Raw genomic sequence first — 72089 nt, forward strand, 5'->3', positions numbered from 1 at the left:
CGGTACTTTGCGAAAGGTCAATTGGCCGTGTCTGCGGTTGGGAAGCCGGATGTAGGTATGTGTCCTGGTCGCTGCACTAGCGCCTCCTCTGGTCGGTCGGGGCGCCTGTTCGGGGGTAAGGGGAACTGGGGAAATAGCATGATCCTCCCACGCTCTACGTCCCCCTCCTCCCTGTCAGGTGAAAAGAAGCAGCTGGCGACTCCATATGTATGGGAGGAGACATGCAGTGATTAAAGTGGGCCGGAGCTACCCGGATCCCGACACCGGCACTTCCCCTCCTCCCCCAAGTCAGTAGACAGGAGTAATTTCAACCTTTTTGTCACAGTAAAATTTAAAACAAAAAACATGATGCAGCCAATTCACAAGCATTACAAAATAAATCGCAAATAAAGTCGTTCTTCTATTTTTATACTACTTTACTTTTTCTAAAAGTTTGAATGATATCGCGTCCTCACGTGACCCGCACCTGCCTGCTGTCTGGCTTCACCAGACTTGACATCAAAAGAGACTGGCTTCACACTCACGGGTCAGGGTCAGTTCACCGCACCAGGCAGACAAGACTCGAGACGGCGTCAACCTGCTACCTGCACTATTATCTTGGATTGGGGGGCATAAAGAGTGAGTATCTTCAGTGTATTTCAAATAGTATTTCCAATAGTTTTGTCTAGCTCTGCTGTGGTTTTCATTCAAGCAACTAACGTTAGCGAACGTAACGTTAGCTAAATAGCTAACTAGCTATCTTCCACCCGGTAACGTTGCTAGCTAGTTGCTGACGTTGCTGGCTAGTTGTTTGAATGCTGCTAGGCAAGCTAACTATCGGTAGCGTCCGGTAACGTTACCGGTAGCTAGCAGTTCATTCAAATAACTAACTAGCTAGCAAACGTTAGCTACCGGCAGCTATTATTGGATGGAAGGGTCGAGACAGTAGGTAGGGGCTGGGATGGATGGAAGGGTGGATACAGTAGGTAGGGGCTGGGATGGATGGAAGGGAGGAGACAGTAGGTAGGGGCTGGGATGGATGGAAGGGTGGAGACAAGTAGGGGCTGGGATGGAAGGGTGGAGACAGGTAGGAAGGGGCTGTTTTGTTTCAGCATTCAATTTTTATTGCTGAAAAACTGGTTTCTTTTATATTATGATTGGAATTGGAACATTAAATGTTGTGATGACTATTAGTAAATTCATGAAGTCTGTTCAGTGGCACTTTCAACTAATACAAAGGACTGATTAAAATGCATTTCATTTTTAAATTGAACATGTAGCCAGTGATTTATTGAGCATGTAGTGTGTGCGTGTGTGCATGTGCTCGTAGGGTTAATTTCCTGATTTGAGACGCAGTATTGAGGCCGACTATTACTCCCGCACTTTTGCCCACCTCTCTAATACAGAGATCCCCCACTTACCAAATCCCACTTTAACCCCTGGAGACATGTGGTAGTCTGCAGCCCTCCCTGCATCGGCAGAAAGGGGTGGAGCAGCGACCGGGACGGCTCGGACGAGTGGGGTAATTGGCCGGATACTGGAGAAAAGGTGGGGGAGTGGGGGATCGTACTTTGTCACAATTATACTGACTGCATGGTAAAGATGTGACATCAGACTGAGTGTAGTTTTTGTTTAATTGTACATGACTTGATTAAGCTATGAGTATAATTGAAATAGGCAGTAGCTGCTAACACGTCAGAGTTGTTTGTATCTAAAATTTAGAGGCCAACCATTTTCAGAGGAAATGAGCAAACTCCCCTAAAATTTTGTGTCCGTGCCTTTGACATCATGATACCTACTAGCAAAGCTGTAAGAAACCAAATTTGATTCCTAACTTAATTTCATGACTTACTAATACAACCGCCTGTCTGGCTTGACTTAAGAAAATCAAAGGAGGAAACGAGGAAAAATTCACTTGTTTTTTTTTCCCCTCTGATGACTGTGAAAAACATATCACTGGCATAATTATTCTGTTGTTTTCCTTGCACAGTGCGGTTTGGCAGAGAGCATTAGTATCAAAGAAAGAACAACGACGCCTCCCACAGCATGCAATGAACAAGACGACATTAACAGCATCCCAGTGTTATCAGAGGGAAGCTGTGAGGTTTGTCTGCTTGTGGTTTGTTAGGGGAGTGAAAGTGGGAGGTCTAGAGCAGCTCCTCTCTAATGGAAGGTGGTGGGTATTACTCCTCTCATCTGCCTTCACTTAGCAGCCTGATGTGCTGCTGGCCCCGTACTGTACAACAACTCTCTCCGCCGCAACCACAGGCTACGTATGGAACGTCCCACAGAGGCTGGCTGCTCTCCGGCGCTTCCAGGGTCATGTTTGATATTTTGCTGATGCTGGCATTTTAATTTTCATTGTCTTTGCAGTTTTGACTCTTACGGTCCCATTTGTGGAAGGATGCCAGGGGAAACGGGGTCGACTAGGGAACAAGTCTGTCTAAGGAGGGAGGCCGGATTGTATTTCAACCATCTGCCCATGTCTGGTTGTCTTCCCAGGGTGGGGAAAGGGTGAAGGCGTCTCTCTGAAATCATCTGTTCCGTTCTGTTCCATAAGATCCATCATGCTGTTGAGTGTTTTCCTGTATGTGAAGAACTGCCATCTTTCCCACATCTCAACTTCACTCATAACAAGCTCTGTCTGCTATCATACTGATTTAGCATCACCAGAGGTTTACATTTCAATCAGGAGAGATGTAGTGAATGAAGTAAAGATAATTGTTTATTATAACAGATGATGTAGTGGAAAGTAATAAAGGTGAAGAAAGTCTTTGGCGCTTAGACTCAACAGGGAGATTTTTTTAATCAAGGGACATCAGCCCTGAGCAGCAGCATAATAACCCCCACACCCCCCATGCAGTCCAGACATGGGTGGTGGTGGCTGATGACTTCTGCTGAGATGATGAGGCTCTTGAAGAGATGAAACTGATGAACCTGTGAGGACTAGGCGGTGGATGGGCATGCATAACAGCAGGACAAATGCACTAGAGGCAGAGAGAGAGAAACACACACACACACACACACATAATATATTTATTCATTTCATTAATCTTCAATCGCTTCTCCGGGGTAGGGTCGCGGTGGCAGCAAGCTAAGTAGGGCACTCCAGACATCCTTCTCCCCAGCAACGCCCTCCAGCTCCTCCTGAGGGATCCCAAGGCATCCCAAGGCCAGATTGGACATTTAGTCCCACCAGCAAGTTCTGGGTCTACCCCAGTGTCTCCTGCCAGTCTGGAAAACCTCTAAAGGAAGGTCCCCAGGAGGCATCCTAATCAGATGCCCGAACCACCTCAACTGGCTCCTTTCAATGCGAAGGAGCAGCGGCTCTACTCTGAGCTCCCTCCCGATGTCCGAGCTCCTCACCCTATCTCTAAGGCTGAGCCCAGACACCCTGCAGAGGAAACTAATTTTAGCAGCTTGTATCTGCGATCTCTCCCTTTCGGTCACTACCCAAAGCTCATGACCATAGGTGAGGGTTGGAATGAAGATTGACTGGTAAATTGAGAGCTTTGCCTTCCGGCTCAGCTCCCTCTTCACCATAACGGTCCAGTACAACATCCGCATTACTGCTGATGCTGCACCAATCCGCCTGTCAGTCTTCCCCTCCATCCTGCACTCACTCGTGAACAAGACCCTGAGATACTTGAACTCCTTCGCTTGAGGCAACAATTCATCCCCAACCCGGAGGGAGCAATCCACCATTTTCCGGTAGAGAACCATGGCCTCAGACTTGGAGGTGCTGACTCTCATCCTGGCCATTTCATACTCAGCTGCAAACCACCCCAGTGCGTGCTGGAGGTCGCGTTCTGATGAAGCCAACAAAACCACATCATCTGTGAAGAGCAGAGATGCAATTCTGAGGTTCCCAAAACAGACACACTCCTCACCTCCTCCTGTTTGTGTGTGCATGTGTGTGTGTGTATATATATATATATATTTTCCCCTTTTTCTCCCCAATTGCACCCAGTCAATTACCCCATTCTTCCGAGCTGTCCTGGTCACTGCTCCACCCCCGATCCAGGGAGGGCTGCAGACTACCACATGCTTCCTCCGATACATGTGGAGTCACCAGCCGCTTCTTTTCACCTGACGGTGAGGAGTTGCGCCAGGGGGATGTAGCGTGTTGGAGGATCATGCCATTCCCCCAAGTTCCCCCTACCCCCCGAACAGGCACCCCGACCGACCAGAGGAGTCGCCCCGACCGACCAGAGGAGGCGCTAGTGCAGTGACCAGGACACACACCCACTTCTGGCTTCCAACCCGCAGACACAGCTAATTGTGTCTGTAGGGATGCCCGACCAAGTCGGTGGTAACACGGGGATTCGAACCGGTGATCACCGTGTTGGTAGACAATAGAATAGACCGCTATGCTACCTGGATGCCCCAGAGAGAAACATATTTATAAAAGACAACAGCAGGATGATCGGCTAACCATGCAGGTGTGTTGCTGTGCTATTGGATAGATGAGGACAGGTGATGTGATCAGCTGATAACTCAATTAACTACCCCAGACGATGACTGCAAGGGAAATATGAGTGAGCATGTGTGAGAGATGTGAATGGCAGGATAAAATAAGAAATATAACTACAGGCCTATGCATGCAAAAGATGGTCTTCCTGACTGAACTTTCTCTAAAGCTCCATTAGATCAACATTTGAACCTGAAAAATTCCCTGAACCAAATTGTTTTCACATTGCTCTTGATCAAGTCCTACTCCCCTTTCCTTCAAGACGACATAATAAAGAAACATCATTCGATAGCCTGATTTGACCTGCATCAAGGGAAAAAAAACATGGTTGCAGTGTTTACATGAAAACTGGTTGACAGCCAATTTAAACATGCTAACCAAATGTGCTTCCTGCATAGGTGGTCTAAAGTTGGACGGCCCATGTAAGACCAAATTTGAGCCTCATTCATTTTAGTCTGGCTGAGGCTCTGGAGGATAAAAGCCAATGCTAAAACCGAAAGCAGCACACACAAAAAGAAAAACTGGCGCATGTCAGTTGTACTCAGCCTCAGACAGCCGGCTGTATAGTTTAATGCTTTATCTAGTGCCGCAGCATCAGGAAAACAATGAGACAAAACCATCCACACACAAGACAGCAGATGGTTTGTTCCTTTCTTACCCAAATAAGATAACCTTATTGGTGGTTATTCTGGAAATGCAAACTGCAGGCTAAGATGACAGAACAGAATGAGTTTCATCTACGTAACGTTGATTTGTAACTTCGTGTTCATTTATTTTGTTTGTCTACAACCAAATAGTGGGTGGCACAGTGGCTAATTGGTAAGCACTGTTGTCTCCGAGGCCTTCTGTGTGAAGTTTGTGGGATCTCCCTGTGTTCACATGCGTTTCGTCCTTCAGTCTCTAGACATATGTCTAAGGAGAATGGGAGATTCTACATTGCCTGTCGGTATGCATGGTGTGCGAGTTAATTGTATAGGCCCTGTGATGGACTGACAAACTGTCGAGGGTGTCGTCCTTCCGCCAAACTTCTTGCTGGGTGGGCTCCAGCCTCCCGCCACCCTGAAAGAAAAAAAGCTAAAATAAAGCCACTTTATATTTTCATTGTACAGTTTACAATGAAATTTGTTCTCTGCATTTAACCCATCCTATTGTATAGGAGCAGTGGGCAGCTGCAGCGCCTGAGGACCAACTCCAGTTCTTCTTTCCATTGCCTTGCTCAGGGGCATTAACCCATACTTAAATGTCTTTCTGATGGTGGGAGGAAACCGGCGCACCCAGAGAAGACCCACCGCAGACATGGGGAGAACATGCAAACTCCACACAGAAAGGACCTGGGATGGCCTGGGGTTCGAACCCAAGACCTTCTTGCTGTGAGGCGACAGTGCTAACCACTGGGCCACTGTGCTGCCCAACTAGATTAAATGGATGAAAACCATGGATGGATGAATAACCACATAGATGCTGCTGTCCTTAAGATGAGGCTGAGATTGTAGCCAACCAAGGAGAATTACATTTACACTAAATCATTTCAAGAACACATTTTGACAATAAGGGCATCCAGGTAGCATAGCAGTCTATTCCGTTGCCTACCAACACAGGGATCGCCGGTTCGAATCCCCGTGTTACATCTGGCTTGGTCGGGTGTCCCTACAGACACAATTGGCCCTGTCTGTGGTTGGGAAGCCAGATGTGGCTGGTCGCTGCACTAGCGCCTCCTCTGGTCGGTCAGGGAGCCTGTTCGGGGGGGAGGGGGAACTGGGGGGAATAGCGTGATCCTCCCACGCGTTATGTCCCCCTGGCAAATCACCTCACTGTCAGGTGAAAAGAAGCAGCTGGCGACTCCACATGTATCGGAGGAGGCATGTACTAGTCTGCAGCCCTCCTTGGATCAGCAGAGGGGGTGGAGCAGCGACTGCGACGGCTCGGAAGAAGAGTGGGGTAATTGACTGGATACAATTTGGGGGGGAAAGGGGGGAAAAGTAAAAAAAAAACACGTTTTGACAGATAAACTCTTTGAAGTGTTGTGCCAGTGTTACATTGCCCATGTAGTCATGATTTTGAAATTATACTAAACTAACCACTCAAATCTAACGAAATAAAAAAATTCTGTTCAAAGCTCGTAAGTCAGTTCAAGGGTTATGAAGGAGCTTACTCCATGAGTCATTTTACTTCTTACTGGTGTGCTGCTAAGGAGTACATTTAAGATGCAAAAAGACAGATGAAGAATTTCTCTTATGTAAATGACAGTATGTATACAGTATATGCACACGTATACAAATACACCAATATATACACACACATTAACATACATGTATTTGTGTGTGTGTGTGTGTGTGTTTAAATGTGGTTGCAATTGTAATTGAGTAATTACATGGCATTTTGGAGACGTCATCATAGTTGATATGGGGATGAGGGTTGTTGTTCATTTGAACATTATAATTCTAACAAAATCAAGTCATGGCCCCCTGAGCTACAGAGGAATCTGTATCATGGTTCAATCTAGTCCTTTATCATATGATTTCCAGATGTAGTATTTGAGGTTCAGGATGTCCAACTTGAACTGGGTGCCACTGTTTTTGCCAGGGATTTGGCTCTGTGCATCTTATAGCACATGGGTAAATATGAATTCCACCGTGAAGTACAAGTTAGTACTGTTGCAGCACTGGACCCATTAATAGATAATGAACAGAACAAAGCAGTTATTTTTGAGTGTTATCACAACCACTGGTTCATCATGAGATGTTCTTCCCTGAAGGCTTCCTTCAAAGATCGATAAGGACCGTTCTGTATTGGTACCACGATTTGGCTGTTTGAAATCCAATGGAGTTAAAATAGTTAACTTCTCTCATGTCTAGATGAAAGGTACAAGAAGATGCTAGCTTGCATATTCTAAAAGGCCCTTAACATCATTTGGCAGTGGCCATTTGGAGAATTCAAATGAGCATTTTTGAGATCCTTCCATGCACATGCATGGTAAAAACAGCCCCATATGCTCATATTTTGATACTATATAATCAAATTTGAAGAGGCAACTGGTAAGACTTATGACAGTAGTACCACTGACTCATAGCCTTGAGACATGACCAGAGGAAGTTCTTTTTACTCAATGATTTCTGTTTTACGAGAAGATAAAAGTTAAACCTACACTTCTTTTAGCTTCTACAACACCATTTCAGTTATCAGAACACATCCCAGTGTACAGGCCAACTCTGTGTCGCTCTTCATCCCCATCCTCTCCTTCAGTGCTCACCAGTGGGTGAAAGCCAACCCCAGATCCACTCTCATTTTGGAACGAGCTTTGTTCGCTTGGCATTTCGCCTCACTATATTTGCGTCTTTTCAGCGCTGTGTCCGCCATTGTTGTAGCCGCCCAAAGGTTAACGCCCAGAAACTTACCGTACACTGCAAAATAAGAACATACAGGCAGAGGACAGGGTCTCAGCAGATACAGACACCACCACACACATCTAGTGGGTCATATGTGATGACTGAGAGGGATTATTTTTGTGTGAGTCTATCCATTGATTTTTAGGAAGAGCCTACTTGTTCTACCTTTAAGTTAAATCTGACTCGTCAGGAAATAATAATAATGGATTACATTTATATAGCGCTTTGTATATAGACACCCAAAGCACTTTACAGTGAAAGGGGGTAACTCACCTCAACCACCACCAATGTGTAGCTGGGTGATGCACGGCAGCCATTTTGCACCAGAACGCTCACCACACATCAGCTGGAGGTGGAGAGGGAGGAATCATTGGACTAATTACATGGGGGGGGGGCACGATTAGGTGGCCAGATGGAGACAGCCAGGTTGGGAATTTTGGCAGGACACCAGGAAACACCTTACTCTTTGCGATAAGTGCCATGGGACCTTTAATGACAACAGTGAGTCAGGATCTCGGTTTAACGTCTCACCTGAAAGACGGCATCTGCTAATCTGCTACAGCACAGTATCCTCATCACTGCACTGGGGCATTGTTTGTTTTTTTTAGGACCAGAAAAAAGACTGTGTCCCCTACTGGCCCACCACCATCCCGCAGCAACTCAGTTTTCCCGGGAGACCTACGATCCAAGTACTAGCCAAGCCCACACCAGCTTAGCTTCTGTCATTCGGCAGACCCAGGGTAGATGTTGGTACGACTGCCAACGAAAACTACCGAGGGAGACCACAAGTATATGCATGTATTCAAAAGTGATCAAGAGCTACAGCCATTTTCATTTGAGACGTTTTCATGGTGTGAGCCTCTGCTTCGCCACCACTTCACCTTCCCAAACATGCGAGTTGATTTTTTTTTCCTTTCTTTTTTTAAGACTCGATTTGGTACAAATCCCCTCTTATTTGCATAGGCCTCGATGTACAGATTTGTTATCGGCATACATCAAGACAACATTGTTATTGTTGGGGAAGGCCATGGCGTTGGACTGTAAACCCACAGAAAAAAAAAATTCCTAAAATGCCAGGAATGCGTCCATGTACCCTAGTCTGAGTGGTGTGGCCACAAGCAGTCTACTGCTCACTGTGTGGCGAGAGGGAGGGCCCTCGTGGCTCCCTCACGCGTGTCTTTAGTACGTCTCGGTATCGAGAGGGAACAACCAATCCCCATGATCCACCAGACAACTGGAGAGCTCAAGTACAGGGTTACTGTTTTATATTTACATTCAAATAAGGACAAAGCCTATATTTACATTTGTACTGTCTAAGCGAAGGTGAAAAGGGGGAAAGTTGGGGATTTTTAGAAGCTTATCCTCTGAATGCCAAACCAAGCTGACTCTGTTAACAAATTCACAATTGCAGCAAAAAAAAAATTCACTTCAATTGAGACTGAAAATATTTCATAACTGCACACCAATCAATAAGACTTGGCTTTTAAGACTAAAGCATGTGGGTTTGACTGTAATTACATGTGATTTGGGATGATTTTTCATGCGCGTTGTGAGACAAAACACCAAACATGAAGGACTTTCCCTTGAGTACGGTCACATCTGGTTATCCTGTAAATGAAATCCGGCAAAAGCAAAGACTTTTGCCATCTGTCATGACCACCATTGTCCAAGCGAGGAATAAACAAGGAACAAAGACCCAACATTTTCTTTTATAAACATACGCGGGGCTCATCCATATCACTAGCAGAAAGAGAAACAAGTTTCATTACCTATGTTAGTTTATTGTTTAATCAGTCTTTGACTCAGTTGACAGTAGAGATTACTTACACAGTATCTAAATATATTTCTCAGAAAATAATACTGTATTTTTGAAAGGGCATAGTATCGTCCAGTAAAACTCTAACATACAATATATACATCTTATTTTGTACTATACATATACACTAGTATACACAGTCACAAAAGCATCAAATCTGAAGCTGGATTCATCTGGACCTTTGAGGCTCCGGCATTTTTACAGTCAAAATGTGATTCAATACATTCGACACGGAAGAATTAAGGGCTGTTTTCATACTTGGTCCGTCTTGGCCATTCAAGCAGACTCAGTGACCAGTCTTTTTTTCTACTCATTTGTTTTTTTTATTTTTTATTTTTTAACTTTTTTGCACATATGTTAGCAACCCAAAAACTCAGATGCTTCAGAAACAGACGAAACCTGGAGTTTAGCTTGCTTTTGATTCCACGTCTATCGGCTAATTGTGCACATCATTACATCATTATGACATCATTATGCTTAGTCCAATTAGGGAGATCACTGATTGATTTTTGTTTGCTGGTAAAATCAAAGCAAAATTTAGCTGAATTTAGTGGCATGGCAAACAGCTTGTGACAAAAATAACCAATAACCCCCCCCCCCAAAAAGTTGATTGATTAAAAGTGCGATTTAATATGATGTTAAAAAAGACCCTTGTGATTCTCTGTCATCATTGTATGGAAAATAAGCTCCAGCAGATAAAGTTTAAAATGCTGCATGTTGGAAGCAGTCTGTCATTAGCCAATGGTAGAGCCATAAATAAGTCTGATCAAATCCAGGAAAAAGGCATACACCTGTCAGGCTTTCTTTATGTTGCCAGTTCAGCCGTTTCCTTGGGATGAAGCCCAAATAGTATCAATGACTGCCAGAGGGACGACAGTCCGAATACTCTTACAAGAGAAAGGACTGTGAATACAGAGCTCCTCTTTGCTGGTTTAATTCAACTGAGATTATTTTGACAAGACTAATATACCTGAAAACACCCTAAAAGTAGTGGGGCTCTGACAGACATTTCTACAACCGATATGCTCGCTGTCCCAGTTGTTTGAAAAATGTTTGATGTCGTTTTGTCGGCTCTATTTTCCAAAGTGTCACTCTGCAAAGTTACCTATAATGGAAAATGCAAGTGAATAAGTGTTTTGCACAAATTGTTATGAGAATGAGGTCTTTGGTAAAAATAGTGGAATGTAATGCATTACATTATTAGGTAGCTTCCAGAGGATGAAAACTGTGCATCATTTCAGATTTTTTTTTCAAACTGGAATAAAGGAGAAGGTGAGTCACAATTTCGATTAGATAAATTTTAAATATTAAAACTCTGAATACTGGCTTCATACTTAGAATGAATGTTGTCTATTAGCATGTTGGTGGATAATAACGGCTCAGTATGTAATGTACGAGAAGGAGGTCGAAGTTACGGTTATTGAGATTTTAAACTTTAATTAATTTCAACTCTTCCTTCAGTGATGTCTTGTCACTGTCGATACCTAAGGCTGTGGCCAAATCCATTTTTCACCCCCATCCACCACAAATCCCTAGTTTGTAAAATGCTCGATGAAAGCTCAGCTAGGGTAGTGAGTGAACAAATCTGGACACTCTTTCCTCAAGGCTTACATGCTAACCAAGACAGCAGGTATTTATGCTACAAAAACAAACAAAAAAAGATTCAGCTAGAAAATAGGACCCCTATTACAACTGGCATTGAGCATTCGAGCATTATAGGTTTGGATTTTATCCAAATAGAGCTATATTGTGTACAAAAAATATATTTTTGAAGGCAAGACATACACACTTACACTCACACACACAACTGAGAACAGTGCCACAGCAGAAAAATGGGCTAACAGTTTTCACAGACGTCAACTGCAATTCAAGATACTATGAGACATTTTGTTTGGATTAAATAGTGGTCAGAACTTTGCTTCATATCACAAAACAGCTGATCCCTGACAGTATACTGATCACAATATAGCAATAAGAAGCCAAAAATGGTAACTGCCCTCGGTCAATGTTGCCCCAGTTACCTCCATTAGACTGGCACAGGCTTCGAATTTTAAGTCGCTTATCAGCTGACCCTGTACTGCTCATTGTCTTCCAAGCCAAAAGTACGGTGTGCATATGGGACTTTGATCTGAGCTAAAATAATGATTAACTGTGCAAATGACATCCTGGATTTTACACTGATGGTTTTGGTGAACTTTCAAATTGTCTTTTTTTTTTCCCCACTGGGGAGCACATGCATTCTGTTGAAACAGCCTCCATTGGAAAAAAAAAAAAACAGTACTTATCACTGCAAAGTCCATAGATAAATGATGATGTTGAGCTGTGAGGGTAACATCAAATACCTGAGGCACTTTTACACCTCATACACAGACAGCCAGCAAATAAAACATCTCTGTAAAAGTTTCCATTATGTGGGTCATTATGACATTTATGTAGATTATCTACTATATGCCTCTGAGCAGCACTTAAATTCAAACGATGCTTCTGCATCAAAACACACTGTTTGCAGATGACTGGCAGGCAAGCCTTTTCTACTTGTGTGAATGATTTTAATAGGGGCTCCAGAGTGGACCCATCAGGCCTCATGTATTCGCCAAACACCTCACACCCACCCACGAGTGTCCGTGAAATGCTGGCAATGTACGATCCCCCTTCACAAAGACCCCACACGGACTTTATTGACCCTCTGTTAAACTCTGCATGTACATATACAACACCCGAGTAGAAGAAGCATAAATATAGCTTAACAAATCACAAGCTTGGCTGAGGCAAAAGCTCAAAACACAAGTGGATGATGTGATTTCAACTGCAACGGTTAACAGATTTACGTGATTTCATCTGTGATCGCAAGAGGTAAAGTGGTTTTGTTTGAACCCTGAACACAAGCTTATTGCAAATTATATAATTCTGTGTGATCCCGAAATAAAGTGAAAATACGATGTCTGTTTTACTGTATGATTAGTGGAGTACAGATTATATTTGAATATATTACCGATTGGCCTTTATGAGTATTGAAGAACAAATTGAAATTATTAGTCTGTGATGATACAACATTTTTAAGTTCCAGTTCCTACTTCTAGGGGATCTAAAATGTTTCTTTGAAACTAATAAAACATTTTACTATTATAGTCTAAAGAAACTGGCTGTTAACACTGTACTTCCCCTTTCAAGTGTGCATTATTCTTATGACTTTCCAGTCTAATGATCAAGTGCCTCAGTGGAGAATGTCACTTAATGGACAAATAGGAACGGCACTTAGTGGTTTTTGCTTGGTTTGCCCTCTCACTGCAAGTGCCGGATAGCTCAAGTTCCGTTTTTCAAAGGTGACAGGAAATTCCTCAGTTGGCTATGTAGCCCTTAACATAATCCAGAGTAGTGAGGGAGCCTTGCGAGATACTGGCTCTTGTTAGGGCTGAGATAAGTGCCATTTAGGCCGAGGTGGGGTGAGGAAGAGAGGAGGTATGGGTGTCAGTGATCTCATGGGTTGACCTCACGTCACCACTTGCTGCACTGTTGAGCGTTCATGAGGGCACGACTGGTCGCTGCAGTGCAGCCTCCTAAGCAGCCGCTGGAGCTTGTGGGAAAAGTTCTTGTTCATCTGCCTGTACATGAGAGGCATAGCGAAGCTGCTCGAGAAGGCCAACAACTCCGACACACACCTCAAGAAATAATAGGTCGTGAAGCGATGTCTGTTGCTATGGCTCCCTGGCGCACCGGCTATGGTGTGCACCAACAGGGTCATGTAGTACGGGGTCCATAGAACAAACTGCACACAGACGGAAGCCAGCAGCAGCCGGTGGATAGAGGGGTCTAACCGGGCCGAATCCTGGTCCAGAGGGGTGGACTCCTTCCTGATACGCAAGATGAGCACGAAGGCATAAAGGACGGCCACAGCTGGTACTACATAGCCGATGAACATCATGATGGCGTCTGCTGCCTCCTTGTTCTGCATTTTAGAGCACTCGATGATCTTGGTGGAGACATGATTGCACACGTAAAAGAGTAGTGAGGAGAAGCTGGTGAGCACGGCACCACCCCAGATGAACCCACATACATGCTTGGTGTTGTACACGCTGGACATGTATGTGCGGGGCAGCGCCCGCTCTATGTAGTAGTCCAGGCTGAGCAGCGTGGTGGAGTACATGATGACCAGGGATGAGATGTTGAAGAGGATCAGCAGGGTGATATAGATCTCGTTGTTGTACTCCCACACTGGCCAGCGGGTGAAACTCGGCCCCAGCAGCTCCACAGGTGCCACCAGGTTGAGCACAAGGCCCGCGATGGCCATGTTGACAAAATAGACATCGGGCATGGTCATGGAAACCTTATTGGAGAGGTTGACCACCACCAGCAGCGCATTGTAGCACAGCCCCACAGGGAAGCATACCATGAGGTAGATGAGGGAGAACACAGATAGGATGAGGCCAAAATCCTGGCAGAGCCGGTGGTCCGTGCTGGCGTCCGTCTCATTGTAAACCATGCAGCTCCACATCGCTGGGCTCCAATGGATTTCAGTGCTTTCACTGGGTCAGCTGAGAACAGAAGAAGAAGGAAAAATCATTTGTTGATCATTGAGCCTCCTACTCAGCTGCAAGTTACATTTTTAAACATTTTGATATTTTAAGATGTATAGCTCCTTTCTTTTGGTAATGTTTACCGCTGTTTTTTTTTTAATGTCCATGTATTTTAAAGTTAAAGGGAAACAATCACGATTATCAATATTATTTCTATGTGTATGTTACGGGATAACACTCCGTTATCAGCCATAATACTGAGAAGCCTTCTGTGTGTCTCTGAAATGCTGACAAAATTGTGTGAAAAGGTGTCGGACAATCCATGAATGTGAAAACTACAACTTTTACTTCCTGATTTGCTGTTACTGTTGCTGGGCTTGATCGAAATAGACTACACCGGATGAGAAAATGGGAATAACGACGCTACATACAGCTGTTGTAGTGAAAGCCTCCGAATGCCATTCGAGACGGCAATTCGTGATTTGCTGTTCAGTTTTGCTAGCATTTCAAGACACATACAAGACTGCTCAGTATTATGACTGCAATGGAGTGTTAGCCCTACAAGAGGTATACCGAGATAATGTTGGGAATCATGATTGGTTCCCTTAAGCATCCCACTATGGCATATTATTAGGATGAGCATGGTAGATTTAATAGTTTCCCATGCTGTAAATCACCCGTTATAATATTGTGATGTTTTATTAATCCCCTCTGGGAAACTTTTTCATGGCCCCTCCACAGGGACAATTCTGTGGGGCTGTATGCTGACCAACACACATGGACTTGAAGTCTGGACTTGTGGATGATTGACAGTCTCTCCAACCAATTAGCTCCCCCCTCCCTGATGACGTCTTCTGCCTGCTGCAGTTATTCACCGTTGAGGTAAATAGCAAAAACAGCACCAAACGTTGCTTTTCTTAAAGGAAAAAAAAAAAACCTTTATCTCATATTGGTTTCTGGTATTCTTGAGGTTCATGGCTACAGTGACGCTGGGGAGATGAGGAAAGGCGATCTCTTTACACACACACCAAACCACCCAGACACAGCATGGCTATTATTCCTGGGGGTAACACTATTAATTTCACTTCACTGCATCTGACTGCCTGAATAAGAATGCCTGACAATATGTTTCGTTTGCTAGCTCGGCCTTGGAAAAAAAAGAGAGAGAGAGAGAGAGAGAGAGAGAGAGAGAGAGAGAGAGAGAGAGAGAGAGAGAGAGAGAGAGAGAGAGAGAGAGGAAAAAGAAAAAAAAGAAAAAGGTACTTTCTCCACTTTCAGCACTGCGCTGACCAGAGAAACGGAGGCCCTTGTTCTTGCAGAAGAATACAAAACTGCATTTGTTTGATGCCTCAGCAAACCACTCTCTCGCTCTCATAACCTTGTTCCCTGCCATAGTCACATGAAGTGTAAATGCCTTGTGGATGGGGTTGCTCTTGTGCTTTTCACATGGCCAAGCAACCACATAACAGCCCCAACATACAACCGCTACCCTGACTGAAAGCAAAGGCAACCTCTGTTCAGGTCACCATTTCCCCAAGCTGAGGTGAGGTTTTGCACGGGCTTTGGAGGGCTTAGTTATAGTGATGCGTGGATTCATAGAGAGTGAAATGCGGGGCGGGCTGTGACAAAGGGTCAGTGAGGACTGAGTGGCGAGGTCAAAGTTCAGGACAAGGTCAAAGAGGAGAGAGAGCACGCAGATGTAAGGAATGGTCTGACCAGAGACCGAGCGTGCCGGGGCTGTAGTTTCACAACACTTACGTAATACTCAACCTGCAGCGGAACATGCCGGCACAGATATTTTTGTAAAGAAAAATAAAAAATAAAAAAACAAAACAATTAATTGGAATCTATGCAGTCTTGCAAAAATGAAAGCTTAAACTCATAAATGGCTTCAAATGAATACAAGTAGGACAAAACTAAATGAGAAAAGCAACACGAAATCAATGATAATTTTGCTGTTGTGTTTGTTTAAAATTAGAATGTATGATTTTGTTCAGAAAATTACTGCACAAAAACCAGGTCAAGTTCATTCATAGCTGTAAATCACCGTTACACTCTGGAGGGCTTCACAAGAAAAGGCTTTACTAAAAAAAAATCTGTCTCTGAGAAATTATGAAATAACCACATTTACCATCCCGTGTTACTGTGCTAAGCTAAATGTACATTTCCCAGTATCCTTCAGTAATCTCTTACAGAATATTTGAGAGCTACAATGGAGGGCGGGCGCAGTTTTGTTTGTGAGAGCACTGGAACAAACGCCAGGAGAGGGGCGAACACTCTTCCGCTCAACTTACATAACATCACTACAGAGGGTCTGTCTCGGCCCCCAAGGCTCACACACACACATACACACACACACATGAAGACACAAGGGCTCCGTCCCTCCTCCATAAATCTCCAATTGGCTAGAATAGGACTCAGTGCGGCCTGAAGGGGAGTGCTGTGTGGGATCAGGAGGGAAGGGAGTCTAGAGTTTCGCTTTACAAAGAATCTGGCAGCGCTCCCTCTGCCAAGGCAGGAGCACTGGCCCAATCTCTTGTCATGCCTTTTTTATAACCGCCACTTTACTTTTTTTTTTTACTGTTTTTAATTTTGTTTTCCAGCGCCTTCCTTACAATTGGTGCTGGGTGTTCCTCCTATTTTGATGGTGTTTTTAATGCTCACTCTACTCTTGATTTAAGAGCATGTTGTATGCATCACGCAGTCATTTTGATTTTATCTATTTATTTTTTTCTAGTTTCCAAGTTTCTAGCTGAGTTATTGTTTGTCTTCCTGGTTTTTATTCTGTTGCACAGGACACTGTGACATTTGCTCCCGAAGGTGTTAGGCTGCACAAATAAAGATTATCCTGTCACCAGCCTAGGTAACCCCGTGTGCCGGAAAAGGACTTGTTGAAAGCGGAGGATGAGCCGCTCTCTCATCCTGTAGATTATGAGCTGCCGCGCAAATTGTGAGCTGTCCATTTGAATGTATTTCGTCGTGCTGGATAGAAGCCACGGAGCAGCTCTTTCACTCTAAAAAAACTACGACCCTTTGTCATCTCGGCAGAATGACACAGCTTTGTGGGACACTAAGGAAAAGGCCGGAGTATTATAGGAGCACAAAAGTGTATGTTCCTTTTTTCATTGTCTCATAATTTTAGCTGGTCTCCACATAGTTCACGTCAAAAGGATTTGCAGCTTTTTGGTGCATGCCTGACGACATTACATTAAACAATTTTCAAGCTATCACTTGACACAAAAATGATGCCATCATTTGGGACGATGAGAGGTAACACCAGGATGAAAATACCACCCCACTATAATTTTGTACATGTGCTTTGAGGTAACAATTAACACCCGGAAGAGGGATCCTATGATTTCATATCCCATGATTCCTTTCATTTTCCTTCTGAAAATAACACTGTGGGGAATTTCGTGTTTTATAAATATACGTGGCTTAACGCTGAGCCATCAGGCCATCATGGAGAGCGATGTGAAACAAAAGCAAAATCAAACCTTCTCAGGTTTCTCTCTTGTGAAACTAGGTCAAACCCGAGATAGTCCCCTATTGGTTTGAACACACCGAGTATCAGTTCAAGGTTGTAATGCTTGAGAATCAAGTGGCATTGGCTGTGGTTTTAGGGCCAGTTTTCCTCTCACTATTGCAAAACTATTAGCTGTTACGGAGAGGGTTAACACCTTCAGCAAGCTCAGCAGACACTGTGCTTCCCACAGCAAAAATACTAGTACGCGCCATACTGCATGCATGAACTACCGTTGCGCTCTCAAAACTTCCTGATAGTGCTTGCATAGTGTGTGGCAAGTCAGCCTAGGCTACATTCACTTTGCCATTGTGCAGGTACATTAGTTTTAGTCCCTGCACACTTTGACTAGAGGCCCACAGTAATGGAATCATTATGTCTGTCATCCAGCTAAATAGAAAACCAATGCTGTTTATTTCAACTGAAAGTCTTTGTCAAGTATTGGCAAAAAAACTGAAGTCGATAGGGCAGATGCTACATTTGGACTAGGAGCTAAAAATAGTAAAATAAAAAAAAAATTGCAATAATGATAAAAGTTTTATTTCAGTAGTAGGGGATGTGGAATAGCTGGAGTGCAAGGTGCCTCTGTGATACATTTACCAGTTAAGTACAAAAGAAACATGACAACTGTCGAGGCCGCTTTTCCATTAAATTCCTACAGATAAATTAAAATGACATAAGATAAGGTGATTTATATTTTTGCGCTTTAGGGTACAATCATTAAGTTTTACCTGTAGATGTAGATACTTTCTGTCACTAGATAAAAAGCTAATCTTAGTTATTCCAATCCTGAATGCCTTTGTCATTAATTTTTATGGTTACTGTTCGGTTAGACTTTACCAGAAAAAAAATAAAAATAAAATGGTATAGCGCATATTGTTTTACATCCTTATGGTAGCAGGCAAATACAGAAGAGGGCAGGTAGCAGTGAGTATGAAGTTATGGCGAAGTTGTGGCTAGCAAGCAAATATGGCCAAACAAGCTTGTCAGAGGCTATTGCCAACACCTACGACTACATCAATCATCAAAACCAGGTTCAACAATGACTTTTTGTTTGGCGGTGGGGAAGGCGCCGATGTAACACCAGTGGCAGGCTGTCAGGGCCATCAGGGCCTTCTCTGCTGGCCCTGTCAAAATCAAAATCACAAGAGTGAGAGTGGGGTGATTGGCCGGATACAACTGAGGAGAAAAAGGGAGAAAAAAATAAAAATCATAATTTATTTTTCATAGTTAAATTGAGGTGGGCCTGAAATGTGTCTGGATTCAATTCCTTGTTTTCTCCTGGGGCTGAGCAGGGATTTCCTGTCATCGACAGGCATCACAGCTCCTTGGCCCAGCACCAGTGGTATTGCTAGCCTTTCATTGAAATGTTGATGTGTAGTGACAGAACACCCCAGGGCCCTGCGATGTATCGGGGCTAGCCCCGGTGTCGGCATCAACTTTAAGCTTGAGCCTTTGGCGGTTTGTGAGCGAACTAAGCACAATGGCTGCCACATTCACAGCTACTGACGATGTTGTTGCTGATCTACTTCATGTCTTTTGCAAATTTGGTAGGACTGTGCTTTTTCTTTTTTTAACACATTTTCCCAAACGGACTAGATTATTGGATGACTTTTACAAGAGAAGGCTGCCACGAGTCTCTCAAGTGAGGTGGATCTTCAACTCCAGGTTGGTGTGCACATTTTTCTTATTGAATTGTAAGCGGTGCACTGATAATATCGTGGCTATACTTTACACTGATCATATTTTGCAGCTAGGCAAAGTATTCACTGCTGATCTCAGCACAGGAGAACTGCAGGAACACTGGATGAACCAAATATAATTCACTTTATTCACCTCGCCACCACGTTTGTTTAACAGACATGACGAGGAGGGATTAGACGAAGAGGTGCCATAGACCCCAATGTTAAAACTACACTATAAAAATACAATTTCAAGCATAGGATTAATCACAGTCACAGCTGGAAATCATCTCAGTAGCTGCAATAAAACACGAGCTATGTTTTCTTACCGTTGTTTTATTGCTTTAGAATGAATAAAGTCATTCGACTACATTCATCTTATATTATGAAAACCGCGACGCAAGGGCCCCTCCCCCCTTTAGGTGAAAAAAGGGGTGGTTTGTCACCGAGTCGGAGCACCGTAGAAGGGGAGGTAGGCCTGGCGGGGAGATCTGAACTCTACTGAGTACACTCTTCTAGTTGTTTTTGTGCCATATGGTGTGCGTGTGCGATCTGGTTACTGAGTAACATAAAGGAAGTTTTGATGGTGATGCTGCCATAGCAGCTACAGTGCACAGTGGTGTGCATTGTGGATGGTGAAGATCGGCTGTCTTGATGGTGTTGATCCAGTAGTGCATCCAGTGTGTGATAGTGTATTTTGTATGTCGCTGCGTTGGCTGCATCGGCACCAGTAGAAGACATTTGTGTGTGTGGGTCGGGGTGAGCAGTTCATTACTGAAGGCCCTGACTAGAACCCCATGGTATGCTCCTGTGTAACAGCACTGGGGACTCCGTTTCTGTTTCAACTGCTCAAATCCCAAAGCAGATCCACGTGTCACCATAAATGTCACAAAAAAAATGAGTCTTCAGAATCCTAGCTTACAGCACCTTCTCTCTTATAAGAAAATGTAAAAAAAAAAGCCATCCTGTCCCCAAATTGGTTTATGGTGAACACATAAATACGAGCATGACACAATCGTAATAGCAAACAAAGATGCTTTTTACTGTGGGTACTAGTTTGGCTAGGCCGAAGGCAATTGCCCCAAATACCTTTGCCATCACAGAAGAGACAACTGTTTGAGGTATCATCTCCATTACACAGCAGTTGTAAAAATATCTTTTCTCGACAAACGTCATTTAGTAAGGGTACAAGAAAGCTGACTTGCTACTCGCTTGCCACGTACAAATCAGTTTTATTTTTTCAACTGACACGACTATGTTTTAACTTTTGTTGCTAGAGGGATAACTTGAGGCAAAAGCATTTGACATGTTCCTCCACAACACTATATGACAGCAAGAGCCAATCTGGTTACAGCCCATCTGAACTTTTCACACCCTCCCTTGTCAAAAAAAAAAAAAAGATCCCAGAAGGGGAGGTTCTGCTGGAGCATGTCTCAGCCCCCATAGACGTGGGTGTTTTTAGAGTGACGCCCACGTGCTTGATGTTTCAGCGATCTGAAGCCAGATCTCATGAGGTTGATGGGAGTAGTGTGGCATACTGGGCCCACACCCCTCATATATCCTTTCTGGAATGCACGAGCACTTCTCAGAATGCACTCAGTGATGTCACATGATTCCCTGCTCGTGTCTGCAGTCGCCTGGTGTGTAGCAGCGGGGCAAGAGGATTTCAACGGACAAAAAAAAAAAAAAAAGACATTACATGATTTGGGAGTTGACATGTTGTGAATATGACATGGTGTCGATAAAACTGCAATGCAATCCCGTTTGATGCAAGGAATTTTCTTCTCCTATTAATTAATTTTAACAGATGTGTGTTTCTTAATCATCCTGAAGGTGGGTGTATGGTCTTCACCCATATCTCCCCATTTATTTATGGGAGGACACTTAAATGAATTACAGGCCCCTTCATGAAAGTCTCTTTATCTCCCCTGCTCCTTGTGATATCATCACCTGCTTTATGGCTCTGGAAAGGAGCCTGGTGAGTGAGTCAACTGATGTGGGATTTGCCCTCAGGTGCTTGCTCATGCTAACCGCCGAAGATCTTACACTTGTGAATAAAAACTGCTCGTGAAAATTACATTTTCTCATACCTTTGATACATTTTACTTTTCGTTTTACGTTCAATATTAATTCACAACATTTAAAAACACTAGGGCGGTGGAAATACATCATCACCTCTTGAAAACTTGCGCAAAACCTACCATTAATCTGCCCATCACTCTACTCAGCGGAGACAAAAACAGCCACTTCTGACAAACCTAGATGATATGACAGACTTCAAAGCCAGTTCTGATATTAGTTTCATTTCATTTTCATTACATCGTTCAGAAAAATACTAAAGCTGTGTAACGCTTGTTTTTGTGCCACACACCTGACTGAACAACACCTTAATAACTAGAGAACATTTGAAGGACGATGATGCTGACGATTCATTTGCGAGAATACTGTAAAATGAAGTTGGTGAGGGTACTCAAGGGTTTCCACACAGTTTTTGGCACAGATGGCTTGTTGTGACACGATGCTATATGCTGTGCCGGGATCAACTTTGGGCATGTACGAGCCGCAATAATTCCCAACAGTTTCCTACTGACAATATGCTTAACAGTACAGGCACAAAAGTCACAGTTCAGTGGTCACTGACAAAGTAGGCTTACTGCCACTAAGCCACAGCACATGGACGCCTATGTCTGTGTTTGGTCACGTGGATGAACTTAACAGCAAGTGTAAATTTGTAAGAACTCAGAAGCCATTTCATTTGTCCAACAGGAGCTCTCTGAAATACAGCTACTTGTCAAACTAGAGAGGTATTCATTCAACACAATATCTAATATGAAATTGCTTATGTGAAAGTGTAGGCCTTCAACTTGTCCGATGCCACTATAGATCAAACTGCAACTCAGGCTACACTATATCATAGTTAAAAGGCCTATAATAAAGGGTTGTCACTTTTCCTTATTATTTGAAAGCCTCACCAGGCCTGATACTTGGAAGATAGCAAACTGCCCAAGGAAGCTTCAATTGTCAGAAACTCGCTAACTCAACAAAGCTGGTCAGAACATTGATTTTTTTTATATACCTGTGTCATGCACAGATATGTCAAGAAAAAAACAAAACAAAACAAAACAGGCAACAAGAGAATAAGGGGCTCAGTCTACTACAATACTTAAGTGTTAGGATCTTATATTATATGAAACACATATATAATATATATCTAATATATGATATTTGCAGTTCTCAGGTGGGCCATGTGAAGGATTGCACACACACGACTTCATTCAACGGCTTGAAATTACACAGTAATAGATAAGTGATGTCCAAGAACTACAGTGACTACACGTCTGGATTCATTGTGGATCCCTGCACAGTGCAGTGAAAACAGTGTTGGCTGTCGTTATTTATCGATTAGCATTACTCTTTTCATTGCATGCGGTTGGTCAAAGTGTACAAATTGACAGTTTAAGTGACAACATGACATGTATATATTCATGCATGCAATGGACAGGCTCACGGAATTTGAAAACACTACCATACCTCTCTATTCATTATATCTAAGGTTTGGGCTCAATTGCCCCTAAATTGATTCACCATTAGGTCCCTCTGCATTTTGTATGACTATCGGAGTGAAAGCCAACCCATGGGAAGCAATCCCCAAGAGTAGTTTTTCCACATGTAAACACTATAAAACACTGCAGCTGCAACTGAAATGAACAAGGCTAAAGTCGCAAAGAAGCTTATCGGCCGTGATGGTGTAGTGGAGACACTTTCAGCGTGATATCCTTTAGATTGGAGGGTTTCTTGGGATAGGATACAGATGTGTGTCCAGGATGGTGGCAGTCAGGTTTAACGCCAACATCACCCGAACCTTTTAAACGGCTGCAAGTCGGCAACTTCTGCCTCAACTAGAAACGGGGTGGGGGGGGGGGGGATGCACCGTGTTCTCAACTTCGGGTGAAAAGACAAGAAATCGTGAAATCTAAATCTATGAAAGCGGTGGAGTTGTGAGGATGTGGAGGGAACTCACCAGAAAAGCAGCGATCTGGCCCGGTGACAAATCTACGGAGGCATCGGGTTTTGATGGAGCATTGCCAATGACATTTGTCCGCCGTCGCATTTGATAAAGTCCCGTAAAATGCGCCGCAGTTCGCCTCGTCCTCGTTAATACGAAAGAGGAAAGAGGCAGATCGGAGGCGTTAATCCTCAGAGACAGCCTTCCTCTATTTCCCACTTCGTCCCTCGGACGAAGCTTGTTCTGGAAAGGGGACGGCGGTGACGACTTTACTACGAGTCGGACGGCCCGAACCCTCCACTGTGTACACACGTGACCCTCCCCCACTGGCTCCCACACTGGTAGACCGGGCGGCCGTCCGCCGCTCCCATTGGACGGAGAGCAGGGGGGTGGAAAGGGGGGGGTCTACCACGAACACACACACACACACACACACACACACACACACACACACACACACACACACACACACACACATACAGAAACACAGACATAAACATACATATACGCGAAGGAATCACTTTTGTACCAACCATAATGGAAACCCATGGCAGAAAAAAGGTAGGAGCAAATTTGATGTAACCATGGGCAGCTTCGACGGGGCGGAAACTTGGGAACTAATTGGAATATATTTGTTATCTCAATTGTAAGACCTAGACATTTGTGTCGGACCCTAAAGGGATGATGGGCTAGCAATTTGTAGCAAAGCACCGAGAGGTCGAGCAAATTAAGAAAACAATATGCAAAATATTCTCAGACAATGGGCTAAAAATCACAACTGAAGCAAACAAACAAAAAATGGACTTGTATGTGCCGTTCCTAAGGGCATCTCAGCAGACCTTAGGAACAGCACGTACAAGCCGTACATTAAGCCCAACAACGCGCTGCAGTATGTCAATAGAGAAAGCAACCCCCCCCCCCATTTTGAAGAACATCAGCATTAATAGAAGACTGTCAACATTAGCATCTAATGAGTCCATCTTCAATGAAGCTACACCCCCATACCAAGATGCATTACAAAAGAGTGGCTACAATTTTAAGCTCAAATACAACTCACCATTAAATACTAACTGCTAGCAAATCAACAAACGTAGCAGAAGACGAACCATCACCTGTCCAGCTAGCAGGGGATGTTCCCACAACATTGGCTAACATCCCTACAGGTTCTGCTTGTTTTAAAGAAAATGTTTTCATCTAAGGTTCAAAGAACATTTTAAGGACGTTTACCATTTCAAATAATGTTCCTATAAGGTCAAATGTTAACAAAGGAAGAACGTTTCAAGTGCAACAATATGAGTATGTTTTGGGGATGTTGTTGAGGTAACAGATTCTAGAATGGTCTTCTATAAAACATTCCTGCAATGTTACATGATAACAAAGGAAGGACATTTGCAAAGCAACATTCTGAAAATGTTTTCAGGATGTTGTTAAGGCCTGAAATTACAGTACATTTTTTTTCTATAACACGTTCCCAGAATGTTATACTGGGAGGTTCTGTGGACGCAACGAAAACGACCGCTGAAAACACTAAGAGAAAGTTCTGAGATTGTTTTCTTAACATTGTCAGAACGTTTTTATAACATATAAATTGCTAGCTGGGCTGGTACAACCCACGCTACAGTGATACCGTGGCCACAAACATCGGTAAGCAGGGTTTTTTTTTTTAACTTTTGGATAAGTGCTTTACCCCGGACCATCAACTGGGGAAGATATTCAATAAGAACACCATCAAAATTAGTTACAGCTGCATGCCTAACATTCAGCAAATAATATCGTCCCACAACACAAGAATCATGAACAAATCAACGACACCTTCATCACAACCGGACTCCCCCAACTGCAACTGCCGTGTGAACGACTCATGACCCCTCGAAAGAAATGCCAGACGAAAGGGGTAATCTACCAAGCTACGGTGACGAGAGATGACGACGGCAAAATAGAGACGTCGGTCTGACAGAGGGAACATTCAAAACGAGGTTTAATGCGCACACGTGTAGCTTTAGAAACAACCGTTTAAAGACTAACGTCTTTCAGCCGTTATATTTGGTCGTAATTATTCAACCACCTGGAAAATCCTTTCAAAGAACAAAGCACATTCAACCAGTAGTAAAATGTGCAATCTATGTCTAACTGAAAAACATTTTATCATTTGCAAACCAAAAATGTCCACATTGAATAAGAGGAATGATTTGGCCAGCCTTTGCAGACACAGATATAGGCACCTATTTTGTAATTATAAATAAATCATACCAATAGACAAATACCCCCCCCCACCCATTGGACCGTTAGCGACCACGTGTTTTTGAAATTCTGAATGTCGCACATCCCCCTTCCCCATTGGACGTTGTGCACGTGATGTGCATGACGAGGAAGTAAACGGTATGTTCTTTCCCAAGTAGCTTTATTAACAGCTGATGATTGCTTATGGCACGAAACAGGCTTGTACTGTCTCATAAAGAATTTACTTGACTTACTGGATCATATACACACATATAAACACACACGCAAACAGACATTCACAAAGACACTTACGCAAACAGACACATACATACACAAAACACACGAATAGACACACACATGCACAAACATACATTAACACACATGCATAAACATACACAAACACAGATAAAACACACACATAAACACATACATACACAAACATACGTATACATGAACACACACGTACACAAACATACACATACATAAACACACATACACTAACGCAAATACATACACAAACATACACAAACAAACACACACATAAACACACACATGCAAAAACAGACAAAACAAACATACCCAAACACAAACATACCCAGCACAGACATATACACAAAAACATACATAAACACACAAAAACATACATACATACATACATACATAATGAATGCACACATACACAAACACACATACACAAACACATGTACATACATACACAAACACATGTACATAAACATACACATATACACAAACACACACATATACAAACACACAGACACACACATACACAAACACACATGTACATAAACACAACCATACATTAACGCACATACAAACACGCATACATAAATGCACGTATACATAAACACAAACAAACACACACATACATAAACGCACACATATAGAAACACACAGCAATATACATAATTAAACACACATACATAAATACACATACACAAACACAGATACATGAACACACACATACACACACAAGGGCATAGGGGAGAGTTTTATATTGGGGGGACAAAACCCTGTAGGGGGGTCCTGGGGCAAGCTCCCCTGGAAAATTTAAAAAAAAGTTTTAAACTGCCATTTTACAACAGTTTTCAACAAAGAAAAACATGTTTCATGGCCATATGATATGGCCTCCCCTGGAAGATTGCATTGATAATAAAGAGTATAGAACAGTGCAAGAAAGCAATATGCAACAAAGTGCAACAAAATATGAATTTAACCTGCCTGTACTGCTCACTGTAAATGCTGTACAGCCTTGTAAGGTCAGGTTGCTGTACTGTATGCAACGTTTTCAGTTCTCATACTAAGCTCAACTAGCTAGCAGTTACCCAACAGCTTAGTAACACATTATGAAGTGACAAAACTACCAAAACACAGTACTCTGAGATGAATATAAATGCTATATAGAATATTATATTCACAATAAGGTTAATGTAACCCGTTCCGTATTAACGTTATAACCTTTACAATGTATTTGCGTGTGACTATCACAATGTCTCTGCTAGCTAAAGTTAGCCTTCCCGCTCATTGACTAGCATTGACAGGAGTTAGCAAAAATACTTAACTAAATACATATATTTCAACCTCAGGTTTCATCATAACGGCATGTTTATCTTTTAAAAATGGGTAAGTGCACTTTGTGAGGAAATTTAAAAACATGTGAGTGATGATGAATAGCTGAGGATTCATCGTTACTGCCTTGAAAAGTTGTGAGTGCCCCCGCCAGTACCAAAGACATGGGGGGGGGGTTTGTTGTAAATAACTAATACTTTTACATATTTTGGGATGGGAATGACATGAATGCTGGCACATACAGGGAGTATATGTCCAACATTATATATATTTTTGCATATATGTAGTGGTGGATGTTCTTGTTTATTGGGGGGGACTTTTGCCTCCCCTTCACATTGAGGGGGACTTGTCCCCTCCGTCCCGTCCCCCCAGTTCCGACACCTTTACACACGCACACAAAGACAAACTAAAATGTATTAAAACTCCCAGCAGCAGCAGCAGCAGCTTACCATCGGTTGCTCCGTCCTCGCTCACTTTTGGGCCCCAACTCCAATGTAGGCTGAAACTTTAGGAAGCTTTAAGCACATCGATCTGGTCTTAATGCTGTGGTGGTGATCAGTGGCCTTTTTTTGGGGGGGGGTGGCACTCAAATTGTTATCTAAATTTGGAGTATATTCCTTAGGATACTATTGTATCGTTTCCAATAACATAATAACAGTATGTGTGTGTGTGTTTGTGAATGTGTTTATGTGTGTGCATTTATATATGTGTATGTTTGTGTATTTGTGTTTACATGTGTGTGTTTGTTTATGCTTGTGTTTATGTATATGTGTTTTTCCGCTTCAAGTGTGGGAAAATGGCGGCGTGAACTTACGTTCGTGGCGGCCTCACCCAGTACTGTCCGTGCAGTGTCTTTGTCTACGTTTGAGTCTAGGTTTGTGTCTTCCTTTGATGGTTGGGGAGAGCTGGAGCTGGTCGGCTGGGAGAGCTTGGTCTGCCGCATCCTGTGGGCCCAGGGACCACGGCCCTGCCCGGAGCTGCGCCTGAAGAGGAAGGACCGAGGGCAGTCTGACAGGATGCAGACCGGCAGTTCCAACAGTCATCCTGGCTGGCATTCGCTCTCTTGGACAGCCTTTTTTTTTGTGTGTGTGTAGATATGTTGGGTAAATGTGTTTTTGTATTTTTTGTAGTGTTTTTGTAGTTTGGATATATGTGTTCTTGTCTTTGTGTTGCACTGCTGTGGGCTCAGGGAAACGATATTTCATTTAATTTCATGTACACAAGTGCATGAAATGAGATAGCTAATAAATGTTCCTGATTCCTGATAAGGAGGATGAGTAGACATAATTTGGTGAAATAGTGCAAATGACTACTTGGATATGCTATACAAGAAACCCGAGAATTGAAAGCATTGTGCTCCAGCTATCTTTGCAGTCTCCCTTGTTGCTGTAAGGTAGTTATGGTATTTGCAGACAGCTCTATGGTGGAGTAATGAAACACCTGGCAACAAAATCAGGGCCTATGACTGTAAGGTCTCTAGTAAGAATTGTAATGATGCTGATTTGAGACCAATACAAGGTGATCCTGAAGTGTTTATTATCATGTGACCTGACCACTAACACAAAATTAGCATCTCGATTATTTTTTACATTTGATGGTGGGGTGACAACAGGTATGGCTAGGTATTTATTTAGGGTAGCGTTGGCCACCTCCTAGATCCACCCTTGCCTGAAGATGTTAAAAAGTTATATAAAATAAAGTAATTATTGTCTTCAGAAGTATTGGAGTGGTTGTAAAAAGGTTGGGCGTAATTTCTGGGTGAAGTTATGAGTTTAAGAGCAGATCGTGGGGGCATCTGTTACCTTCGGCTTGGTCGGGCGTCCCTACAGACACGATTGGCCGTGTCTGCAGGTCGGAAGCTGGATGTGGGTATGTGTCCTGGTTGCTGCACTAGCGCCTCCTCTGGTCGGTCGGGGCGCCCATTCGGGGGGGGGGGGACTGAGGGGAGTTGCATAATCCTCCTACACGCTATGTTCCCCTGGCAAAACTCCTCACTGTCAGAGGGTGTGGAGCAGCTACCCGGATGGCTCAGAAGAGTGTTGGTAATTATCCAAGTACAATTGGGGAGAAAAGGGGGGGGGGGATAAAAAAAAAGAAGAGCGGATCGTCTCCAAGTTTCAAAGCACATCCAAACTCAGATATGGACTCCTATGTGCATGCACATGCAAATAAGTATGTAGGTATATACTATGTTCGCACACAAAAGTATTGCAACGATCACTGATGAATAGGCTCGGTAGCCCTTGGCTAACGGGTCGGACCCTTTAGTCGACTGGTTAACGTTGTCGCTTGTGGTGCGGAATACACGAGTTCGCGCCCCAGCTGTAACGGTCCGGCCGGGGACACCCAGGTTCGCGTCCTGGCTGTGGCGATTTGATCTCGAAGAAAGGGGAGCAATGTAACGATCACGGATGAATAGCCTTGCTTGCTCCTTGGCTAACGGGTCGGACCCTTTAGTCGATTGGTTAATGTTGTCGCCCACGGTGCGGGAGCCACGGGTTCGCGTCCCGGCTGTGACGGTCCGGCCGGGCATCCCCCTAAATTCGTTACAGTATCTATATGTCTTTTAGATGTAAACAGCCCACTTCAGTCACCACCACCCCACCAGTGGACCATAGATTGCAAGTTCTTCTATATTTCTGAAATAAGGAACTCAACTTTGGTTTCATAACATTGTTTTATATTGAAGTCTACAATCTGCTTATACTCAGCAATATAGTTATTAATAGTTTATTTTATGAGATAAAAATGGGAAAATTTCGATAGTTTCAAAACTCAAAACAGCTTTGTACTGCTGCTTTGACTGGTGTGGTTGGGTTACAGGTTTCCATCCCATTCTCTGAGGGAAAGTGGTTCCTGCATGAGTAGAGCTCAGACATGTTCACCTTCTCTTTCCAATGGTCCCAGACTAGAAGCTTTGTCCTTAACTATCGTGGCGCTTGATAGGTTCTGCTCTATCCTGGTTGTCTTTTGGGCAGACTGAGGGCAAATGATAAACTTTTCCCTCAAAAGGTTTAAAAAAAAGAAGTCTGATTTAACATTTTCATCGTAGACACAAGAGAAACGTAGCAAAGAAACAATTAAATCTTATTTGGGGCAGCATTAGAACAACCATGAATATAACTTAGCATGACAAAATGTCTTTGTGTTGTTCAGATGAATGGATTCTTTAACAGGGCAACAGGAGTTTGCTAAAACGATTAAGGATTATGGAAGTGGGCCCAACTATAAACGCTGTACTGTCTGTGGTGCACAACATTCTGCTGATCCAGTGGTCAGTTTGGAGGCGATGTCAGATGTACTCTACTTGAGCAAGAACAAATATTAGGAATTTTCAGATACAAGAGAATGAGACATTTTGCAAATCAATTACAGACGTGTGTTACAACAACTTAAAATATCAGTGCTTGGGGGCAAAATCTACTGGTGTAGATATTTGCTTAGTCGTGTTCCCCTCAAATGTTAGCTTGCGTAAACCAGCGTTAATCTTGTAAATTCAAAATCCTGGATTCTGTGGCATTCTAATATTGCACAAGTACATTTCATTTTAATATGAGGGATGAAAAGCGATGCAGAGATCTTCATGTCGAGACAAAGCAAGTTTAAGTAGTTTTTACTGCAGGTTTTTTTTTCTTTTTCGGTTTGCATTGACTAAAAAGAGTACTATCGAGCTCTCGAATAAACATCATGCTCAGTTTCATCACAGTGTGCACAGGAGGCGTGCACAGAAGCTTTATTCTATTGTCGCCTTTCTATATCTAAGGGCAGCACATAAGCCATGGTGAGTATAGCGACATAACATCAGCTCTGCATTAGTGCTCCTTTGTGTACCGATCCATGCTTTAATTTCCTCTTCTCCACCTGAGGGAGGGACAGACACACCAATAAAACCCGGAGCTTTAACCCGAGGGTCCACAGTGGTATGAGATAAGCAGATATTTCATTAGCTCTAGAGAAACGTCTTAGCACCTTAAGCTCTCGGCATAAGAAATGTGCTGGCCATAGGTCAGGAACAAAAGCAAACAGTAATAACAAAAGGGTTTTGGAATTTGCGGTAGGCTACCAGCTCAAACCACAAAGCCCTGCCATAGGTCAGTAATCATATAGTTGGGCTACACCTTACAATGAGCAGTATCGTCTGCTGATGATATCATGATGAACAAGCAGTGTCCAAACCTGTTGACTCTGTGAATGTTTTGAACATATCAGAATGTCAATCATTCAAATGGCGTCTCAGATAAAGTCCTTCCACATTTTCCTGATGTGATGTAAGACTTTAGCAAATGTTGAGATTATTGACCACATTGGTCAGACTCATTGGACTCTCATCAGATTCAATCAGCCAATAAGAAGAGAAACCTGCATGCCACATCTCTGGATCTGGAAGATAATATTTGCCCTGGTTCAGTAAGGCCTCCATTAGGCAGCCACTGAATTCTTGACAGTCTAAACTGTTATTACCACAGTTTAACAATGTAGGCCTTCTTCAATTGCAACACTATTGGAATTTGTCATGTAGAGATAGTTGAAAGCCGATTTAATTGATCATTTATGTATGTTATGCTATTCCATTTCTCTTCAACGTTTCTCACTCACAGAAGTTAAATGTCAAGAAAATCATAAAGGCCGCTCTGGTTGCCGAGCGGAATAAACCGCCGTTCTTGCAATCCGCTCGTCATGTGGCTGGGAGGTTTGTATCCCAGACTCGCCGTAACCGGTCACGGCCAGAGCGTCCACGAGGTAAGGCATTCATTAGGCCACCCTTACCCGAGGGATAGTGGGTGTAGATCGGTGTACTGTTCGGGGACTCGTCGTTCTCCAGCGACCCCTCTGGCCCACCCGGGCGCCTGCAGCCAAGCAACCGAAAGCATTCTCCCTACGTCTCCTTCGCGGCCTGAGGGCAATGCAATCCATGCGAGGCTTCAGCGTGTAAAAGAGCGAGAGCAGCCGACATGAGTTTGAAAGAAGCTGGTGTTACGACTATCTCCTTCCTGTGGAAACGTGAGCCAGGGGAGTTATTCAACAAGGGTTCCGGCCATATGCCATTGGGTTAATTGGGTGGGATAAGGAAAGAAAAAAAAGAAAATCATAAAAAAACCTCACATAACCTCCCCAAAATAATTCTCCTTAGCGTACACCTGTAACACCCCACAGCTTAGTGAATATTTGTAGATTTCTAACCAACAACACACATCTCAATTTTTTTTGAGAGAAATATTTGAAGGCTTTACCCGAACCACAACATTAACCACATGAACACACATAAATACGTTAAATCTCTTCAATTCTTCCTTACTGAACCAGGGTTTGTATATACGCCCTATACATTCAAGTCAAGAACAAGTTAAATGTGCAAAGAAATGAATACATGCAATATACGTATATTTAACTTTTTTCAACACTTTTTTATGTTGGAGGAGTGATATGTAGATGAGTACTATCTGGGCTCTGTTATCTTCAGTTTTGTTATCATTAGATGTTATTTAAGGGTGCTTGGAGAATTTACAACCTCTGGCTTCACATGGGAGATTAATGATTTAGCACTGTTGGTTTAAGGCCGTGAAAACATAATGACCCACGATAAGTGTGGGCTCATGGGTAGAAGAACTGAAAGAGAGGCAGTGGAAACTCCCAAACTCAGCAGCTCACTTTAAGCTCTCAGTCACAGTCAGGGCAGGGCAGGACAGGTTAAGACAGGACAGGTCAGAACATGACAGGACAGGACAGGACAGGGCAGAACAGGTCAGGTCAGGTCAGGACAGGACAGGTCAGAACAGGACAGGGCAGGTCAGGTCAGGTCAGGTCAGGTCAGGTCAGGGCAGGGAAGGGCAGGGCAGGGCAGGGCAGTACAAGGCAGGACAGGACAGGGCAGGATAGGCCAGGGCAGGGCAGGACAGGGGTAGGTAGCTACTACATTTATATACATTGGAAATGGTCTGTGGTTTGTATGACATGTACAACCTTTGAAAGTCACTGTACCAAAAAAAAAGTTGTAATAAAACCGTCCTTACTTTCCCAATCCAGTTAACGCTCAAGAAGTTATTTTTGTCCAGCTAAGGCACAACCTAAAAGCATTGCCCCATGCAATCTCATTATGTACGCCCCTTCCCAATGCATACACACCCTGTAAGTGAAGGTGTTAAAGCTGAAATCCGTGATTTTTCTCCCTTCATAGATAATTATTTTATCCATGGACTCGGGTTACATAGTAATACTAACCGTCAGCTATACCATGGTTGGAGAAACTTTCCAGTCTCAATATACTGCATTTTTTGACCCGATAGGAAGAACAATGGTGCACCGACAAACACACGTGTAGGAAACTCATATGAAAAAGATTGAAAACTGATGCCAATGTGGCAATGCTTCTGTTGGACAGACAGTCCATATTACTGTGCAACAGTGTTACCGTCTATTTTGATTTACCATTACATTAGACTGCCTGTGTTAGCTTTGGTCCAATGATGCCATTTTAACAAGGGTGGGGACTTTGCTGGTGGCTGACATCATGCGAGCCACAACGGCTGCTACACCTTGTTTCTAGTCCGGGTAAATCAGTCGTAAACAGGTCTTTTTCTCTCTGCATCCTACAGCCAACTTTATTGGAACATTGTTCTACTGTAAGTTAATGTTCTGTCCAACAGAATCACCACGTCGTCATCACATTCCAAATGGATAGAGTAACAGCCTATCGATGGAGAGAGATGGTTGACTCCAGCTTTAATGCTGCATTTTAGCTGAGAAGTGACACCACCAGGCGCCGTCTTGCTTTGATCATTTTTTCAATCAAACTTCATCTTCATTTGACACACTTTCTAACATGTTGCTTTATACGAGAGCGAGTTAGAAAAGACAAGCATTAACCCTCATACGCACATTTATAAGTGTTTTGCTTGGAAGTGAAGTTGTGTTTTTCCGCATCGGAACCGAGTGCCTGAGGATAAGGGGTGTCTTACATTGCACAGTATGTAATTGTAATTATAAAGCCCTCTGGGATTAAAGTTTGATTAAGGGCTATGCAAATAAATTTGACTTGACTTGGAGTGGAAGGACTGGATACCAGCCCGGGTGGGGGGAAGGGGGGGCGTCGGGGTCAAAAGTGGTCTTATAGCTTCGGTTTAATGAATAGGTGTAGCCCCCACTTAGGAGCCCACCCTGACAGCAACCATGGCATCGAGAAAGAGACAGACGCAAACTCTCAAATAAAATTCTTCATTCAAGCTCTGTAGCGAGCTGTGCGCTATCTGAAATTTAACAATCACACCTGGAAGTACATAGCATTTTCTTTATAATTTACTGTAACTTGGGTTTCAGTTTATTAGATTGTGTCAATTACGATGAGCTCCTCATATTTCTAGATGGTACATTGAACAGGGAGAACAGGTCTTTGTCTATGGCGCTATCAGCGGTGAAGAAGAAGAACGAAAGCATCAGGATAGAGAGAAAGTGAGAGGGGGGTGGGGGCGGAGACCGGAGCATGGTCCTGAGGAGTAAATCACAGTTTATCCCCAATCAGTCCCTGCAATCTGTTCCTATTCCTGGAAGCCTCAGCACCACTGTAAGGCATGGTCTGCATTTACAGTTCCCTAAAGGCATTAGGCTGCACAGAGACATATGGCTTTTCCCTTGTTCGGTCCTGGATGCATGTCAGCTGTTTTTGCAGTCACTTTTTGCACCAGATGGTTGCCGAAACATTACGAAAGTGTCATGATAATCAGAAGCAGAAATTATTTTATTTCCATGTGCATTACATGCACTAGGAATTTAGCTTGATGTTGTTGGTACAGAGAATAAAATAAGATAGAATAAAAATAAAGTCAAGTAAGTACGTGAAAAAAGGCAAAAATTGATAAAAAAAAAGTAAGTCTCTCAGTGTGGGGCAGGGGGCCTGTTGATTAGTCCGACTGCAACAGGGAAGAAACTGTTCTTGTGCCGTGAGGCTTTGGTCCTGATGGATCTCAGCCACTTGCCATGGGGCAGAGTCTAAAAAAAGGTGGTTTCCAGGGTGGGAGGGGTCAAACTGAGGTGTCTGCAGGCATGGCAAACAAATCTCAAATACTGAAGTATCAGATTATGAAGACTTTGCAAGTACCCGACTAGGAGGATCGTGACTACGATTAGCGAATACAAAGTATTGAGTCATGTGCCACCTTGCAGAAAATTGCTGTGATTTTCAGGATACTGTTCCAAGTTTTTTCTTCTTTTTTTTTTGTGAGCAAAACTTGCTTCGCCGTGTCTTTTGATGATGTCATCAGCGCTTCCTGATGTACAAACACTGACCACTCACAGCACCAGACACAGCTCAGTTGTGGGAACTGATGGAGAAATGATCAAAACCAAACACTCCTCCACTTTCATGCTGTCTGAGTTTTGGGGTGTTTTTTCTGTTTCTTTTCTTCTTTTTTTATGCAGGGGATCAAACAGACAGAGACGGGCCAACAGACAGACAGATGCACACATACATACATACAGACAGGGGCATAATAAGGTACAAGAAGCACAAACAAACACAAACAAATACTGTAGCCCGGTAACACTGAAGTAGTCCACTGTGCAATGCCTTTAAGCCCAGCGGCCTGGTAGTGCACATTAAGCTCATTAAATCTGCGGTGGAGATTACGGTCTGCTGCAGGCCAAGCACCAGCAGCCAGCAGCCAGCGGCTGTGACGTCTCCCCCATTTGCAGATGGCAGGGAAGAAGCAGGAAGACATGTGTCAGAGCCCCCTCCCATTCACTATCAGTCATTTTCCACTGGATGACTGAGGGTCCTGCACGCATCATCAATACATAATCTTGGGCAGTGATGACATAAGACTAAGCGCTTGCCTTGAAAGGCTGATTTTGCTAAGTAGCGAATAAACACAGCTGTTTTTTGTATGGTAGTCGTATGGTTCAGTTACATCTTTACAAGGCCACGGAAGGATAGCTGGGTTTCCTTTAAGCTACGAATCCCCTTGATTTGCTTTAATCTGTGTTGGTAGAGCTGTTCTTCTAATCCAGGCTGAGCTCCCACAGGTGGGGATACAGGGTTATGATATGAACATCGCTGTGACCCACTGTGCTTGTTTCTTTCTTCCTTTTCTTTTTTTTCCAGTTTTTTGTTTTGCTGTTATGGCTGGCACTGCAACATGCCGAGGCCTGTCATCCTGTCATCCTGTCACCCAGTTTCCTGGGAAAAAGGCTTCCCATGTGGCTACAAATGTTTATGTAGGCAAGAATGGGATTGTGGGCGCAGCGACTGTGTGATTTATGTGTATATGCTTATTGGATGTGTGTGCTTTGCGTGTGAGCGCGTATGTATGTGTGTCAGTGTGTGTGTATGTGCATGTCTTTGTACGTGTGTATGCACCTATGCCTGTTTGTGTTTTTGTGTTTATCCGTGTGCACATGCATGCTTGTGCATGCAGATGTGTGTGCATATGTGTGTGCCTGTGAGGTGGAATTGCTAGGAAGCTGTGGATACCCACATGCAGTACGGTGTTTTTTCCAGAGAGGGAATGGAATAGCTTCAGGCTCTGGATTAAGATAACTCTGTGTAAGCCGGTCGTATAAGCTGATGCCTGTGTGAGTTCCTTTGTGGGAACAAATCATGCTTTGCGGAGTTTTATCAGATGAATTTTGATATTCTCGCCCATCTGTCTCGCTCCCCGACCCACAATGACTCATTAAACTTTTGAATTTGCAAGGCAAATAATGACATGAGCAGTCATGATTTTTTTAGCTCTCGCCAAGACTCCTCTGCAAATAAGATAAGATAAGATAAGCCTGTTATTATATATATATATATAGAGTGTTTTTCCCCGAAACCGTCAATGGTGTTGTTATAAGTGCTCAACTAATGAGTGGCGGAATATCAATACAGATGCAGGAAAAAAGTTTTACTACTTAGCAGTACAAGCCTGTTTTGTGCGTCGTGCACTCATCTGCTGCTAATCATTATAATAATTAGCAGCTGAACTTTTTTCCTGCATCTGTATGTATATATATAGTGGGTTTTTTTTCCCCGAAACCGTCAATGGTGTTGTGAGTGCTCAACTAATATATATATATATATATATATATATATATATATATATATATATACACACACACACACACACACACACACACACACACACACACACACAGATTGGAGTTAGCACCTCCAAGTCTGAGACCATGGTTCTCTCTCTACTGGAAAATGGCGGATTGCTCCCTCCAGGTTGGGGATGGGTTGTTGCCTCAAGTGAAGGAGTTCAAGTATCTCGGGGTCTTGTTCACAAGTGAGGGTAGGATGGAGCGGGAGATTGACAGACGGACTGGTGCAGCATCAGCAGTAATGCGGACGTTGTAGTGGACCGTTGTGGTGAAGAAGGAGCTGAGCTGGAAGGCAAAGCTCTCAATTTACCAGTCAATCTTCATTCCAACCCTCACCTATGGTCATGAGCTTTGGGTAGTAACTGAAAGGGTGAGATCACGGATACAAGCGGCTGAAATTAGTTTCTTCCATAGGGTGTCTGGGCTCAACCTTAGCGATAGGGTGAGGAGCTCGGCCATCTGGAGGGAGCTTGGAGTAGAGCCGCTGCTCCTTCGCGTCGAAAGCAGCCAGTTGAGGTGGTTCAGGCATCTGATTAGGATTCCTCCTGGGTGCCTTCCTTTGGAGGTTTTTCAGGCACGTCCAACTGAATGGAGATCCCAGGGTAGACCCAGAACTCACTGGAGGGACTACATGTCCAATCTGGCCTGGGAACGCCTTGGGATCCCCCAGGAGGGGTTGGAGGGCATTGCTGGGGAGAGGGACGTCTGGAGTGCCCTACTTAACTTGCTGCCACCGGGACCCGAACCCAGAGAAGTGGCTGATGATGAGATGAGATGAGACGAGACGAGACGAGACGAGACGAGACGAGACGAGACGAGACGAGACGAGACGAGACATGAAGACATGATAGATAAGATAAGATAAGATAAGATAAAACTTATCAATCCCTGTAGGGAAACTGAAGTGTTAAACAGCAAGCAGATTTAAATGCAACTTGATCGATTGATTGATTGAAACAATGTAAAACAAAAAGACAATACATGTAGTGCAATGATAAAAACACCTTCCCACCCCAAAAAAGACCAACAGAATACAAAAACTATAAAAGCTGTACGTAATAAACAGCGACGATGACATGCACTCATTAAAATGCATGGATAACAATAAAAAAGCAAGGCCAGCCAATAATAAAAAAGTAGGACGATTAAACTGAAGTGAATATAGAAATAACTTATAGATGCAAGCTTCATAGAATGTGTTACCATAAGCAAGAGAGAATCAAATGGCCAGTGTGGTTGTGATTATAAAGGGGTACCGTGGCAGTCTACTGAACTTATTGTAATATTGCCTATAGTTCAAATTTGACATAAAGGCAGCACAAAGGTAAATGCACAACCAAGTAATAAAACTGAATTAGGTGTCATGGCTCTGGTAGTAAAAGCATATCTCCTTAAAGTGGAAAGCTCATGTTAAGTTAGCAAAATGCTGATTTATCCTCGCTGACATCCAAAACACATGAGCTGTATCTCACATAAAGCCCGGTCATCTTGCAATTTGTTTAGGGGAAATCTATTCAAACTACAGGAATCCCATGCAATAACCAAAAAACAACAGCCCAGCAAGTCCTTCTCTCCCTCTGCCATGCAGTATCTCACCATAGCCTAATGCGTGTTTTCTCTACCTTTTACATCACCTGGCTTCAACCCACCACAAGTCCTCAGTTCACACATCTGTCATGGTGTTTCCCCCCTTGCTTTCTTTGACTGCTAACTTCCACTCATGACATTCGAGCTCAAGACAGTGATTTTTATTTCCTCGCATCCAAAGCTGTCGAAACTCAGATCCCATGCCTGACCGGCTCCACTATGGCAGCACTGTACACAGCTGCCCTCTCTAGTGCCAACTCATACTGTATCGACCGATGACGGTTGAGCGTGGAAATGCTGTTTGAAGTGGGTCTAACTTTTTACACAGCTCATTGAAGTTAGCCAGATGCTGCACACATCTGCACGCAGATGAGATCATCTGCTGCAGGAGTTGGCTGCAGAGGGGCCTGCATAGCTTAGTAGCATTCCTGGAGGGAGTGAATTGGGCTGAAACTGTTCTTGGTGGGTGTGTCCAAAAAGGGAGATCCAGCGAATGAAGTGTCTTTGGCTCACAAAAGAAAGGGGGGGGGGGCTGTACTCAAAGGCACGCAAAAAAAAAAAAAAAAAAACAACGGGCAGACAGCTGTAACCATGTCTTCTCAGGCCTGTGCTAGGAGCACTGACCTGAAGTCAACCTTGTAATGTATCCCTTTCAATAACATTCACCTCAAACATACCCTTAAACAGCCATTTTGTGGCACTTCCCATAGTTTCTCGTTACCTCTCTCTAGGGAAATTTAGTTGTTGCCCTTGTCTTCTGTCACAGAATATAGGTCGGGCCCCACCTGGGTGAACTCTCCATGAATAAATTCAAGTAAATATATGTTTGGAAGATTGAGGTGGCGTGCATTTGGGCGTGTGTGTTTTAATAGCCTCCTGATCTCTCTATTCGCTGCCAGTTGGATCGCTGCCATCATTTTTGCAAGGTAAAACATGCACACTGAGGAGGACCATTTCATTGATATTTTTTCTAATCAGAAACACTCATTAGAGCTGTCTTTATGCATGCTCAATAATCCAGGTAAGAAAATCCCAGGAGAATCAGTTCATCTGGACACAACGTTTACTGAGAGAAAAGTTTCATCACTCATCTAAGTGACTGCTTCAGTCTTAGCTGACTGCAGGTATCCCCACCCTAATAAACAATACAGTGGCATAACGACTGAAAACAACGATCGGTTACATATGTAAATAGGCATGCCCATTAACCATTAACCATTGCCATTTGAATGGCAACGTGTATTATTCACAGAGGATAGGGGAATGTCTGTGAATGTTCTCATTCATCCAGGTCATGGTTATCCAAAGGAATTGAATCAAGTGCAACTGGACTTGGTTATATATCCGTGAAGATGTTTCGCCTCTCATCCAAGAGGCTTCATCAGTTCGTGCCTTTCTGACTAGACCAAGCTAGTCTGACTGGCTGGTGATGAAACTCAGATATTTAGCCTCTTTGGAGTCGTTATCAGAGCTATTGATGTCAATGGCTCTTTGGTGTTCCGATGTTTAGCAACGACAGTCATTATCAAAGATGATAAATATCTGAGTTTCATCACCATCCAGTCAGACTAGCTTGGTCTAGTCAGAAAGGCACAAACTGATGAAGCCTCTTGGATGAGAGGCGAAACGTCTTCACGGATATATAACTAAGTCCAGTTGCGCTTGATTCAACCCCTTTGGATAGGATTGGGGAATGTTTGCAATCACAGTATTGTAAAACGCCACCCCCCCACCCCACCCCTGATTCAGGGATGGTCATTCCCTCTTCACATAGATGGCATCGTTGGCTGTCCATTCAAACCAGTGTTCCTCCCTATCAAGGATGTGCGCATTCCCATCCTTGAAAGAGTGGCACTGGCTTGTAGATGGGTGTAGACTGCGGATTCCTGGCCTGATGCATTAGCTCTCCTGTGTTGTGCCATCCTCTTGGCCAGTGTCTGTTTGGTTTCTCCAATGTACAAGTCACGGCAATCCTCTCTGAACTTACACTAGATTGCTCTGTTTGTGCCGGGAACCTGATCCTTGGGGTGGACCAATTTCTGGCACAACATATTTTGGGGTTTGAAAGCAACTGAGATGTGGTGTTTGGAAAATACGCATCTCAACTGGCTCGACACTCCCGCCACATACAGAATCACCACTGGTTTATGCTTAGGCAGCTGTTGTCCTTCTCCTCTCTTTGATTGACTGGTGCACTGATTGGGCATCATCCTAGCTTTGATAAACGCCAGTTAGTATAACCACACTTAACCAGGGCCTGTTTAATATGGGATTTCTCCCCTCCCCCAGCTGATGACTCCTAGTTTGTGCTCCAGTCGATGATGAGAGTCAAACCTTAAGTACTGATGAATATGTGTTGGTTTACAGTAAACATCAACAATCAAATGTCCCCCATCACAAATTACGATTTCACAGTATAAGAAGGCTAAAATGTCATTTTTCACATCCTCCCTGGTGAACTTGATGTGGTTGTCCACAGAGTTAATGTGGTCAGTGAAATGTGGTACGTCCTGAGATTTAATTTCAACCCAGGTGTCATCCATAAATCTGAACCAATGGCTAGGTGGTATCCCTGGAGCCCTCTTTTCCACTTCCTCCATTTACAATTTGAGGAACCCATAGCACACCCATGCTTCTGCCTATAGTACTGCCCCCTGTATATGAAGTATGTGGACTGAAGACAGACACACTTGGTCAGTGTTAAGGGTGATCCTATTGCTAAGGGTGGGGTCATTTTGTAATTTCATAGACTACCTCCACTGCTTCATCAACTCATCAGTGCTACTGGGCTACATCACAATGTCTATTTTAGAGCATGAGGCACAGCAATGTCAAGCTTTGGAGGTTACTGGAGTTCAGAGTGTTTGCCATTTCTACGCTAAAGCCCTATTCACACCGGACCAGTGTTACCTGGGAGCCTCTAGTAATTTGTAATAATTGCGGAGGTTGTCTGAGCTCTTAATCCCATGCGAATTTGCCATGTTCATAATTTGTAAAGTAAAAATTCCAGCGAAATTTACCCACCATATTTCAGCAAACACAGAGGTCATCTGATAATATTAGTCCCATGCGAACTGGCATCTCAGTAATTTGGGGTCATATTTTTTAGCAAGGTTTTTGTTTTCTTCGCGCCTTTTTTCTGCCTCTTTCCCAGTTGAGAATTATGGAGGCTGCTGTGGAAATTATGAATGGAAGTTTTTACAGCATGTTGGGTGCAAATTCATGAGGCTCATCTCACTACACAGCATGAAGACCCATTCGCAGAAAGAGCAACCTCAAATCCATCAGAAGAGTGAAATCTTGAAAGATGATGAGATGGATGATATGCATGGCAGTAAACAGATATTACGCGGAGCCTTGACATTTTCAATAATACCCAGGGGGATAATGTCAGTAGGCAGGGAGACATTACAGTCATTTAGCCAACCCTTTTATCCAAAGCGACTTACAATAAGTGCATTTAACATAGGAAATCAGGAGAACTAGTACTCAACAGAGCTCATAAGTGCATCTCCTCTCTAAACAAGCATCTAAGAGAAAAACATCACTCATTAAAAAAAAAAACTCTTCCTTGCGCAAAAGTAAAAGCGCAAGAAAGAGATTTTTTTTTTTTAAATGAGTGAATACAATGAGACACCCTGGACAGGCCGGCACTCCATCACAGGGCCACACAATTTGTGTAAAATACAAAATACCAACTCCACTTATCCCGTGTGAATGTGTCTCACAAATATAGATGTGTGTGTGTGTGTGTGTGTGTGTGTGTGTGTGTGTGTGTGTGTGTGTGTGTGAGAGGGGGGGGGGTAATTTCTAAATCACATGAGATCCCCAGGTAATAGTAGTCCTGTGTGAATAGGGTTTAAGTCAACATATTTCCCTAAAAGGATCTTGTGGTAATGCTCCTCTGGTTTGCATAATAGCAGCTTAACTGATGGTGTACATGATTTGATTTGGAATCAGGAAGTGTTAATTAAGCCATTGTGGTTAATTAGGCCATCGTGAAGTTTTGTGACTATTCAATGACTCAAAGATCCAGTCCAAAATCCACGTTTTAACAAAGGGATGTCTACATGTTCCATATGTGAAACTATGGAACCCATATGGAAACATGGGACAATTTTTCTCTAAATTCCTGGCTGCACATGCTGATCATTGAAATCTGATTTGTACTCCCAGGTGATCCTTCAAAACCCCTCTGATATACCAGACTGTCAAAAATCGAAATTTCACAAGAGGAAGTTTTACACACATCAATATGCTGACCTTTTTGTAACAAAGACAATATTCTGGGGATAATACACACACACACACACACACACACACACACACACACACACACACACATACGTATATACATATACACATGCCTTCACCCGAAATGAGCAAAACACAAGTTAATACAAAGATAGTATATACACAAGATGTATTCAAATGTGAGGCTGCACCCTAGATGACGACACTATTTGGTGCTCTATAGTGTCCCTTGGCAAGATTTTGTTCGGTGACACAGCATAGCTGAGACGGCCGCAGAAGAATCCTATCGCTTTTTGCTAATTCTGCTGCTGAGTTGACAAACAGAGCTGGCGGTTGCTGGAACCGCTGCCGAGTTGACTGAGCGGAGCCGCCATGGTTTACCCTTTCCGGGTAGACAGCTGAGTAGACTGTGCCCGGAGATTTGAATTCAGAGTTACCTTCTCCTAGCCTTTGCCTAAAGAGGCATCAACCCACAAGGCAGCAGGTGGATTTGAAATCAGAGTTCCCTTCTCGTACCCCAATGTGTTGGCTGGATTTAGCACCATGGGAAGTACCATATAGACATGCAGGGGGACCAGATCTATCAATAGGGACATCGTCCTTAGCCAAAAGGCCCTTGCTGAGGCAAGGTGCTATCCCTCTACAGCCTGCGGATGCAGTTGAGCGTCTTACCCAGGGCATATGCCCAGACTCTGAGGATAAAATATATTTTTTAATATGTTATGTCCGCCCCTGCAGCCCCACCAGACACATCTTCCACTTCCCAGTCTCCATAATAATATAATAATAATAATAATAATAATAATAATAATAATAATAATAATAATAATAATTAGATTTTATATTTATAGAGTGCTTTTCGGAGTACTCAAAAACACTTTACATATGTTAAAATGAACATAAAAGCAACACAAAAATATAAAATAAACAACATTAATCACACATTAAAAGCAATTCTGAAAAGTTGAGTTTTGATTAATGATTTGACTGTGGATAGATCAATGCAGTCTCTGATGTGTTTGGGGAGAGAGTTCCAGAGAGAGGGGGCAGCTTTAGAGAAGCCTCTGTCACCCCAGGTCTGGTGCTTGGTCCTGTGTGGTGTAGACAGGAGGTTGATGTCAGAGGAACCAAGGATGCAGGAAGGAGTATGGTAGTGGAGCAGGTCAGTGAGATAGGAGGGGGCTTGGTTATGGAGGGATTTGTAAGTGAGGAGAAGGACTTGGAATTGGATCTATTGAGAGACAGGGAGCCAGTGGACATTCTGGTGGACAGGGGTGATGTGGTCACGGGAGTGGGAGTGGGTGAGCAGGGAGGCAGCAGAGTTCTGGATGTGCTGGAGTTTGTTTAGGACTTTGGATGATGAGCTGTAGAGAATGCTGTTGCAGTAGTCAATTCTGGATATGATAAAGGCATGGATCAATGTTAAAGCAGCAGAGAAAGAGAGTGATGGGCAGGGACAAGCTATGTAAGGCAGTTCTGGTGATGTGACTGACGTGGTGTTCAAAGGAGAGGCTGCTGTCAAAAATGATTCTGAGGTTGTGGATGTGTGGAGAGGGGCACAGAGTGGACTTATTCATGGTGAGGCAGAAGTTGTGAGTGGTTTTGGTAAGTGATTTGGGACCGATGATGATGATGTTAGATTTATCACAACTTCATTTGAGGAAGTTGGCTTGCATCCATGACTTAATTTCAGTGAGGCTGTTGATCAGTTTGGAGTGAGCTGCAGTGGTGATGGATTTAGTGTAAATGTAGAGCTGGACATTATCGGTGTAGCAGTGGAAGTGGAGATGATGGCGACGTATGATGTTGCCAAGACGGAGCATGTAAAGGATGAACAGGAGAGGTCCAAACACTGAACTCTTGGGGATGCCTTTGGACAGAGGAGTGGTGAAGGAGGTGCTGATGCTGATGAAAAGTAGTCTGTTCATGAGATATGACTTTAACCAGGAGAGAGCAGAATCGGTGATGGTAAGGGAGGATTCAATGCGGGAGAGAAGAATGTTGTTGATGGTGTCGACAGCTGCAGTGAAATCGAGGAGGATGAGAATGCTGTGGTGGCCAGAATCTGTGGGGGGGAGGGGGCGGGGGGAGGACATTGGTGACTTTAAGGAGGGCTGTGTCTGTGCTGTGCTGTGAGCAGAAACCAGATTGAAATGGTTTGAACAGGTCATTGGAGATGAGGTGAGCTTTGAGTTGGGAGGAAACAACACATTCCAGTATTTTTGACAGAAAGGGGAGATTGGAGATGGGCTGGAAATTGCTCATGATATCAGGGTTAAGTCCAAGTTTATTTGAGGATGGGGGGTGACAGCAGCCAGTTTAGGTGTATGGAGGACTGAACCAGAGCTGAAGGATGAGTTAATGATTTCTGTGATGAGTGAGGAGAAAGCTGGGGGACAGTCCTTAACAAGATTAAATGGGATGTGATCCAGAAAACAGTGGAGCTTCTCATTCTTACCGTAAATTTGGACAGCTCCATTTGGAACACAGGGAAGTTTGACAGGGCATGAGAGGTAAAGGGGGGGAGAGGGCGGGTGAGATGGTCAGGTTGCTTTAGACTGTCAATTTTAGTTTAGAAAAATGAAAGGAAAGAGTTTAATTTGTTAACTGTGAAGGAATTGGAAGTTTTGTCACTAGGTTTAAGGAATTTGTTTATTGTGAAAAAGAGAGCTTTGGAGTTGGTGGAGCCAGAGTGTATGAGGTGTGAGTAGTAAGACTGTGATGAGAGTGTCTTTATATTGTTGAAGGTAGTCTATGTAGGCATGGAGATGCATGGTTAAACTAGTTTTCTTGCAAAATCTTTTGAGCTGGCGCTTACAGGATTTTATTTGCTGGAGTTTAGGAGTATACCAGGGAGCTGATGTGTAAATGAGACTATTTTGGTTTTAATGGGGGTCAGCTCATCAAGACAGGAGGAGAGCTGTCTTCTTCTTTCAGCTTGTTCCCTGTTTCTCAGGGGTTGCCACAGTGGATTTTTGCCCTCCATAGCTTTCTGTCTGACACATCCCTCTTCGGCAGTCCAACCCTTCTAATGTACTCCTCTATCTGGTCTCTCCATCTTTTCATTGGTCTTGCTCTTTTTCTTTTGCCAGGTATTTCCATGTCCAATACCTTTTTTCTCCATATGCCTCCTCTCTGTACATGTCCAAACCATCTCAATCTTGTCTCTCTCAGCTTCTCATTCATTCCTCTGATCTTGAATGTCGCTTTCACTTCTTTATTTCTCTTCCAGTCTTTTCATGTCATTCCCAAGGCCAAACACAGGAAGTTCATCTCTGCTACATGTAATGTAGATTCTACCCTCTCTGTTGTTGTCACTGCTTCCATACCATACAGCATGGCAGGCCTGACTATTGATTTGTATACCTTGCCCTTTATCCTCAGCGGCATTATTTTGTCACAAAGTACTCCAATAACCTTTCTCCATGAACCGTTCTTCCACTCAGATAGTCCTTTTCTTGACTTCCTTCTCACCACTACCTATCGTCTGTATTGTCGATCCTAAGTACCTGAATTCATTAACTTCTGGGATGTCTTCTCCTCCTAAGGTCAATCCTGGACTTTCTACTTGCTATTTATACACAGGTACTCAGTCTTTGTTTTGCTGATCTTTAGTCCTCTGATCTCTAGTGCAGTCTTCAATCTCTAACCTTCAAGATCTCTCTCCAACCTCTCCTTGTTCTTGTTTGCTTGCTTAGATCTGTACTTTGTTTCGAGTGAGGCAACAGCAGAAAAGCCCATCTCACAGAGATAGGTTGTGGTGAAGGGAAGCAGAATGCCCGCAGCCCTCTGTCCTATGAGTGTATACTCCCTATCCACACCAAGCCAGAATTCCCTCAGTGTCTGAGCTGTAAAGCTCAGCCTCAGTGTGAGTCAGATGTCATCTCGATGAACTGGTCCTCTTCAGCAGAGCTGAAATCAACAGGTATACTGCTGCATTGAATGGATCTGTCACCCAGTCATACTGAGCACTGTTGGGAAGTATGTTTGAAAGAATCCTCTCAGGGAAGAGATGTGCTCCTTAAGACATGAAATCACTGTGGTGGCTTCAGAATCACTAGTTTCAAGAAATTCACTCACATTCTCAAAAAAATCAGTATTTCCTTGATCAAGTCGCCTGCCCCACATCTCAAGCTTTCGAGTGAATGCACTGGTTTTGTCTGCCAGGTGAGGAAGGTGTTTGTCTCTGCCTTGAAGCTGAAGATTTAATTCACTCAGCTTTCCAAATATATCGCTGAGATTGGCCAGTTTCATCAGAAATTGTTCAGCACTAAACTTGCTTTCAACTTCATGCATACGCTCCTCCTCCAGAAACACTCGGATTTCATCTGAGCTAAAAGACTCACGACAACGCTTTACTTTGCGAGAGCCACATAGCCTCGCTGGGAAACAACACAGCTGAATCTTCAGCTCCCATCTCCTAACAAAGTGCAGAGAACAGCTGCATTTTCAGGGGTCTTGTTTTGATTAAATTGACCATCCTAACAACATCGGTCACAACCTTGTTTAGGTCAGGGCTAATCTGTCTTGATGCTTGCACTTCTCTGTGTAGCAACCATTGCACATTTGGCGAAACCCTTTTGATTAGTGCCTGCAATCCCTTCATTTTCCCTGCCATGGTCTGTGCACCATCCGTTCAAACACCTGCACAGTTTTCTCATTTCAGCCCATGTTCTGTCAGGTAACAGTCAAGAGGTCACTTCCTTCCTAAGTCTCACTTCATTTACTCTCTCCCATAACTTGATTGTATGTCCCATCAGTTTTATCCCTTTGTGATTGCTTGTTCCCTCCAGGGATTCTGAAACTGAACTCACAGTTCAACCTCCGAGTTGTGTTTGATTTTGGCAAGTGGAGGGGGGTCAGATCAAAGAATGTAGTTGTATAGCCTAGATGTCAGTCCTGTCAGGTTTTCTGGTTTCTCTAAAATATTTGACAAGTCCTTAGGGGGCAAGTAAGGGAATGTAGTGCAATGATCTTTAACAAAACTGTGAACCTAGAGATAGTGGAAAAAAGTAATTACTAGGCAGGTTATATTTATTGAACTGACTTTTAAAGTCGGCAAAGGTGCCATCCAAAAAAAGGTCTCTGAATGATATGATACGTTTGTTATACCAAAGCATGTAGGCAAGAGTCGAGTTTAGATGGAAAAAAAAATGATGGTTATTGCATAACGGGCCAGAGACTTAAGTTGAATAACTTGAAGTGTTTGCGGCACTGCATCCATATTTTAAAAGTTGACAAAACAACTGTGTTTGACAAATAGTTTACTGCAGAGATACGCAAACGAGAGTATGTCAAAGCTACAAGTGAGGGTGTGTGACAGGACAGGGATTCCCTTTTACACCAATCCAGCTTACCCTCATATAGCCAATTGAATATTTTTTCAAATTTTTTATATTTGCTGCCAGTAGTAAAACATGAAATTAGGCAGGCCTAGTCCACCATCCCATCTTGCCGCTTGTAGAGTGCTTTTTCTTATCCCCGCCACCTTGCCCGCCTATACAAATAGGAAAATAATTGTATTGAGTTGCTTGAAAAATGATTTTGTCAGAAAGAGGGGGAGGCACTGGAAAAGAAACAGAAACCTTGGCAAAACATTCACTTTTATAGTTTGCATTCTACTGGCTATTGACAGAGGTAATTTGGACCATTTTTGCAGGTCTGCTATGACATTATTTAACAGTTTGTCAAAGTTATTTCTATATAGCGCCTGAAATGAATGGGCAATGTTAATCCCCAGATAGTTAAAACTTTCGGGTGCAAGATGAAAGGGTATCTGCCCCTGTATGAGCTGTTTGGCTGAAGGATTTATCAGGAAACACATTGTTTTATAAAAATTGATTTTGTAGCCTGAAAATGCTCCAAGATTATCCAGAATTTGAGTTATCTTAGTGGCATAGCTGACTGGGTCCATTATATACATGTAGACTAGACAGCTATGTATCAAGTACCTAGGTTCCGAGTAGTAAAATGGAATACGTCATTAGGTGAGACTTTGTATCGAATAGTAGAATAGGCAGAAAACTTATTACACAATTAACCAACAATTAGTACGTTCACAAGCTACTGGGAATGTAAACCCTTAGTTTTACCAAACAGTAGGAAAATTGAATAAAATAAAAAATAGAAACAAAATAAAACTAGGAACAGAATAGAGCTTTCTTTTCAAAACCCTCAAAACCCCAAAAATATTAGATTATCTTTGTGTGTGTGGTACCGAAGTTCAGTGTATTTGTGTTAAAGTTTGTCTACCCGGGCAGTTTTAAGTGCACGTTGGAGATCTCTTATCTGTGTCTAGAGTAGGTTGGGATTAGATATCCTTTAAACTCAATCACTCTCGTGAGAAGAATCTGAAGCCACTGGCCAAACGATCCCTCCGTGGAGACTGCTCACTCACTGAGACAGGCTTGCCATCGCACTCAAGTTCAACCATGGAACTCTCTTCAGACCAAAAAAACAATTTGCATATAGCAGTACAAATCAGTAAACATAAATTACTTCTGATCACTTCTAGTTGTAATTATGAGACCTCATTAAATTATTATTCAAATATAAATCACAGTAACAACATTATCGTTTTTTTTTTACAAACAACAAGAGAGCTGTGCCATGCACAGAACTACAAAGCATGTTACTCCAGCTAAGCATGGTTGACTATAGCTTGTGATTTGCAAGGAACATATAGCTAACAGCTACGTCAGCATACTGACACAAATGATACAAATGTGCCAAATGTAAAGACTAAACATTTCCACAATACTCTTTCATTATATCCAGTTGGTTTAAGTAATAGTATTTGGACTCACTTTAGCATTCTAGAGTTATCTATTCATAGCTAGCAAGACGCTAGGCTAATGAACCCAACGAGACTCACCGGAGCTCTCAGAAGAAAAGCTACAAAAAGAATGATAAACCAGGGCTCCCTCGATGGATTTTACAGGAACTCTAACACTAACAAAATACAATATTTGTTAAAGGATTGTAATAGGATTACAATGTATCTAATGGGTTTAACTTGCTTTTAGGGCACATTTCTCACCATACTCAGTTTAATGGGTTTACATCAAAGAGATTTCTCGAGTGACTCAAGAAGTGTGGGCGGAAGCTCATCGTAGAGGTCACACGCAGAGTGTCTAGTCACTCAACCAATCACCTCTGGGGAAGACTGAGACAGGAGCCAATTGTTGCCCTTGCAGGACATCACCTGGTGCGGGTGAGTGAGGGCCACAAGTAGCATGAAGGGCACACTCTACTGGTGATGAATTAGATTGCACTCAACAGTGTGCCTATCTATTAACCCCTTAGTAACTACATACTTTTTAAATGGGTTACATACAGCAACAGGTCATCTGCATACAGAGAAATCCACTGCTCCATAGTTCCCTGACGTATACCTTGCAGGTGTGTTGATGTTTTCAGGATTATGGCTAAAGCTTCGATGACTGGTGCAAACAACAAAGGTGAAAGTGGACAGCCTCAACAGATTCCACGAGATAGCGGGAACTATGTTCAGTGCTGACTATTTGTGTGAACACAGGCTTGAGGGGATGAATAAAGAAGACAGACCCAGGAAATTAATTTCTTACCAAACCCTTTTTTTACTCCAGTAATTTAAACAAATACCCCCATTCAACCTTGTAGAAGGCTTTTTCAGCATCCAGAGAGAGTACCACTTCAGGTTTTGTGGTTGTGGATGGAGCAGAAATTATATTAAGCAGACGCCATATATTTGCACATAGATGCCTTCCTCTGATGAAGCCTGTTTGGTCTTCAGATATTATTGAATGGAGATATATTTCTAATCGTCTTGCCAAGACTTTTGCCAGTATTTTAACAACAACATTTAGAAGTGAAATGGGTTTATAGGTACTACATTCTGCAGGGTTCTTATCTTCTTTTTAAGAATTACAGAGATTTTGGCTTCAGTTAAAGTTTTTTTGGCAGAGTCCCTGGGGAAATGGAATAATTAAACATATCTACTAGTAATGGGGCTAATTGCTTTGAGATTTTTTTTTTAATAAAACCTGTGTTAAACCCATCTTGTCCTGGTGTTTTGCCATTGTTCATTTCCCTGATGCTGTCACATATTTCTCCCAGGGTTATTGGCTGCTCTGAGTTTGCATTTGTTTGTTTGTCAACAGTTGGTATTTTGATATTAGTTAATACTTTTTTCATTTTTGAGTCTATTTGGGGTTCTGATATATAATGTTTAGAGTAGTATGGTTTAAAAGTGGCATTGATTTCCAAGGGACACATAAGTTGATTTGATTGGTCTGAGGGATATATCGCAATGCTGATTGGTGTTTGAGTTGAAGGGCCAGCAGACAACTGGCCCTTCACCATATTCATAGAGTATTCTCAGTATAATTTGGTGTGCCTTCCCTGTGGAGGAAAGATCAAATTGAGTTTGGAGGTTCATTTTCTCTTGGTACAGATCTGGAGTAGGATTTATCGCATAATGCCTATCAATATCGGATATTTTATTAATTATAACCTTCTGTGTCTTTCTGCATTGCCTATTGTGATGGGAAGAGTGGGAGATAATTTTACCTCTTTGAAAACCTTTTAGGGTTTCCCAAAGTAATGATGGATTAGTCTCATTTGTGTTGTTAAAGCCTATAAATTACTGAGTTGCTTGTATTATTGATGTAGAAAATGCATCATCAGACAGTAATGATGTAATGAGTGTCCAGTGTGAATTTGCTGCTGATGGAGAATCGAATCTGAGGTTAATAAAGGGGAGTGGTCTGATATGATTATTGCTGAATAGTCAGAGGAGTGCTCGGATGGTAGTAAGACTTTGTCTATTAAAAAAAAATAGTCTATCCTTGAGTAGGTTTGATGTACGTGGGAGAATAATAAGTAAGCCCTAGCGTCTGTGTGTAAAAAATATTTAGGGATCACAGCCTCCAGTGCTGAGGCCATTTTTGACAGAGTGGTAACCTTGGAACACAAGTGATCTAGCTGGGTGTCCATAACACAATTTAGGTCTCCTCCAAGAATCAAATAACGTGTATCTATATTTGGGATAGAGGATAATGAAGCCTAGTCATAAATTTGGCATCATCAAAATTAGGGGCATATATACATATTAAAATAATTGGTATATAAAAGAGCCTGCCAGAGACACTGATGAAACAGCCATTATGATCAGGCACTATTTTTTCAGTTGTAAACTGAAGCTTTTTAAAAATCAAAATAGCTGTTCCTCTGGTTTTTGAGTTAAATAATGAATGGGATACCTGTCCCACCCATAGCTGCCTCAGCCTTATGTGATCACTTAATTTAAGGTGAGTTTCCTGGAGGAAAACAATATCTTCATACGAAGCTTAATGTGTTGGAAGACTTTCGTCCTTTTGATAGGGCCATTTAAATCTCTCACATTCCATGAAATCATTTTCACATGCAGCTTTTTGGTCATGCTATCATTATTAAGCTCAGTAATAAAGCCTACTAAATATAACCATTGGAAAGATATAATTTACCCAATATATATTTAGTATATGAAACCAGCCGTACTTCACATGACAGTAAACACATGTGACATTTATATCAAAAAAGTGTGACCAACATGTGACCTCCCCAAGCCCCATCCTAAAAACAAAAACTAAAATAGAACAAACTTAACAGCATGAGCAGTGCTGGATTTAGATGAAGGGAGGCCCTAGGCTATTCCACTTGTGAGGCCCCTCCCAATCCCCCACCCTCACGGCTAGAGGAAGTCGGAAGAGTGTTTTAAACAAAATTGAGTAAAGCTGAGGATGATGACGGCTGTTTAAAATTCCGCGAGGACATAAGATGTTATTTTTAAATACTATAGTAATTGAAAAAAAGATGCATAAATGTTAAATTAACACTGTGGAAAAACTCTTGCAATAACCAAATAACTGAACTTTCTAAACATTTAGTGGAATAAACATGATTTTTTAGGAAAATTAAATTGTAAGTTTACTATTATATTCTTTAAAAAAGAAAACCTTGAGCTTAAAATTTTATTGCCTCGGAAAGGTTAATAAAATGATCATGACTACCTGACAGTGACAATGTGACACTTTTAGAGCCTACTTTATGTCGTCATTAAACGGTCGGTTTTAGGGGCGTCCAGGTAGCATAGCAGTCTATTCCATGCCTACCAACACGGGATCACCGGGTCGAATCTCTGTGTTACCTCCGGCTTGGTCGGGCGTCCCCACAGACAGAATTGGCTGTGTCTGCGGGTGGGAAGTCGGATGTGGGTAAAAAGGGGGTAATTGGCTAAATACAATGTACAATTGGGGAGAGATAGGGAAAATTCCAAAAAAAACCCAAAACTGTCGGTTTCAAAATACATATTAAGAAATTTTAAAAAACTACAATCATCAAATACACTAAGACTAAAAAAGTTTTTTTCTAGCCTTCCATAGCAAAATTATCCAAAAGTTCATCAAAATGTGTTCGCCTAAGTTTGTCACTTTCAATGCACAGAATGCTCAGTGCGGACAACCTCTCTTGAGATATTGTGGCCCTTAATTCATTTTTCATTCTTTTGAGTCTTGAAAAAGACCTCTCCCCTGAGCAGTTAGTGACCATTAAGCTAAGAAATAGCTATGATATTGCTTCACATTATGGAAGGCCATCTGAATTTTTTCCTTGGATATAATTTGATAAAGGTCTGTATGAGACAGAGAGTGCTCTTCTGTAGGCATATGGCTTTGTCTCACATACAACAAAGTGCAAAAGTTCATCAGTAAGTTTCAGGTCAACATCTTCTGGCTATGCTTCCATCAACAGTTCAACACCTTGCTGAACTTTTTGCTTAGATGTTGTCAGATTAGCAAGAAAATAAAACATTTGTGCAACATCACTGTATACAGTAGCTCTTCTTCTTAAATCGGCTTCAAGTGCATCTGGTATAGGAATAAAATATTTTATCCTAAATTTATCTCTTGAAAAGAGTTCATCTAAGGCATCAGGACCAGGTGTACTTCCATCATTTCCTTGCTGTTTCCTTACCTTTTGTCTCCTTGTGATAGTATAGTTAACATTTGGCAAGGTGGCTTTTGCTATTTGCTCAAGCTCATCAAAATCGTCTCTAATTTTGCTTGAAAAATCCTTAAGTGAACTGTACAAACTTGCACAAGTACTCAATAACAGTTCTGATTTCTGAATGGCTTGCTGACCTTGTGAAAATGACCTAGCACTCAGGTCCAAAAGTACAGCATAAACACAAATTCCAGTTCTTCCATTTTCTAAAAAAGATTGTCAGCTTAAAGCCTGGTATCCCCTTTCCCATTAACATCAGAGTACAAATGACTGAGGGCATCAGTGATAGCACTGTAACTATCCAAAATTGTCACGTCCCTGCCTCGTCAGCCCCGCCCCTGCCTCGTCAGCCCCGCCCTCATCAGGCCGCTCCCACTGCCTTAGTTAGCTCATCTGGTTCATTGAGCTCTCCAGAGCTCACACCTGACCTGCATCTCCAATGAGGCCGATCAACCCATCTTGGCCAGGATAAGAAGCCGTCGTACCACTACAAGTGTTTTGACCCCCCTGCCATTGCCTGGACCACGCCTGTACGAGTACCACTACCCTGCCAAGACCACCGCCTGTACAATAACCACAAACCTGCCAAACCCACCGCCTTTTGACCTCCCTGCCATTGCCTGGACCACGCCTGTACGAGAACCACGACCCTGCCAAGCCCACCGCCTATACGAGAACCACACCCCCGCTAAGCCCACCGCCTGTCCGAGAGCCTTGTCCCTGCCTAAACCCGGAAGACTATAAACGTGCCTCTTTGACTCCCCCCCCCCCCCCCATCCTGTCTCTCGTTCTGCTTTTGGGTTCTACAACTGGTAGCCCTAACACAAAATAGCTTCTGTAGCTCTTGCATGTTCCTCCCACCTCGTGTCTGACAAATATTTAGGCACTTTTGACTGAGGTTGCAAAAATGATTTTAGAATAGCCCATCTCTTTGTGGAGGATGAAAATAAGGTATACATTTAATTGATAATGCCAAAACAGTTCACCGCATCAAGGCAGTAATCAACAGCTGAACAGCCCACCAAATTTAAAGAGTGACCAGCACATGGAATAAATATTGCCATTTTTTTTTCGACGTTTTTTTTTTTTGCTGCATACCGTTGTACCTACCAGCCATGTTGGCAGCATTGTCGTACGACTCCGCAGGACATTTTTTTTAAGACAATTTCAAGCTCAGTAGCAAGATAGTTAAACACTAAGTTGGCCATGCTTTCTCCTGTGTGGTCTTTTAGCTCAAGGAAAGTTAAAAAGCTCTCACTTGGTAAACCGTCTTCAGGTGATACATATCTGATAATTTAAGTCAACTAACTGATCAGGTTGTGAAATGTCAGAGGTCGAATCTACTGACAAGCTGAAATATCCAGCCTTTTTCACATCAGCCAGAATTGCGTCCTTCACTTTTTTTTGCCATGAATTGAATTATTTCCTCACATAGTTTATGACAAGAGGGATTTCCTCCTGATCCGGAATTTCCATACTGGTTGGTATGAGCCAGTAAAAATTAATCAAATTTTGCTACTAGTTCTAAAAGACCAAGATAATTACTGTTATTTGGAGATCCAAATTGTTCATTGTCTCCTTTGAATGGTAAGCCTCGTTCTGCTAGAGTGCATATTACAGTGATAATTCTCTCCATGACATGCCGCCAGTACTGCTGTTCTGCTTTTATTTGCTCCTTTAGCTTTGAAGTTAACGTTTGTCCTCTCTTCCGTGTTAGGTAGGTCAACATGGCATTCCTGTGCTTCTCTGAGTTTTCATGAGTTTGGAAAAGATAGGAGTTTTGCAAATCATCAAACCCTTCAGAAGCTAACGCTGTAGCAGAAGATGCAAGGTTTGGAAAGAGTTTACAATGTAAAAAATCTGGCCTTTTGAGGGAGAATACACAAGCCACTCTCGGCTATATGTTTCCCCATTGATTTTTGTTGAATAAAAAAAGAGCTTTGTGCAAAACCTGGACTGTTTTTTTGTACATTCGCTTGGAATTTGAAAATGGTCCACAACGATGCTGAACTTGAGAGAGGCCCCTCTCTACCCAATAGGATACTTCCTCATGTGATAATTCTGTCCACAAACCAACATCTGGTACAGTAGATCTATGTTTGGCATCATCTATACTGCGTCTGGAACATCTTGGACTTGGCCTATCTTACCAGGTGTGAGCTGAAAATTCTGACTATCCACATTATTTTCTTGTGGCTCTTTAGCCTCTCCCTGTCCAGTAAGTGACTCTTGAATTAGCTTTATATTTTCATTTTGAGCCAGCATCATGGCTGCTTCCTCGTAATCAGCTTGCTGTTCCGCATCCTGCTTCACTGTTTCTGCTTTTGGGAGGTTTCCTTCTGGTTGAATGTTCGTAGTTGGCTGGATAGCTCCACCACACTGATTTTCTTGTGTTAGTATCAATGTATCTGCTTCACCGCTGGCACTTGTTGCTTCTGTCAGTGGCTGATGCAAAAAAGCAGTGATTGGTCTTAACTTCTTTACCATATCTCTTGCACTTGCTTGTAACACTTTCAAATCTTTTACTCATGCGCAGATTAGAATCTGAAAATAAAAAGTAAAATTAATCTTCAACAGTTATTAGAAAGGAAAACATGAAGGGGTGCTCTCACAAAATGGGGTCCACTTCAGTGAAGAAAAAAAAGTCAAAAAATTATATTTTTCTGTATATTTGGGCAACTTTTCTTAAAGAATTGTTTCTTATTGACAATTATATTGCAAAATCTGAATCAAATATGTTTCCAAAAACCGTTTACAAAACGAGTATACTTTTTCCTATTGTTAACAACTACTACTATTACTACTACTACTTTCGGCTGCTCCCGTTAGGGGTCGCCACAGCGGCTCATCTGTTTCCATTTCTTCCTGTCCTCTGCATCTTCCTCTGTCACACCAGCCACCTGCATGCCCTCCCTCACCACACCACCTCCTCTTTGGCCTTCCTCTTTTCCTCTTCCCTGGCAGCTCCATATTCAGCATCCTTCTCCCAATATACCCATCATCTCTCCTCCACACATGTCCAAGCCATCTCAATCTTGCCTCTCTTCCTTTGTCTCCAAACCGTCCAACTTGAGCGGTCCCTCTAATATAATCGTTCCTAATCCTGTCCTTCTTCGTCCCTCCCAATGAAAATCTTAGCATCTTCAACTCTGCCACCTCCAGCTCCGCCTCCTGTCTTTTCGCCAGTGCCACTGTCTCCAAACCATATAACATAACTGGTCTCACAACCACCTTGTAAACCTTCCCTTTAACTCTTGCTGGTACACTTCTGTCGCAAATCACTCCTGACACAAAGACTATAAATGAGCGTAGTTTTATTACTAACCTGACTGATGAAAATGGCAACATCCTCTGCAGATACTTGCACAGCTGTGTTTTCAACTTATCCATCTCACTGCTTTCCTGGAAGGACAAAATCAATACAGAAATCAATGCTAGTGTCACGTTATTGGTTTAAGACAGTATTAATCTGAAATGGAATGCAAGGAAAATTACTGAAGGGTTGTTTAGAGAATACGGTGCGTTATGGCAGTATGTGTTAGAAAGGCCTATGACAGTGTCAAAAATATGATATACCTTGCCGGAGGCCCCCTAGATTTTGAGGCCCTAGGCTTCAGCCTGCCAAGCCTATAGATAAATCCAGCCCTGAGCATGAGAACACTGCTAAAATTTCCAAATCCTCTGCTCGTCCCACACATATGTTTCACCATGTATTAACTGTAAAAAAGTGCACCTCATAGCTGTACAATTAATATTTAAACTATAATTAAGTTTGCATAATTAAGTAATTGCCATTAAATACAAAATTTGGCTTTGGTCTTTCAAGAACTTATGCAATCAGAACCAGTCTTTGACATATGGCAAGCCAGGTGGCTTGCTATGCATTTGAAATCAGCCGGTCTTGTAGTTAATCACCCCATAGCATTCAATCATGAAAGGGAACTGGTCAGTTGTGGGTGAAGTGCTAAGTTCTTAGATATCATTCAAATAAGGTCCTTCAAGGACATAGCAGAAGTGTAAACATTGAACTTTTTAACACCAAAGACCACCTTTTCAACCATAGGCATCTGTACTAATTGATTTTGACCACCGATTTTTATTTTATTTGTTCGTAGCATGTTTCAGCTGGGTAAGGGGTACTGAGGGTGTTTGTTACCGTCAGTGGTGATGCAGAGACGAGTTGGGTGGCGTAGACAGGGTGAAAGCGATACCAGCTTTGCGAACGCCGCCTGCTGCTTGGCCAAGTTTGCACTCATGACGGGAAGAACGGGATCTATGTGTCCTCTTGGTGCATCCTGGCCCAACGAAGCACACGATGCTTGCCCTGAACGCGGTGGAATCTTACAATGATAGCCCGGGAACGTTCGCCTTGGTTAGGCTTTGGAGCTGGTGTTCTGTGTGCTCTGTCCAAGTTACGTCCCCAGTTACGTAACGTGATATTTAGCTACAACTTGAAACTTTTCACCCGTTTGCTGGTGCAGGTGAAAGTTTGTCGACAATTCTGTGCATGTCGTTGATATTTACCCATGGTAAATCTTGTTGGCATCGCGAAAAATATGCCATTGCCAATAGCGCATGCCAGCAAACAGGAAACTGGTATGACCGCGGCAGTAGAAACCGGAAGTCAGTGGTCTACAGTTATGCACAGAGTGGGTTGATAATTGAGGTCATATTTTAAGTTTATGTCTTATCTCACGTGCTGTCGAGCTCCAATGTGGCGGTACAACACATTGTTAGCTAAGGTAACTTACCCCTTATTCACATATGGCGTTAACGTGCATCTTGAGTGATCCTATCACTAGTGTTAACAGACTAACTAGTTAGTTAACTAAGTTAGCTGCTGGCAAGTTAATATTGTAGCGAATTCGGGGGACAACGCAACCACAGGAACTGCCGCGGCCGGGAAGCGAACCCGTATCTCCCGCATCGCAGGAGACAACGCTAACCGCTCGACTAAAGGCTTAGACCCGCCAGCTTGCGGCCAGCGTGTCTACTTATCCATATGCACGTTACAATATTAACTTGGGCAACAGTTCAGAGCTAATTTGGGTAAATGGCTCACATGGCTTTGGTTAAAATGACTGTAAAGGACTGAATAGGCAAGTGTCTGAAAGTGGATTGTGCTTGTTGTTAGCTAGCAAGCTAGCAGTTCTCATCTGTATTTTTGCTTCGTTTATAGATTAACGTTGTTTTAAAGTATATATATATATATATATATATATATATATATATATATATATATATATATATAATAGTTACGGTTGAAGTTAGTCAGAATGTGTAAATACTTAAAACAACGTTAGCTCGGTAGCTAGCATGGCCAAAATTTGCATTATAAAAACATTTTTTAGCTATCCTTAGCTAATGTAAAATTGTCCCTAGATGTGTGTGTGTGTGGGGGGGGCTGTGGTGGCCTGCCGCCCAATGACTGCTGGAATAGGCTCCAGCATCCCCGCGACCCTGAGAGCAGGATAAAGCAGTTTGGATAATGGATGGAAACTGGAGCATCGGGAGGAAACCCACGGAGACACAGGGAAAGCATGCAAACTCCACACATAAAGGACCTGGGATGGCCTGGGGTTCAAACCCAGGACCTTCTTGCTGTGAGGCAACAGTGCTAACCACTGGGCCACCACGTCCCAACTGTTGAGAAGATTAAAAAGACAGGTAAAATCACCTTTTGTTAGCTCGGACTGTTGACGGGCAGTGTCGTTGGAGCTGATGTGGACTATTACTTCTGTAATTATTGAAAATGAATCCAGGAATCTGGGGAGTTTCTTTATGATGTCAGGGGTAGGAGCTTCTGGACTCCCCAGTTTTCTCCCTGATTGTCTATATGGACTCCCCACTTAGCTCCCTGGACTCCCACTTTTCTCCCTGGTCTCCCGGCTTGTCTCCCTGGTCTCCCAGCTTGTCTCCCTGGTCTCCGCGCTTGTCTATGTGGACTCCATACACCTCGCCTGGTTCAGTCCCTGCTTTCCCTACCACCTTGTCTGGCCAGCCACCAGCCTGGGTCTCCGTGGCTATTACCATGTGCACGGCCCACCAGCCAGTCAATAAAACCCTTTATTTTACCATATTCCTGTCTCCGCACCTGTCTGTGTTGGCACATTGGGTTTATTCGCTCAGCCCCATTAACATCAGTTCTCAATCTGTAATCACAGTAGATGGAGTGCCATCAAATCATTAATGTCCATATAGTAATACTATGACTTACATATGATTTCTAACTTCATATGTTATCCTTTATAATATTATCACTAATATACCATAATAAACCATATTCAAAATCCATCTGAGTTTTAACAGTTTGCTCCAACATACCTTTAGTTTGTGGACTTGTTTCCAACGATGTATTTTTCATCACATGGTGCCGTCATTCCCCTTGCATCCCAGTATTGGTTCACTTGAATAAAAGGTGACTTAGCTTCAAAAGAAACACCACAAGATGCACTTTAGCTTAGCAAGAGAAAAATGAGCAACATTACTTATGCCCCTTGAGTAAGGAGGCAATGTCCATATTCATTTAACTGTTGTAATATGTAATCATGAAGGATATTACTGGAGCACTTTCTTTATCTCCTGTGTACATGGACTTACTGTCATAATTACAACATAGTTATTATAGTGAAGATCAGTGATGCAGTTATTGTGTATACTAATTAAAATAAATACCATTGACTGGCATGCAACTCGTATAAAACTTGGCAGTCATTTTCAGCTGTTGTTTTTCATTAGAGCTGGCTAGTCTGGAGGCAATGCTAATCCTCTTGTACTTTATCCAGTTAAGAATTTATTGGGCTTAAACTCTTTTATTGTACAAGAGAGTCTTGTTGATTCGTGCATAGTGCATGTAATGTAAATTCTGTACTGGATTAGGCATTCCTGCAATTATCTTCGTAATAAATAGCATGGATTAATACATTAATTTTAGTAATACTTCTGGTCTCCAACAAATACACATACACATACACACAGAAACACACTATAACAATAATGATGTATAGAGCTCAACATTTTCCTGCTATAACTGTTGTTACAATGACACTTATAATTACATCCTTTTCCCTTTTTACACATTTCCAGAGCAGAGCGTGGTAGGGGTGCAGGAAGCCTACTGAGGGGCCACCGGGGGTCCAGCCTTATACGGGGCCCCCATCGCCCATTCTCTTCTGGGTATAAACCAAGATTACTCTGCCGTTTGGTTCCACCAGATGCAGCAGCGCCACTGCACGGGCACTGTCTGGCCTTGATGAGCAGATATAAGGGAGGGATTAGTGGCCTGTTGTGGTGAATCGGCTGGAACGGTGGGAGGGTGTCCACACACAGCTGTGTGTTTGTGTGTTTCATAATGGCCTGGCCTCTGGTCCCCAGCTCTGGCTCTGGCCCCAGCACTAAACCGCCTCTCCTTCCCACTGACCTCACAGTTCATGGAGCTCTCAGTCTGCAAACAGCAGGAACTCTAGAAATATCTGGAACAGCATGAATGCTTTCAAGGAAACACGGTGCTAGATCATTTATTGCAGATGATATTCTGACTAGGACGAGAGTGTAATGCTCCAGCTGGAAATGTCTGTGTCAACTGCAGGATTGGTCTCTTGAAAAGGATGTGTTCGCTTATGATTTTTATCTCTTTTCAAACCTGGCTTTAGTTATACATTTAATTATATAATTATTACACACAAAGACTTCATACTATTATGAGGTGAAAAGTAAAATCGTAACACCTAACGGTACGTTTCTGGAAAACTGATTTAAGGCCAGATCATGGCTATGACCTAAACCTTGAATGTTATGTCCTTTTTGTAGATAAAGAGATCCATGTTGGTGCCTGGGAAACCAGTCCCAGGTGTTGTTGAGCCCATGCTGTCTAATGGAGCTGTTGCTATGTAGGTGAGCTCGCCAATTCCTGTTTACGTCCTTTCAGTGAGTGTGATCATGTTTCAAGTCCCCATAGAAGGAGCCATTGGCTCGTGACGGTTCCTATCTGCAGAATAACAATCCCCTTGGACAATGAGCTCGAGGTCAGATGATAAACCTCTCATAGTGAGAAACATCTCTTAACATACCAGAGGTTTTTTTTTACTACGTTGGAGTAGTCTATAAAAGACTGAGCAATATTTTCAACAGGTTTTACAACTGCTGGGAGGCCAGCATTATCCCGATGAGTCAGTTCTTTATGGGAATCAGATAGATCCCATTTCATGGAAATGAAAACAGTATGTTTAGACTTGTGGTCTAAAAATATATACGATGGATACTGGGGATTAGATGAAATGGAAGGGACACAAAAGGGAAGTGGAATGCCAGTAACAACAACAACAACAACAACAATAATGATATTAATAATGATGATGATAATAATAATAACAACAACAACAACTTGGAACATCTCATATCCTAAGAAAGGAACTATCCATCAAATAGACTTCTACCCCATTCTAACCCTAGGCCCAAGGAATGGGCCTGGTTATTTTGTGGTATTATGGCATGAAATTAAAGAAAATTTGTATAATAATAATAATAATAATAACAACAACAACAACAACAATAATAATAATAATAATAATAATACTAATAACAATAATAATAGTGAGCATTAGTTTAAGAGAAAAATACACATAAACAAGGTTACATGGGAAAGGAGACAGTGGTTATGTGTGTATGTATGTGTTCTGTATATGTATGTGTTTGTCAAATGGCTGGAGCATAGAGCAAATCTCAGAAACTATTCCACCTATTTTCATTATACCACAGCAGTTTCTGTTCGACTTACCGGTGCATGAAAAAACAATATTATAACTGCTTAATCCAAATCAGGGTCACAAGGGCTGTAGCCTATTCCAGTAGGCACCTGGCACAAGGCCGGACACCACCTCATACCGAGTGTCAGCTGAACACAGGACAAACAAACACTGACTCACAATCTCACTGGTGGTCATTTTAGTCTCTAATTCAAATGATGTGCATTTCTTTCATTGGCCTGTTGGGGAAAACCCAAGCTGACACATGGTGAACTGCAAACGCCACACAGAAGGACTCGAATCAAACCCAGGATCCACTTGAGAAGCAACTATAGAAATCCCTATGCCACCTACAATGATACCTCTAAAAAATACAGCCCAGCAAGCACAAATAAATAGAGGCGTGTTCAATAGAGCTACAAAATTGCATGGACCAATGAATGTTTTAATAAAGAATGCAGGGCCCCGTGTAGTGTAGCGGTCTATTCTGTTGCCTACCAACACGGGGATCGCCGGTTCGAATCCCCGTGTTGCCTCTGGCTTCGGGCGTCCCTACAGACACAATTGGCCGTGTCTGCAGGTGGGAAGCCGGATGTAGGTATGTGCACTGGTCACTGCACTAGTGCCTCCTCTGGTCGGTCGGTCGGTCGGTCGGGGTGCCTGTTCGGGGGGGAGGGGGAACTGGGGGGAATAGCGTGATCCTCCCATATACTACGTCCCCCTGGTGAAACTCCTCACTGTCAGGTGAAAAGAAGCGACTGGCGACTCCACATGTCTGAGAGGAGGCATGTGGTAGTCTGCAGCCCTCCCTGGGCTGACAGAGGGGGTGGAGCAGTGACCGGCGATGTCTTAGAGGAGTGGGATAATTGGCCAAGTACAACTGGGGAGAAAAAGGGAGAAAAAGCCACACAAAAAAACAAAAACAAAACAAAACAATGCAATGTATGTTACATTTTACAGCAGACCAGGATACAAGCATGATAATTCAAACATATGACTCGATGCTGTGTTTGCGTTCAGGCAAAAGTGGTTGGTAACTTTTACATCGGGGCTATCTGGTGATTTGGGTGAAATCACAGAGATTACTTATTATCCCCTACAACCAACAAATCAGTTATTACCACACAACCCACAATAAAACCAGTGCAGTTCAATGTCTTACAGGATATGTACTACAGCAAGGCCAGGCTGTTGATTAACGATCTTGCGTGATTCCTCAAATTACATATATTTTGTCCTGTCACACTCAATAGGAATGGAGTAAATGACTGGGAGAAGGCAGCGGTGCAGGGAAATAACTTGCTGCCGCAGGATTTCAGATAAGTTAATGAAGGAGCAATGCAGCCGTTCTAATAGGCTTCTCCCTTCATCCATCAGGAACATGACAACACGCTGCACCGTGGCACATTTAATTATTTAAAGGGTATGAGAGCAGCTGGTTTGAATGGCCAAGTCGAAGTCCGCGCCAACTGCACCTTGCTAATAATGTGCTTATCCTGATCCAACCCCTCCATCAGCTAGACCACGGAAGTGCTCCACTCCACAAATTACAAAGTTTGCTTTTGTGCTTTCATACAGTTTCGCTAAAATAGAGCCCATGGTTGTGTCACAGAATTAAAGAGCTACTGAGCGGTTTACTGGATATTTTTTTATAATTCGAGAATCAAGATACAAGAATCAAGCAGATTGTCACATATGTCCATAAGGTTAACGGACATCCAACTCCTGTCAGAGAAAGCACATGTGAAGGTGCTTACACCTGCAGGTGGTGCCGAGGTTAGTAATGGACATCCATTCATCCATCCATTATCCAAGCCGCTTATCCTAGTTAGGGTCACTGGATGCTGGAGCCTATCCCAACAGTCATTGGAAGGCAGGCGGGGAAACACCCTGGACAGGCCACCAGTCCATCACAGGGTCAACACACACACACACACACACACACACACACACACACACACACACACACACACACACACACACACACACACACACACACACACACACACTAAGGGACAATGTAGTATGGCTGATTCGCCTGACCTACATGTCTTTGGATTGTGGGAGGAAACCGGAGCACCCGGAGGAAACCCACGCAGACACGGGGAGAACATGCAAACTCCACACAGAGGACGACCCGGGATGACCCCCAAGGTTGGACAACCCAGGGGTTCGAACCAAGGACCTTCTTGCTGTGAGGCGACTGCGCTAACCACTGCGCCACTCCAAGTAATGGACAAAGACAGAGAGATGATGATTTACCACTGCAACAGCAGCAACGTTGACAAAAAACACACTTATAATGAACAAATTCATCTGAACATGTCTTTTAGCTCATTTCATTACATGAACGGCGCTCGTCCTGCTTTTACAGACATCTTGTAGTTCTTGTTCACAAACCAGCAGTGCCGACCTTGAGCAAATCTCCACTGCCGGGCCCAGCCTCTGTGTTTACCCAGAATTTCTCTCATTCCCCACCATGTTGTTTTCTCTCCCCAGCTCCTGACACCCTTTTCCTCTACAGACGTTAACATGAAAGGGAGAATGGAGTGGTCAGAGGAAGTTGCCATCCCGCCACACACTTTCAAGTATAATGGATCTTTCAAACACACTATATCTGACAACAGCTTCAATTTGATCTCCCTCTCACTTCCTCCCTCAGTTTTTCTCTATCACACACACACACACACACACACACACACACACACACACACACACGCACACACAAACACTATCTCCCACTCTGTCATATACGTATATATGTGTGTCTGTGTGTTTGATGTAGTGGCTTGGCTCTCATCTAAAGCATTCATTTGAGTGTGGTGACACTGGGCCTCATTCTGACTTACTGGCTTTCTTCCTACACCCTGTGGTCTACCGTCCACTACAGGAGCTGTCTGCGTGTGTGCGTGTGTGCGTGTGTGCGTGTGTGTGTGTGTGTGCTGATGTAAATCCCTCACTATTTTTGCCCTTTATATGTTATTCTTTCTGTGAAGTAGCTTTGTTTTGATGAGAGGAAGAAAAAAAAAGCAAACCATATGAGCAAAATAAAAGCCCTGAGATATTTAAGGCGTACCAGTCATACTCCGATCTGCTGATGTTTTTCAGCTAGGCTGATCATATGGTTGCATGCAATTACAGTGAGGTCAGGAGCCTTTTAATGGCTGCTCTCTGACCTCTTTTGGAGGAGTGAAAAGTGAATACAGTCATTAGACTTTGATGAAAGCCTGTCATCCTTCATCTTTAATGAGCGTCACAGGTGACTACAGAGGCACTCGTACCTGCACCCTCCATACAGACCAGTCTAACGTGCTGAACCGAGGGGACTGTATTCTTTGTCGATATGCCCCCACTGGAATAATCAAGATTTCAAAGCTCTATAAATTAATTGTAGCCTATTTTTTCTTACTATAGATTTGTTGTTTACTACATTTGCTTATACTGGCGAGCATTTCTACTTAACTGCAAAACAGAATTGTTTGCTGCCACAGGCATGAGCACAAGTCCATGAATATTTTTTCCATCCATCCATCCATTATCCGAACCGCTTATCCTGTTTTCAGGGTCGCGGGGATGCTGGAGCCCATCCCAGCAGTCATTGGGCAGCAGGCGGGGAGACACCCTGGACAGGCCGCCAGGCCATCACACAGGGCTGAGCTCACTCGGGGCTCGTGAATACTTTTTAAAAATGTTTTTATTATTATTATTATTAAATACAAGGAACTATACTAAACGAGCCAGGGAATAAACGTACAAAAAGAAAGATAATGTTCAGACAACGGTGGAATGGTGATATTAATGTTACGTCAAATTCAAAAACACAAATAATTAAATAAATAAAAATTTACAAAAAGAAACAATTAGGTAAACAGATGGAGAGCACAAAGGAGTTTATATGTGATTATCAATCGTATCCTGATCTTCATTCAAATAATTATTAACATAGAGTTTGTTTAATTTTTTTTCCAAATTAAAACAATATGATGAATTCTTTTCACCATCCTTGATCCATCTTGCTCTTGAGCGGATGAATGCACCTTTTGCCTTTTCTGTGTAAAGGTAATCTAATTTCGACTGCAATTGAATGAGTTCAAGATTATTCTTCAGGCGAGTTAGGTACAGAGGTGATTTATATTAGATAAAATGTCAAATTATTGATTTCTTCTTAAATAGGCCAATTTTTTTACCTTCCTGAATACCAACTTTCCGAACATTTTATTTGAACCACTCCAATTTATTCATAGGGGATAAGTCACCCTGTAATTTGACCTCACTGATCAAGGATAAGATCCTGTTACAAAAATAATTGCTTTTCAATAAATTGCTGGAACATCCTAGGTTGTGGCGAACTGTCATTGGTCGAAATAAAGAGAGTGATAACACAATGGTCAGTAAGGGGAGAAAGACAGATATCACAGTCACAGGAGAGTTTGACTAAATTGCTTGTTATTAACCAAAAAACTAATCTAGAGTATTGAGTCCGTCCTGTCTTGTTACTCCATGTGTATTGTTTTTTTTTCTTCTTTATTCCTGGATTAAATTTGCGCCATATAGCAAAAAGATAAAGGGATTTTGGGGAAGAAGAAAAAAATCAGATATCAAGGGATTGAAAGAGTGAGTGCTGAATTGAGTAGAGACCCTGTCTTGCCGTTCGTCTGGGACCACATTAAAGTCACCTGCGACAATAGCTTTGTCTGTTGAGAAAACATTCTTCCAGTCATGGCATCGAAATTATAAATCAACTTCTTATTTTTGGCCCTATTATTAAAACCATATATATTCACCTAAATATAGTTACAATCATTAATTTCAATGATAACCATTTGCCCTCAATATCACTGTTTTGATTAACAACCTTGCCAACCAGACAATTCAGCAAAATTGCCACACCTGCTGAATGTGAAGTACCGTGGGAGAGGAATATGTCACCACAGCCCCATTGGGATTTCCAAAAAATGACATCAGTATCAGTAGAATGCGTTTCTTGTTAGAAAAAAACAAACAACAAACAATTAACCCTTGGTTGTTCCTTGCAAAAAAATAAATGTCTCCCTGCTCTTTGTGCTATTCCTTAAACCTCTAACATTTAGCGATAATAAAGAAAAAAAATACAGTATAGCTTGGATGCGTTTACTAACTCAACGCAGGATTAAAATAAACAGTAACCTTTCAGAATCTTGGTAAACTCAACCAACAGCCAAACTATTTGAACCACATAGTAGGCTATAAAAAAAAAGAAATCATTGCTTGAAACGAGCCAGTCAGTTGCAAATAGAGAAGAAAAAAATGTAACGTACACTTAGCGTAAAAAAAGCCGTTCATACGAGTCCCCCTTGTCATGTAAGCTTAGCAACATACTATTTATTTATAAGTCACAGCACGGGGTCCGCGGTGGTGTAGCGGTCTAAGCATCGGCTTTGTGTCGATGCAGTTGCCTACTGGGGACCGGGGTTCGCGCCTTGGTCTCGTCAGATCCGACTATGGCCGGACTCGATGAAGCAGCAATAATTGGCAACGCTGTCTTGGGGAGGGGGGCGGAGTCGGCTTGTGTTCGTCATATGAATGCGTCTCTGTGTGTCGGAAAAAGCAGTGGTACGGCCTGGAGCTGCCTTGTCGCTGAAAGTAGCGAGGCGTCTCGTTCGAGACTGCTGGCCGGAGAGATGCAGTTGGCGAACGCATGCAGTACGAGGGTGGGTGTTTGAACTAAAATAGGGCTCGATTGGCCACTTAATTGGGAGAAAAAGGGGAAAAAAACAGAAATAAATTTAGAGAACAGTCACAGCACATCTCCAACAGTGGGTGACAAGGAGAGAAAAAAACGATGCACTTCTGTCAGCCGACCACACGGCGGCCGTCGATGTCAGCATGTCCATCCCGCGATAAGCTTTAAGTCCCCTTTTCCTCACCTCCTCCACCTTTGGCCAAAGACGAGCATGAGCTTCTCGGTCCTCTTTGCAGAAGTCCTCTCTGAAGCGTATTTTCCTCTCGTTGCAAATCTTGGCATTTTTGGACATATTCCAAACTTGATTGTGGACAGTCCTCGTTGAACACTGTATATGATCTGCCTAGGCCCGTCGGTTCTCATCATCTGCCCCAGTCTGTGCACAGTATCCACCGTGTTATGCAGTTGCTCAGCTGAGAAGGGGACGACCTGGGTCAGGTTCCTAATCACGTCTTCTCTCATGCTGCCCCCCCCCTCTCTCTCTCGGGGACGTTGTTCACCCATAACGATCATCGTCGCTTGTACCTTGCATGCTCCACAGTCCACACACGATTCATGTAGTGCTGCATTCTATTTCTGTAGGGTAACCACCTGTTTCTTCAACTTGTCCTCGTCTTCAGTTATACCTTTCAAAGCTTTCATATTTGTGTCAACAGATTCTTTCTCCTTCAACTGCCACTCAAATGTTTGGAAATGGTCACTTTGGTTGTCGAATTTGTTGTGTCCAGCAAAACTCGGACCACGACTTTGAATCAAACTGTGTTTATTGCTGCCACAGTAAATGTTATATACACGTACAGTATAGTATCAACCACGCCTTGTGTTACTGCCGTAAACCGACTGCCGTAAACCGGCTGTAGTAAAACTTAAAGCTGCAGTGTCCTACACTACAGTCACACTGTTGTGACTTATACACAACAGAATTTACGAGTGAGGCCCTGAATGGCATTGAAAAGGACACTGTTTGAGATTTCGTCCTCCTGAACAGAGATTGCTTCATTTTCTTTGGTATAAGGCTTTTCAGCGGGGCAGCCCCGGCTCCAGGGCAAAATTGTTAGAGGGGCATTGTGAATAATGTGGGGGGGCAGACACAGAAAATTACCAATCTGACCACCATCATATATATATAGCAATCTAATTGGCACAAAACATAGCAACTCGTTCCAAGCTTATGCATCTTAGTACAACCACTCCCCATACAGAAAAGATAGGCCCTACAGCGAACAGTCCACATCCTCTATGGCGAGTGGCAATATCTCTCACACACATTTTCGCTTAAGTCTCACAAGTAGGGTGGTTTGGCAGCCAGCCACACAACTTTAAATGGCACAGCAGTTACCTTCCACAATCTACTACTACTACTTTCGGCTGCTCCCGTTAGGGGTCGCCACAGCGGATCATCCGTTTCCATTTCTTCCTGTCTTCTGTGTCTTCCTCTGTCACACCAGCCACCTGCATGTCTTCCCTCACCACATCCATAAACCTCCTCTTTGGCCTTCCTCTTCCCTGGCAGCTCCATATTCAGCATCCTTCTCCCAATATACTCAGCATCTCTCCTCCACACATGTCCAAGCCATCTCAATCTTGCCTCTCTTGCTTTCTCTCCAAACCGTCCAACCTGAGCAGTCCCTCTAATATAATCGTTCCTAATCCTGTCCTTCTTCGTTACTCCCAGTGAAAATCTTAGCATCTTCAACTCTGCCACCTCCAGCTCCGCCTCCTGTCTTTTCGTCAGTGCCACTGTCTCCAAACCATATGACATAGCTGGTCTCACAACCATCTTGTAAACTTTCCCTTTAACTCTTGCTGGTACCCTTCTGTCGCAAATCACTCCTGACACACTTCTCCACCCACTCCACCCTGCCTGCACTCTCTTTTTCACCTCTCTACTGCACTCCCCGTTACTTTGGACAGTTGACCCCAAGTATTTAAACTCAAATGCCTTTGTCACCTCCACTCCTTGCATCCTGACCATTCCACTGTCCTCTCTCTCATTCACGCATAGGTATTCCGTCTTGCTCCTACTGACTTTCATTCCTCTTCTCTCCAGTGCATACCTCCACCTCTCCAGGCTCTCCTCAACCTGCACTCTACTCTCACTACAGATCACAGTGTCATTCGCGAACATCATCGTCCATGGAGACTCCTGCCTGATCTTGTCCGTCAACCTGTCCATCACCATTGCAAACAAGAAAGGGCTCAGAGCCGATCCTTGATGTAATCCCACCTCCACCTTGAACCCATCTGTCATTCCAACCGCACACCTCACCATTGTCACACTTCCCTCATACGTATCCTGCACCACTCCTACATACTTCTTTGCAACTCCTGACTTCCTCATACAATACCACACCTCCTCTCTCGGCACTCTGTCATAAGCTTTCTCTAAATCTACAAAGACACAATGCAACTCTTTCTGGCCTTCTCTATACTTCTCAATCAACATTCTCAAAGCAAACATCACATCTGTGGTGCTCTTTCGTGGCATGAAACCATACTGCTGCTCGCTGATCGTCACCTCTCCTCTTAACTTAGCTTCTATTACTCTTTCCCAAATCTTTATGCTGTGGCTGATCAACTTTATACCTCTGTAGTTGTTACAGTTCTGCACATCGCCCTTGTTCTTGAAAATCGGTACCAGTATGCTTCTTCTCCACTCCTCAGGCATCCTCTCACTTTCCAGGATTGTGTTAAACAATCTAGTTAAAAACTCCACTGCCATCTCTCCTAAACATCTCCATGCCTCCACAGGTATGTCATCAGGACCAACTGCCTTTCTACTCTTCATCCTCTTCATAGCTGCCCTCACTTCCTCCTTGTTAATCCACTGAACTTCCTGATTCACTATCCTTACATCATCCAACCTTCTCTCTCTCTCATTTTCTTCATTCATCAGCCCCTCAAAGTATTCCTTCCACCTTCTTAGCACACTCTCCTCGCTTGTCAGCACATTTCCATCTCTATCCTTGATCACCCTAACTTGCTGCACATCCTTTGCAGCTTGGTCCTTCTGTCTAGCCATTCGGTACAAGTCCTTTTCTCCTTCCTTAGTGTCTAACCTGTCATACAACTCACCATACGCCTTTTCCTTTGCCTTTGCCACCTCTCTCTTTGCTTTACGCTGCATCTCCTTGTACTCCTGTCTACTTTCTTCATGTCTCTTACTATCCCACTTCTTCTTTGCCAACCTTTTCCTCTGTATAATTTGCTGTACTTCCTCATTCCACCACCAAGTCTCCTTGTCTTCCTTCCTCTGTCCTGATGACACACCAAGTACCTTCCTAGCTGTCTCTCTCACTATTTCTGCAGTGGTTGTCCAGCCATCTGGCAACTCTTCACTACCACCCAGTGCCTGTCTTAACTCCTGCCTGAACTCCACACAACAGTCTTCCTTCTTCAACTTCCATCATTGGATCTTTGGCTGTGTCTTCACTCGCTTCCTCTTCTTGGTCTCCAAAGTCATCCTACAGACCACCATCCAATGTTGCCTAGCTACGTT

The 72089-nt window shown here is 43.0% G+C and overlaps 1 protein-coding gene and 1 long non-coding RNA gene across 2 annotated transcripts; both read right to left on the reverse strand.

The window, feature by feature from the left end:
- Window positions 1–12810: 12810 nt before the first annotated feature.
- gpr146 (G protein-coupled receptor 146) lies at window positions 12811–23583 on the reverse strand. Its single transcript, XM_056288692.1, has 2 exons — window positions 23393–23583; window positions 12811–14184 (listed from the first exon to the last, which is right to left on the reverse strand). Exon 2 carries the CDS (start codon window positions 14142–14144, stop codon window positions 13143–13145), a length of 1002 nt encoding a protein of 333 aa, XP_056144667.1. The 5' UTR covers window positions 14145–14184; window positions 23393–23583; the 3' UTR covers window positions 12811–13142.
- Window positions 23584–56651: 33068 nt separating this feature from the next.
- Window positions 56652–60503, reverse strand: LOC130119008 (uncharacterized). Its single transcript, XR_008810814.1, has 3 exons — window positions 60449–60503; window positions 57450–57526; window positions 56652–56668 (listed from the first exon to the last, which is right to left on the reverse strand). It is a non-coding gene; the product is annotated as an uncharacterized LOC130119008 (long non-coding RNA).
- Between the last annotated feature and the right edge of the window lie 11586 nt (window positions 60504–72089).

This window comes from Lampris incognitus, chromosome 10 (assembly GCF_029633865.1).
Source record: "Lampris incognitus isolate fLamInc1 chromosome 10, fLamInc1.hap2, whole genome shotgun sequence".
In the NCBI taxonomy this organism is placed as follows: Eukaryota; Metazoa; Chordata; class Actinopteri; order Lampriformes; family Lampridae; genus Lampris; species Lampris incognitus.

Coding starts and splice junctions, on each gene's coding strand:
- gpr146 (XM_056288692.1), bottom strand. CDS start 14,144: ATGTGGAGCTGCATGGTTTACAATGAGACGGACGCCAGCACGGACCAC.